The sequence below is a fragment of the Ischnura elegans genome, chromosome 7 (genome assembly GCF_921293095.1).
Source record: "Ischnura elegans chromosome 7, ioIscEleg1.1, whole genome shotgun sequence".
Lineage (NCBI taxonomy): Eukaryota > Metazoa > Arthropoda > Insecta > Odonata > Coenagrionidae > Ischnura > Ischnura elegans.
Genome location: NC_060252.1, coordinates 43,242,769 through 43,314,857, shown reverse-complemented (window position 1 = coordinate 43,314,857; position 72,089 = coordinate 43,242,769). Strand labels below are relative to the sequence as shown.

Sequence of the window (72,089 nt, the reverse complement as noted above, 5' to 3'; positions counted from 1 at the left end):
AAATTGAATACGAAAGCGAGGATATTGAAGCTGTGCTGCTTCAAGTGGTTTATAGTGGATTCCAGGCATCATTTTGTAGGTGGAGATAATTAAATGAAATTCAGGAAGTATGAAGTGCATAATTAGATACTAAGTTAACATTTTTTCTAGCCCCGGCAAAATCGTACAAGAGAGCAATCATTCGTATACCTACATTAAAGAAAACACATTCATTAAAGATAAATTTTCGATGTGAAAGACTACCCGCCATTTGTTCTTAGCGCATTTTTTGTTCATACCTTTGCTGTTCAATTGCATTTGAGTTCCGTAATCAATAATAAATTAAAGTATTCTTAAAAATTTGCGCCGGTAAATCTATGTATTAATTATTCATGACTTTTTTGTTTCTGCCTGGGTGCCTGTGACTGTTCTCCCAAAGTTGTCACGCGGTGTTTTTGTCATTTCGCACGCTAACTCCTCAGGCATAAGCAAATTCCTCCCCTCTCTCTCCCTCTCTCTCAGTCTCATCATTAGCGCAACAATATACAATGGCTCTTTTGTCGGAAATTGCGCACTCAACCACCGTGGTAAAGTCATTGAAACTCTCTTACGTTTTCCATTTCCCATTCCTATATATCCTTGCCCGTCTGCTTCTCAGTCGCTGTCCCTTGACTAATTTTTCTTTTCTTCGAGAGAATCACCTCCGCCCATCAAATCCTCGCCAAAGATCTTGATGAATTGAAATGTTATCCTTTTAACCTTCCCGCCTCGAACAGTCCGCTGTCGAGTGAATCGAGACAATCTCATGGCTACACGTTATTCCGAGAAGCGCGAGGTGTTTCTGGGGGAGAGGATCGAGTTGTTTTTTATTGCTGAGGTGACCTTTGAGCAGGAAATAATAAAAGCTTAGCCATCCCCGAGGGTAAGAGAGGAGAAATGCGTTGGAAAAAAAGAATGACTCTAAAGCTTTCGTGGGGTTGTGGTAAAAACTAACTGGTTGGTCTTACAGTAATCACACAACTTAATAGGACATTATTAGGCTTGAGCAATAATGCTGAGTCTCCACTGTGATCTCTGCTAGAAATGGCTTTGTGTAACTGAGCAGTGCCGTTGATATTATGTGGGGAATGGAGACATCGTGACATGGGCTATGCACAATGAAATGATAAGTGCATGATATGGCGGAGGTATTTCAAATAAATGGGAATACGTATTTAGCGTTGCAGTAATAACTTCTTTGATGGCCTCTGAAATGGAGGATGTTGAAAATTTAGGGGCCGAATCTTCAATATCATCCCACGCTAGATTGTAATTTTAAACTACCAAGGGGTGGAATATTTCCCTGCCCGGTTCCTTCTTCTTCAAAATATTTAAATTTTAGTGGCGATTAGAGTTTTGAATGGATTTTTATAGCATAAATATCATTATACTTGATCAGCATGAAACATGCTATTTAATAGATTTCAATATTTTTGGATTATATATGTATGGTTTTTGTCATAAAAACACTTTTCCAAGCAACTTTTTTCGTGCGGTGGAGTGTAAATTCAGTTTTAGGAATTTTTTCCCCGGGGAAAATCATCCAAGCAATAATGAATGACATTTTAATATCGTATTACCTGAAAGGTTTTGAAAAAAAATCCGCCTGCGATATGAGGCCCATAATTTCGATCGCGTGTCACGATGCATCGGAGGAATCATTGGAGGATGAAGCTAAGATGACCTTCAATAGTACGCAAATGACCAGCGAGGTCGTCTTTGTACGTCGTAGGCAACCCTTACCACAAGTGCAACTTTTTTTCTCTGTATCTGCCGTGTATCACCCGATAAATGATTTTTTCGGCCGATGACGAAGGTATTATGTTGGAAGTAGTGATGAGTCCCCAAATTGAACTTCTTTCTTCGATTCCCTTTAAACCCTTATCAATTACATTTCATATATTAATACTATTCTCTTCCTCCCTTCCCTGCTTGCCTAACATTAGTCCCTCCAAAATGGCGTTTAAAATCTCCTCCCTACTTAGCTCCATCCAAACCCCCGAACTAGCCCTCTATATTTTGTATATTATTGACTATTTCCTCAACAATATACCTCTAATCACCCACCACGTCGAGAACTTCGTTGCCTGTCTTCCTTGTTTTCGAGCGATGGAACAATGGATCTCGATAAAAATCGAAAGTCGAGTTTAAAAATGCCAAAGATCGAGGAAATCGAGATAGAGAAAGCCTTGATCTTCGATTATCGATTCAAACTCGATTTTTCGAGTTCGATCTTGACCATTTCGTTTGATCTCAGCAGCACCACTACCGGCCTATGATAACGTCATCCGTCCCATGTGAAAGACCCGATTGGAAATCACGCCCTCTACACCAATAAAGCACCTCAATCAGTTGATCTTTCTCAAAACTTTTAGTCAAGTCGAATGGTTATAGGCGGTGTTCCCCAAACTTTGATGTGGGAGCATTTGTAAATTTATCTACCAATAATGTAAGCATTTATTCTAAGGAGATTTTTTTTAAAACTCGAATGTGTATTTTTAGTGTTTTTTCGATTAAGTAATAACCATGTATTTGTAAAAGCAGTTTTTTAAAGAACCGTCTATTTTTTCGATTAATCGATCTTTCGGTTCAAATTTCGATTTTTTTTTGCTGAGAATACAAGCATAGAAGTAAGAAAACAATTCATCAGATGCTATATATGGAGAATGTTTCTCTATGGAAGCGAGGCTTGGACAGTGACAGCAGCAGAGAGGTCAGGAGTGGAAGCATTCGAAATGTGGTGCTACCGAAGAATGATGAAGGTGAGATGGATCGACCGTGTAAGTAACGAGGAAGTGCGAAGGAGAGTGGGAGAAAAGAGAATTATCCTAAAAACCTTAAGCAGAAGACGGGGCCTTAGGGCCGGGGAAAACTTAGTTGGCCATATTTTGAGGTATAATGGCCTGATAAAGACAATCTTTGAAGGACAGATGGAAGGGAAGGAGGACAAGGGACGGCCCCGAATGAGTTACATTGGACAGGTTATCAAGGATGTTAATGAGAGGAAATATGTCGCTACGAAAAAGTTAGGGTATAGGAGAGTGGAATGGCGAGCTTCGTCTAACCATTCTTAAGGCCGTTTTACACGGTACACGGAATTGCGCAGGTTAGAGCTGCATTAATTTCTAAAATGGCGTGGAATTGCGCGAATGCATGAACGAAATTAGAACAGGGGCTATTTTGCCGTCTCGCATCCACGCATTCTCGCATGTGTTCTAGCAATTCGCCGCTTTACACGACGCAATTTTGATTGCGCCTTCACACGTACGTCAGACTGCGCAATTCCGTGTACCGTGTAAAACGGCCTTTAGGCTCGTTGAATAATGATGACGATGATGTTGGAAAGTCGAGCTTTTCATTTTGATTAAATCTCGATCGATCGAAAAATCGGTTTTAACCGACGTTTTTCCTTCACTACCACTTCCCATTAAACTTTCCACTTCGCATTATCAATTCTCCTCCAATCCCATATCTCTAATTCCTCCGTTGTTAACTCGTATTCTTTCATCAGCGTCCACATTTCTGCGACGTAAAGGCCATAACTCCTGATCAGTCTCTTAACCAGCTTTGTCTAAACTTTTACATAAATATTCTCTCATTGGCTCCTTCTTATTCGTGTAAGCCTCCTATGCTGACGTGATTCTCAAAAACATGCTCTTGATAAACTTAAGCCGATCGTAATGTTTCTTTGCATTCCATTTCCTCATATGGCATAAACAAGTTAGTTACCCCTCCCTTTCAACTATCTCAAGAATTTTAATGCGGTGTTGGCTGGTTAAAATACTCTCATCCAAGGCCGTAGCCAGAAAATATTTTCGGTTTATGGAAATTTATATTTTAAGGACCTTGGGGTACGCCATACTCCCCAGACTCAGACCTTGAACCCTCGCCAATATTTGATCCTGAATCCGCTCCTGGTCAGGGCACTGGATTGCTTTGTGAGAGTCTGGATTCAAAACCTGGTTCATTCACAGGGATTGGTATAATGTAGCCTTCAATATCTCCCCTTCTCTGCTGGTTCCTTCAGGTCCCTGATGTACTTCGTACTTGTGTCCTTTCGCATCTTTCCCATGATATCTGTCTCTAGGTCTTCCTCGGAGGACTTTTTCTTCGCTTTATCACTCCATTATATTTTTCACGTGATTGCTTTGTCATAAATGACATGACTTATCCACCGGTTCCTACTCTAGCGTATGTTTCTCCACAGTTCCCTTCTTTCTGTTATTCTTTAGCACCGCGTTTCTGCCTTAACCATCCATTTGGTCTTCCAACTGGTGTTAGATTCATAAAATATTATAAAGTCTATCCTACGTAACTTAACGGGACTAATTCAAGGGAGGAGATCAGAGAGGATTAGTTACCCTTCTCCCCTCTCTCGAGGAAAATTCAAACTAATTAGAGCAACATGTACTTTACCCATATATGAGTGGTTTTTTGTATAACTTTTGTATCTTCAAATCTCTTAAATTCTGTAAAATAAATTTTGCGGAAAAATTTAGAAGACCTCTAAGTAGAATCGGTGCTCATTGGACGTCATAAATATTGTGAATTTGCGCTCACAACATAAAATTCGGGTACCACACCGTAAGCTTGCAGATTTATTGTGCATTTTTATCTGAAGCCTCAGTTTCCAAACTCAAAATCTTTTTGGATTTTCACCGGCTTTAGATGATTTTAGCTCACCGTGAGCCCTGCCAAATTTTTGCTCGGGTGTTGATATTTCACTTCAGCTTTCATTCTCCAAAATGCAAGAGGTAGAAGGTATTTATGCAAATATATTTTTAGGGCGGTGAGGTGTGACAAATAGTGCTCACATTGAACTTTTGTCGGTTTTTATGTAAAACTGTTTGAGTTGCTCTTTCATTTGATAGGTGATTGACTGATGAAAGTTTAGTGTAATAAATATAAGAAAGCGTTAAAACCCCGGAATTTTTAAATTGTTGTTAAACGTTTTATTTAAAACACTTTTCACTTCGAAAATACCTGGAACTATTCTTCCCGATCATTTTTTCGACAATATTATTTCATCATCAAGGTACTTATTATTGAGACCTGAATAATGGCATAGTATTGCTAGAACCACTGTCGTGAAAAAAAGCATTAGTGTGGAATTTATGAAATGAATTTTCATGTCCTATTGTGCATATGTGTTTCTTAATCTTTATGAGCTGTAATATTCGATTTCCTTCGGGATTTTTTATCATTTTTTGTTACTTGTAATTTTGGGTGGATAACTGTTATTCTTTGTTCCAGAATCAGTTTGAAATAAACCTCCAGTATGAAGGGATTCCTTGCCGTTCTCCTTGTGGCAGTTCTCCACTATGCCAAGTAAGTAGCGCTGCATTTGTTTGTTTGATATAGCGACGATTTGGCCAAAACAAACTACAAATCGGTGACGAGATCAATTTTTGCATAGATCAATTAATCTTCTTCTGAACACAGAGACGGAAAGCAAAATTACCCTTGGTGGCACTAAATCGTGTGATATAAGCATAGTAAAATGCTTGCTGGATAATTTCGAATGATTGCTGCAAAAATAATTAACTACATTCTTGATTATCTCCTTTAAAATAGCGCCGAAGGCCAGTGTCAGTGTGCGACCTTTTTGAGGTCATCCGAAGATCCCAGCCAGCCTGATCTGACCTCAAGAATGTACCTCAAGGAGGATGAGCATGTGGACAGCTGCGAAGGAGATGATATGCACAAGGCTTGCTCCGATATGTGCGCCCAGAGCGTAAGTGAATTCTTTGGTTAATTGTGCGATTTCTATTCTAGCATTAATTACAATACATTTATTTTCAAAACATCGTGTAGCCAATGCCTTATAAGGATATAAGATTCGTCTTACATTAATATGAGTAATGAGAATAAATGATTTAATCTAATCTTCCGAAATTTTGCCTGTATAAGGGTAAGTTTTTGACTTAGCAAATGTAAAATAACTATGATAAGTTAAGAGGTTCCTAAATATGCGATGCCTTGCTTGTCTAGCCGTTTATTTTTGCTGAGCAATATTGATGGCATAATGGTTTAAAGTCGTAAAATAACTCGCAGAGAATTCTATAACTTAATTAACTTTTCCATGAAATTATAGCAAACTCGTCAATCCTTTCGCGAATCTGTGCCACTATCCAAAATGTGTTTGAGTTCATTCGAGGGAACTTTAGCCTTAATCCTTGTTCACAAAACTTAACATGACTTTACTTGGCAAAAATATTGGGTTGAAATAAAAAAAAGAGCTTGTATTGGTTCACAGTTTTTAATGGCGCAACTCGGGTTAGGTTTGCCATTAGCTGAAAAATGCTAAAATGTTTCTTAATATTTGCTTGTAGCAAGGAAGTTAATAATTCTATGGTGAGAGCTAAAAGCTATCGTAAGTCGAGTGAAATCGATTTCATGGATGATGAATGGTTTGGGCTGTGAATGAAGGAGTATTGTATCAAGTGCTCTAGTTCTTAATTAATCAATTTATGTCACATTTAGTCATTTTGCTCGGGCTTTAGGGTGTTGAAAGTTTAGAGGAATTTCAGCGTAAAATAAATCATACATTCCCGCTGTTCCAGATTGGCCTGATGACCGATGGCGGAAACCTGGACTACGTCAGACCCGACGGCAAGACAGTGGGTGAATTGGCCTGCAGTCTACTCGACAAGGATGTTAACAGGGGAGAGGTAAGGGCAAAGTCAAGTGTACTTCAAAGACGAGGCTCCAGTCCGTCCCTCAGAAGTTAATTCATGTTGCCCCTTTAGAGCGTGTTAATCAGTTTTCAAAAATGTCCACAGTGCGGCGATGGGCACAGAGTGGTCCATTTATTCTCAATATTTGCAATGAATCATTGACGTCTATCCTGTGGGGAGCTCATCCCCCTTATATTTGATGCGTCGGGATATGTCGCCCAGAAAATTTAATGAGGTTATTATGAATAAGGCGAAAAATCTCCTGATGGGGTATTAAATTGGATATAAATGGGGTAAAAATTGCTTTAAAATCACAATTTCCATGATTAATTTTTTTCCGGGGGAGGGCCCTTGAACTCCCTCATTCAAGGTATTCGATACCCCTCCGACCTCCCGGAAGCCCGTACACCAATCGACGCCAATGCAAATAAGTTTTGAAATAAGGACGAATATCAGTGAAAATTTATGGATTTGATATATCACATTATCAATAAGATAAATCTCCATTCACAGCTCAATAAATGATTATTTTCCCGTGAAATTCAGAACGCTCTTCCGTCAGCGACGGGACTATTGGCTTTTGTTAAAATGCGCGGTGGGTAACTGTGGCCGACTAGAGAGACCTCCAGGGTAATAATATTCCTCATAGGAACAAGAGATATAAGGATGAAGAGATATGATATTTTCGATAAGATCACTTGAGCAATGAAGGACGTACGTGAGGCAAAAAATTCAAATAAATTTTTGGCAATTTTAAAGAAAAAATCTAAAATACAGAGGTGTCCTGTTAGTGAGATATCTAGCGAGTAAGCCTCTTTACATTTAAGTACCTCCTTTACCCTTGAACAGGTTTTGCCCTCGGACACTCATCGACGATAAAGGTTAAAATATTCATTGCCGAGTAAAAGTTGGTCATTGCGGGACTTTCTTTGTTCATTTTTGCATTTTGGTAATTCCAAGGTTGTGATTCTGATCAAACTTTACTCTGTGCTTCGTCATTATGACGATGACGGTATTTCGGAGGCGTAAGTCATCCGGATTTGCTTAAAGGCAAGGAACACGGTCTTCCTTCAGACCTGAAATTACGGTGCACTTTAGTGATTGCGCCGAAGCGTTGCACTTAGCTTTTCTTTGAGCCAAAACGATGACTACATGGGAACACGATGCATGCTTGTAGAAGATTCCTTCGGTCTTTCGATGCAGTAGGTGAGGGTTAAAACTGAACAACGCCGTATTTTTTCCATTCCTTTGTAGGGACACCTTAAGCGACCGCTCCAGCGATGGCGGGAAAAATGACAGTTTCTCGCGATCATTTTCCGCGATAGCTCGAGGGATGGGATTTCCATCCCTTTTTCCATCACTCGAGACATCGCTGAAACCACAGCTTGCACCGTCCTTCAGTCAATCAGGACGCACAGCCTATGAGTATTACAAAAGAGGATCCTCAAGTTGGCCTTTAAACGTGTTGTTAACCACCGCATATTCAAATGGGTTTACAAAATGGGTCGCCACTCGCGTCGCTGACGGACAAAATGATCCGAGATTCACGGGGAAATGTGGTATAAATAGCGGTTTTAACCGATATTAATATAGATAATGACGTGATCTATCAAACGCATAACTTTTCAATGCTATTCCTCGCAATAGCACGCATTACACATCATAATTTGGGAAAAAAGTGGAACTAATCGCACTCATCACCGCGCCGCGGACATTTTTTTAAACCGATTAAATGGCGACCGAGGAGGCAACAGAAATCTACCTTCTGCCGGATAGAATTGGGCCTCCTCTATGCAGTTCACTTGGCACAGCTTTTAACAGCGATAGCAACGACACGTTCGGCTTTTAGTTTAAAGACACTTATAAATACAGAAAATGACAGGAAAAAGCGATGGAAAAAGGACGGTGGGAATGGACGTGTGATTCTTAAAATGATGGATGGAGCGATCATTTCTTTGGTCCCTGAAAAGCTATCGTTGGAGCTATCCCTCAAACGGACGGATAAAATGATCGTGTGATTTAGACTTTAGGGATAATTGGAAAGGGTTGTTGGGAAGTGAGGGTGGAGTCCTGAGGATGGAACGCCTCCCCCACAGCTCACCTGGAATACCTTGATTAGCATAAATTCTTCTTAGGTTGACAGCCGTGTGAATGGCTCCATCTCCAACATTTCGACAGCTCTTTTCGCTACTGTTTTGAGGGGTGAAGAGTGTCGACGTATGGGAAGTGGCCCCAATACATACTTTTGAAAGTAACTCAATTTTCCCACGCTCAACAGTGACACCCAACGATATGTATTGCGGCTACTCCACAGAACTCGATACATGTCTTCCCTGAAGTTAAAAGCAGAGCGAGCTGCCGAAACGTTTAAGATAAAGTCAATGTTGCCAACTTGAAATATTTTTCACGTATTATCCACCGGGAAAACCTCAAATCTTTCCCCAAATGCTTTGTTTTATGAGCCAAATGGGTCGAAATAAGAATGGTTTATAATGTGAAGCATAGAGCTCAACTTTATACTGAAGTGCATAAAGTGATTTTTATCTCCGAACTTTTTATAATAATATAATAATTTACTTGCTCCCATTATCTTTTATTGTACAATTTTTAATAGAAAAAGGAGAGGGAACTAAGGTGGTCTCCAATGTCAAAATACCAGAATTCAGCCACCATAAAATAACAAAAATTATGCCACAAAATAAACACAGAGACTATTACATTATTAGTGTTCCAATGAAATTACATAAAAATAAATGTTCAATTATTCTGGAGAAAAACCTGTCTTTGGAGGGTTTTAACATTTTATTAATTAAGAATTAATTTTTTTATTTCAGTGGGCAGTAGATTAAATATCTTTGGCCCCATACAGAGAAAGCAACGTTTAGATAAATTTAATCTTGGTCTGTTAGTTTCAATGATTGACTCGCTCCTTAAATTATTATAGTTTCATTAATCAACTGTTTTTTAACATAATGAAAAGGACTTGTCTGTTTCCACACTTATATCTATTTATGGCATTATGCGCCGAAACCTGGGTGGGTTAAAATAAATAAATATGGATACAGAAAAGTCCTTTTCAATAACCTTTATATTATTGCATAAAGGTCTTTTTCTTTCATTCCGTGTACATATGTTCCGTTAATACTTCACATATAGTGACTAATGAGGTATCATTTTAAACGTTGAATCCCTGGCTTCTGGCTAAAAATACAATCTCAGTCTCAAATTTCACTATTTACCCATTAATTTAACTTAAATGCTTCGATTTTTCCATGTCGATTACTCGCTCGAGGTATATCGACTCCACACATTTCTTTATTTTTAACTTCAAAAAAAAAGTTTAATAACCCGTTAAATCCATAACTAAACCAAAGAAACAAAACACAAGCAGGCAAAAATATTAAAAATAAAATCAAAGAAGTATGAAGAATGCTAAACGTACTCTGAAAGAGACGTGTGTAATGAACTTAAAGATAACGTGTATCACGAGTAAATAAAAATATTGTGTTGAAAGTATTCAATAATTCAATGACGTGTTGATTGTCCCTACTGGTACCAGACTCTCTTGCCTTTTTGTATTCATATGTTTTATATATTTTTGCAAGGAAACAAGCACGAAGAAAGTACTTTATGACACACCTTCTTCTCTATTCAAACCCCAATTACACGGTTTCCTTAACATATTCCATTCTTATCATATTCCATTTGCTGGCCTCGGTGGCGGCGGGGTAACGTTCTCGCCTGCCAAACAAGAGGTCGCGGGTTCGAGTCCCGCCTGGGTAGGTTTACCCGGTCCAGGGCATGGTCGTTTGTGTACGTTTACTTGTTGAATTTGTTGAACACGCCGGTGTAAAATGGCCAATAAGAGTTGTATCCGGTGGTTTGAGAATATAATAATATAATATAATACTTATTTCCCGATGGTGTGAAAGCACGAAATTTTCGCATGGGATAGCTAGTTATATTTTAAAAAATAAATATTTCCACCGAATTACGCCAGAAACTGTATCTTTTATTTATCAACTGATTGCAACCTTCAAACTCCTCAGATCGCCGCCTTCTCCAAGCTCTGCGACGGAAACTGGGAGTTCCTCAAGGCCAGTACCCCTCAGTACATCTGCTGCAACGATGGACATTACTCTTCCTGCACGTAACTGGACTATCCACTGATTTAAAACTGATACATGAAAGAGGAGACGCTCTGGATTTTGGTGAATCCGCTTTGCCGCAGTATTGCCTTCAGCATCCTGGACTGCTTCTTTAGAAAATCATGCCTGGAGTAGTTTGCTTTCGATTTTTTGCCGTTCAACATCAACAATACTTGTGGATTCATGTCTGTACATCCCATACCAATCAATCGACATACTATGTGTTGCTATTGTTCTTGTTGGTTCTTGAATGCACTGTGTAATAACTTGTCATCCAACTGTGGCATAAGTAATAAAGTTTTGAAACAATGGAATACGTCGAAAATACTCTTAAGATTGCATAAATTCATTTTTCTTTCTCTTGAGTCGTGGTCCAGAATGAAAAGTATTACTTCCGCTCACGGTATATCGGCATATTTATTAAATGCTTTCTTCTTGGGCTTCAAATTTTATCTAATTTATCAAACAGGGCAAAACCTTAAGCATTTTTAATGAAATCCTTTACTTTTTACTTGCATTTTTACAGGAACTACCTAATTCTGTTTTATGCATTCTAATATTTTGGTTTAAAATCCATAAATTTGCCGAAAATCGGTATTGGAATGAACCCGCTTTCAATATTGGACCAAAACTCCAGAGAAAGACAAATGCACACTGTACCTACATAAGGAGGTGAAGAGTTTTACTACTTGTCACATTTATTCGCAGAGAGTGGATGCATTGATTTAGGGTAGAATTAGATTTCAATTGCCTACTTATGAAATGTACTCATGGAGAAAACATCCTCCCGCATTGGAACACCTAATCGTGATCGGAGGACTTATCGTATGTGATGGCAGCATTTTACAAAATGATTCATTACAATAAGCGTTTATGTAGATGGGCACGTCGCCAGTAGGGTGGGTGGGCTTTGTGAGTTTTAGCCACCCAGAAAATTTTCCCTTGTGACGACTACATACAGTATGATCTGCTTTGGAGATCCTATTTGCATCTATGCCCTCTGACTCTTCATTTTTTTAAATGTTGATATATTTCATAGTGTTTACCATTAATCAGCGATAAATTCAATTTTCAGCATTATGTATACGGATCATTCGGCTGATTTGATGTAAAGTATGATGTTTGATGCGTTTCAATTCGATATTTCCACTGCACAAACACCCAACAATATCCCCCTCCGAATTAAATCTGCTCATCTAGTACTACTAGGGCTACTAGATGAGTGGATTTTATTTGAATGAGCGTTAACTCCAGACCATCACGATTTACCATTTAGCTACTTAATTTTAGAATTTTGGCCGTGGTGCACTCAATTTATTGTCTGTATATTTTAAGGTGTAGATGATTGTTTGCAATTATTACCAGATATTCTTCAGAGCATTGTTAAAGTTGATGAAACTGGACTTAAAACCAGTGACGTCATGGAAAAGTAAGCAGTGCTGGAACGCACTTTCCTTAACTTTTTTAGAAGTGTGTGTTTGTGTGTGAGTGTTTTTTTAATTACTAGTTATTATTTACATTTATTTAAAAAAATTTATTTGGGTTATTAATGTATACATTAGAAATTTTAGGCACCAAAATTGATAAAAGTTTTTTTTAAGTATCGATACCTCCACTGCACAAACGCGGTTTCGACACCAAAACTTAGGATATCTGCAAATATTGATCCTTTATCGTTGAATATAAACAGCATGACACTCATTTTGATTAAAATACTACATTACTTTCAAACATTTACGGACATTTCTAGATTTTATACTGATGTTGGCGCGGCGTCCTCGACAAAAGTCATAATATGTACAGGTTTTTATATTTTACATTCATAAATGCAGTATTTCACTTTGATTTCAAATGAAAATGGAGAACCAGTGGCTTTTATTACTTTTTGAAAGTTGCGTTTTTCCCGTAGTTAGTGAGCCCCCTTAATTCGCAAAGAGCTTGCATTCAGTCCGTTATTTTCTTTCCAGATGAAAGCGAGAGTGATGGAATACTTGTTGAAGATAACTTGATAAGTCAACGTTTATTCGCTGGACCACCAAATAAGCTAATTATATCTTTACTTGCCCCCAAGGACACCCTCGGTGATAACGCGAGGGATGATTGATTTAGGTCAATTTCTGAAGTTCCTCAAACCACTTCTTTGGATGTCCCCTGAGCAGTTTAATAGGCCACCTGATGTTCATTCCCATCGAATGGGCTTCATAAACATTGGGAATGAAATCTTAAATTAGAAGCATGAATTAGTCTCACTCTCGAATGTTGAATAAGTTTCACTCTTTTATGCAGTTAAAGACGATAAACAATCATGATCATGCGGTAAGCGGTATCTCTTACATCAAAGTCGAATTTCATAATGATGTCCACCAAGTTAACTGCAAGTTATAAATATAGTCAATCAGTCAGAGAAGTATGCAATGGGTCGTATAAATTAATTCTTTTTGGTGCGCATAAAGCGATATTAAACTGTGAAATGATTTTTAAATGTAAAATGAATGAAATGAGGAAAGGCAAGGCATTTGGCAAAATCGGAAACCACATGATGGCCAAGGAACTCGTGTTTTTCAGCGGTGCTCCAATTTTACGCTCAGGAATGAGGTTATTCAAATTGCCCTCTGCGCCGTTGAGATTTGACAACCAGGGCATTACCTATTTCTCCTTTGCTTTTATGAAGCAAAGTTCTTCTTCTTACATTTAGGTTCTGTAGCGGGCACTAAAGAACCAACAATAGGTATGTCTACAAAGGGTGTCACGTCACCCACGCACGATTTACCTGTATAAGGGGCAATAACGTAGCCCAGAAACCCCTTGAAAAAGGAATATTTAAAATCTTCAAAATCGTTCTCTTGATAAATAATTATAGTTCATAATAAAAAATCTTACATTTCCTGAATATTAAGAAGTATAACTTGCAATGTTTACATTGTTATTCATTTTATTGATTCCTTATTGTAATAGTCGAGTCGTTGAAAAATAGCGGAAGAATATTATTTTAAAAGATTTTATTAAATACATATTCAATTAGGAACTTGCTTAATAATCGCCCATCTAAGAGACTTAATTTGCAGGGGGTGCTCGTAAGCACTTCTGGAACCCCCAATCATTAACACTCCAATGGATGCAATTGCATTGGAAGTTGACATCTCTTCTCTACTGGTATCATCCTTTCACTTCTATCTTAACATTTCCTTAACCCACCTGTAAATTCCCTCTTCCCAGCTATTCCTCAACAATCCCTAGTAATACATGTAAGACCAACACAAGGCATTGTTCGACCCTCTGAAAACAACATCGCAGTCAAGGACTTTTGAGTGTCAGAGGCATTTGTTACGAGTTTATTTTTACTTTCTATAATACATAGGATTTTGCATGCACGTACATAGTCGACCAGGAATTTTAGTGTTGATGATCAAAGATTAGAAGGTAAATCAATCGGATTGCGTATTTTCAATGCACGTGTCAGTATACTTGATAATTCGATACGATTATGATATCAAATATGCCAAATCTTTTTTGCAAAATGGAATATCTTGAGAATAACTATTTTTTAAGACCAAAGAAATTAGAGGAATCGTTACAATTCAGTATTTTACAAACTGCATTATGGATATTCGTTTTGCAAGTGGAATATCTTTATATATTTATCTAAAGAATCTGCGTTGTATTTTCAAGAGTGGCTTATCACAATGCTTATGAACTTAAACAGTTGAAAAATAACCACATAATCAACACTCTCTTGAAATTTTTAAAACCTTATTCCGATTATGTGTCAATGGTTAACTTAATGGATCAAAGAATCAATTATCCGTCAAATAAAATCACATTGAAAATAACAAATATTTCTAACAGTGAAAAATTTAGTTCCTTACCCTTTCAAAAAACGGCGGGGAAATTTTTGAATATTAAACCACTTATGGGCACATGACTTGAAAATATGTGACACAACTATGTTTCCACCCCCCCTAATTACCCGCTTGATGAATTCAAGCGCCCAATCGACTCGTTAACGTCCCTATTAAAGCTAGAAATTGATTCACTGATTGTGTGATTGATACAAATTAGCAGCCCAAACTGTGATATGTGTGGGTATAAGGAATATTGGACGTAAAAGTAAAAAAATATTCATCGGGAGGAAAAATCTGAAATCTTTAAAAAGTCGATTACTTTTCGAGATATATCGACTTGAATTAACATGGGAGCCTTATGGGACTAAAATTTTTTAGGTTTTTTTCGGTATTTATAAATGCGTCAGGAACATGAGATTCCCTGGACGAAAACTAGATTTTTTGGTTGATTTTTCAGTGTGGTTGTCATTTCGAAAAATTGATATTTAGTATTTTTTATGATTTTTTGAAAGTGCCCCATGCTTTTCTTATGGCACTACGTAAAGAATTTTTTTGACCAACTTGCAATCATCGCAGGACAAATTCCTTGAAACGCAAGATACTAGATTTTTTGGTTGATTTTTTTTCTATCTCGGAATTTTCATATGTCGACACAATTCCGAGGAATAAACGATTTCGACTTTCCATTGTAGAGGTGGTCGAATTTTCAATCTTGGATTTCGGCGTTGAGACATGTGCCATATGAAAATTTGGAATCTCCAAGAAAAACCGTTAGAGGGTTCTCCGAACCCTCACGTTTGAGCTTACTTTCGCCGTATCCCTCTTGGTTAATCAATAATTAAATTCCGAAAAATGTCCTGCAGGCGAAAAATCATTGTCGCCATTTTTTTGTGGAGCATGCAATCTTGAATATCTTAGCAACCGTTTAAGCTAGAGGAATGAAATTTTCAGATAAATAATATTATTAAAATGGTCAACTTTTGCAATGATGACCATTCCGCTCGATCGATTCATGTGCGAGTTATATCGATACGAATCTCCTTGGATACGCTTTAATCGCTAATAACTTTTTTATTAATCAAGTTTTTAACATGAATGTCATACAAAATACGACTGAAAATGTCATTCATCCGACAAAAGTTAAATCAGGCGAATCGATTGATTAGACTCGAAGTTATGATCGATACAAGGTTGTATTCGATTGAGCCATTTTTTGGGCTTATTTACATAGTTACGGAAATAAAAATTTTAACAATATGTAAGGAAAAAAATGAATTATGCGCACACATAAATTATTTAGATGAATTATGTTTCCTACTGAAGATACATCGATTTGAATTTATGTCTTTTTGTATTAGGCCCCCGTAAGAAATACACGCATCCCGTCCAATTACGTCACCAATATAAGAACATAGGCTTAATTTTGAAAGCGGGGATATTAGAGAAGGCAGGGATAAGGGAGTGACCATAGAAGGGATATCAATAGGATTGCGGATTTTATAGTACAGATGTCAGCAGTGTCTAAAGTACGATTCGATTAGTATAGCAAATACGCAAATTGGCATAACTTGATAAGTGTGTACGTTGGACCAATGAAACTTGGTAAACAGGTACATCTTGGTATTCCTCACGATATTCTATGGTAGTATGTTTTGTATTCAGTCTCACGTTCGATATATATCGAATCTACTTTTTCTTAAAATATATCGAATTGCTATAACATGTAGGATTTAACATTCAAGGACATAGTTTACTAGGGATCAGCCCCATGACACTTCCTATCCCACTCCATTGGGAACCCATGGTCTTTTATTGAAGTCGTTTCCTCAACTTGCCGCACGTTTGCCGGGGCGGCGCCACGTATTCTGGAGGGCAAGAATTAGCGGATAAGTTAATTTCCGTATTGTTGAGCGCATACTACAGGTGAGTGGAAATAGTCATTTTTGTAATTAATTAAGATTTAGTTTTCATTTAGTTTCGAATGTTAGTCTTCTGCATTATTTCCTTATTGTTCTACATTAATATTTCGTGGATATATATCGCGGATTTACTGAAAAAAGGAAAATGCCGTGGAAGTGTGTGGTACCGCGTTGCACCACTGGTTATGGCCACAAGACTTCGGGGATTTCGCTTTTTAGAGTCCCCACGGACCCTGAGAAGCGATGAAATAGCTGTACGATTCCTTTTTTTGGTGTGCTAAAGCTCCAAAATTTATACATATTTTAAATTACAGGTTCTGCTGTTCCAGTGGTCAATGTCATTCACAGCGGAGGAATGAAGTAACACAACTTTCATCAACTATTCATCATTCTCTCCTACTAAATTGAATCTCTTATAATGATTAGTAATTAGAAATAGAAATTAGTAATTGAAAGAATTAATAGAAATGTTAAATTGTGAGTACTTAAAATTTATTTTTCATGACATTACCTTGCATTGATAGTATAAATAATCTCAGTTTCAACAGCATTGTGTAATCATTCTGGAAATGTAGATTTGATGTGTGTGTACATTATATAAGTTGGAAAAATGTGAATCGTTTTCATTCTTAATACCTCTTTCGATGATTTCTTTTAATGCAGCTTTTATCGATGGTGCGTGTAACTCTCATGAAAAGTACATTTACCGCGTATTAGCAGTAATATTAGCCTGTGGTTTATGTCGAACTACTCATCTTATTTTTGGGTGAGGGATAATATTTCAGATTTGCCAGCACCTGAAAGTGATCAGACATCCGCAAATCCCTCGGATTATATCCATTGCACTGTTTTCGTGGAAGTTTATTCGGAAATTATTTGCAAAATCTCTTTCGTTCTTATCTTTCATATGGTATTTTACTTCCTTAAATCTCAAATTATTCCTTTGGTGAGTAGGCAAGCATCGTTATAAAATAGCCTTTAACGGTAATAATGGTACTTCCGGAAATTATTCACCCTGTTCAACGATTAAATATGCCTATTATATACCCGCAAAACGTCCCTAGGATAGAATCATTTTTTTAGGTTTGCTGTGCCCTGCCATTATTATTATCACTTGATCGAGACTCAGGAGATTAAAAACATTAACATACGTCACTTCATAAGAAGTATTTCACTTCGGCCTTGGTAAGAAGCCGTTTGCGTTTCTGATATTATATTTGTTAATAGTGTTTGAAAGCAAGGAATAACATCTATATTCTTATAAGGCCGTGGAAACATGCCGATGGGCTCAGAGGCAATGGTGCGTACGTATAGCTTCTATGACAACTTATATTAACGTTTACCACAAGATAGCTATAAATAATTATTTCCTTAAAATTTCCTTTCCTCACTACATAAGGTTTTAACTGCTGACAATCTTTCGTTATGGCTGTAACTGATTTTACAAAGGTATGGAAGCAGACGAAGCTGAAATCCAACGCCTTCCATTTGATTAATACTCACGTATGAGAACGATTTCTAGGTATTTTTCGCTATAAGATGTTAAGTGCATATGAACTTGTTAACTAGTAACCACTGTCGATGTGTTTATATTCATTTTTGCCATAAATTAGTTCATAATTACTGAAGTATCGTATACAGATACGTAGGAAACTTGCCCTTCAGGATAGGTGGCGCCCCTACCGGCCTCAACGGGAAACGGCTTCATTAAATGACCATGCCTGAACGGAGAGTGTCCAGACCTTCTCATATTCTAAGACCGTGCTAGGGATTAAATAGTAGATACACATAGACTGGATTTAAAACCAATAGCATTGCGGATTTTACAGTACAGATGTCAGTATGATCGAAAAATCGATTCGATTATTATAGCAAATACGTAAATGGGCATAACTTCCATAGATTTACCGTTGGATCAATGAAATTTGGTGATTGGGTACATATTGGTATTCCTCACGATGCCCAATGAAAATTTGTTTTGTACGTAGTCTCACATTCGATATATATCGAATCAACTTTTTCTTCAAATGTATCGAATTGCTATAACATGTAGGATTTTACATCCAAGGACATAGTTTACTAGGGATTAAATAGTAGATACCCATTGACTGGATTTTAAACCAATAGCCTTGCGGATTTTACAGTACAGATGTCAGTATGATCGAAAAATCGATTCGATTATTATAGCAAATACGTAAATGGGAATAACTTCAATAGATTTACCGTTGGGTCAATGAAATTTGGTGAATGGGTACATATTGGTATTCCTCACGATGCCCAATGAAAATTTGTTTTGTACGTAGTCTCACATTCGATATATATCGAATCTACTTTTTCTTAAAATGTATCGAATTGCTATAACATGTAGGATTTTACATCCAAGGACATAGTTTACTAGGGATTTAATAGTAGATACCCATTGACTGGATTTTAAACCAATAGCCTTGAGGATTTTACAGTACAGATGTCAGTATGATCGAAAAATCGATTCGATTATTATAGCAAATACGTAAATGGGCATAACTTCAATAGATTTACCGTTGGATCAATGAAATTTGGTGATTGGGTACATATTGGTATTCCTCACGATGCCCAATGAAAATTTATTTTGTAAGTAGTCTCACATTCGATATATATCGAATCTACTTTTTCTTAAAATATATCGAATTGCTATAACATGTAGGATTTTACATCCACAGGCATAGTTGACCAGGTATTAAATAGTAGATACCCATAGACTGAAAATTAAACCAATGGGATTGCGGACTTTACCGTACAGATGTCAGTATGATCGAAAAATCGATTCGATTATTATAGCATATACACAAATTGGTATAACTTGAAAAGTATACCCGTTGGACCAATGAAATTTGGCGAATGTGCACATCTTGGTAATCCTCACACTGCCCAACAGAAATATGCTTTGTATGTTGTCTAACGTGCGATATATATCGAATATGCTTCTTCTTCATATATATCGAACCGCTATAACATATAGGATTTTACATCCAAGGGCATAGTTGGCCAGGTATTGTATAGTAGACACACAGACTGAAAATTAAACCAATAGCCATGCGGATTTTACAGTACAGATGGCAGTGTAATCGCAAGATCGATTCGATTATTCTATCAAATACGCAAATTTGCAAAACTTGATTAGTTTATACGTTGGTCCAATGAAATTTGGCAAATGGGTACATCTCTGTATTCCTCACAATGCCCAAATGAAACATATTTTGTGTATAGTCTCACGTTCGGTATTAATCGAATCTACTTTTTCTTAAAATATATCGTATTGCTATAACATATAGGATTTTACACAAGTTGAATAGTGTATCCGTTGGACCAATTAAATTTGGTGCTTGGTACATCTTGGTATTCCTCACAATTCCCAAAGGTAATATGTTTTGCATGTAGTCTCACGATTGATGCATATCGAATATGCTTTTTCTTAAAATATATCGAATCGTTATAACATAGGATTTTGCATGCACGTACATAGTCGACCAGGAATTTTAGTTTTGATGATCAAAGATTGGAAGGTAAATCAATCGGATTGCGTATTTTCAATGCACGTGTCAGTATACTTGATAATTCGATACGATTATGATATCAAATATGCCAAATCTTTTTTGCAAAATGGAATATCTTGAGAAAAACTATTTTTTAAGACCAAAGAAATTAGAGGAATCGTTACAATTCATATTTTACAAACTGCATTATGGATATTCGTTTTGCAAGTGGAATATCTTTGTATATTTATCTAAAGAATCTGCGTTGTATTTTCAAGAGTGGCTTATCACAATGCTTATGAACTTAAACAGTTGAAAAATAACCACATAATCAACACTCTCTTGAAATTTTTAAAACCTTATTCCGATAATGTGTCAATGGTTAACTTAATGGATCAAAGAATCAATTATCCGTCAAATAAAATCACATTGAAAATAACAAATATTTCTAACAGTGAAAAATTTAGTTCCTTACCCTTTCAAAAAACGGCGGGGAAATTTTTTAATATTAAACCACTTAGGGTGCGGTCCGTTGAACGCTACCAATGCTTCGGAGCGCCACCAAGCGGTCCGTTATTCGCTACGGAGCGCTACAGGTTAGGCTGTGACGTCACGGCAAACGTCATACACCCGTTTCCCGCCTCGCTCCAGACCAGCTCCAGACGCTCCCCTGAAAACTTGGGTCAGCGGAGGAGCGAGTCAATTTTTGGCGGAAATTCGAAGGGAATGCATTGAGGCAATGGAGAGTTTACTCACGTTGCAGATGTTGGACGCTGAATGTGGACGCTTTTCTCCTATAAAAATGACTACGAAGTAACGGAGTAGACGCACATAGTAAATAGATGTAAATTTAATCGTGATTTAAATAAATATATAGCAAGAACTATCTATCCGCAAACATTCTCGTATCTCCCCCAAAATGAACTCTAATGTCTCTGGAAGCAGCCTTAACATACAAAAGGCAACAAAAAATTATTAAAAGGGGCATGTAATATAAGAAAGGATTGTAAGAACACATAACGACAAATCAACTCATGCCATAACTTTAAATCTGAAGAAAAATAGGATTTACATGAAAAGGATTAATGTTTTTAATAGTCTTAGCCATAATAAGTTGACATGTTTCAACTGAGAAAACGGTAGAGTACCTACTTTTTCCTTTTCTAGGGTAATGAGTTTCATTTAGAAGGGGTAGGCGAGGGTAGCTGTGAGAAATACGGTCCAAAGTTTCTTGCTTTACTTAGTGGAACCTCGATATTGGAAAATATAATTCATTTAAATGATATTCTTATATATTTATTAATATTCAATTGCCATAATCACCTCAATTCGCAATTAAAACCATATATTCGATTTCATAATCCCAGTTTGCTCGCCCTCGTTCATTTCCGCCATCTTGACTTCGCTCCTGACCGGTCCGAAAAGAAATTCTCGTTGCGAACGTAGCGCCTATGGACCGGAGCTCCGGAGCACTTCCGTCTGTAGCGTCTGGTAGCGAAAGTAGCATTCATTGGACCGCACCCTTATGGGCACATGACTCGAAAATATGTGACACAACTATGTTTCCACTCCCCCTAATTACCCGCTTGATGAATTCAAGCGCCCAATCGACTCGTTAAGCTAATATAAGATGGCAAATTGGTTAACCACTGACTGACTCATCAAAATTCACAGCCCAAACTGTGGTAGGTGTGGATATTTGGCTTATTGGATGTAAAAGTGAAAAAAAATTCATCGGGAGGAAAAATCTTAAAACTTGAAAAAATCGATTAGTTTTCGAGATATATCGACTTGAATTAACATGGGAGCCTTATGGAACTAAAGATTTTTCGCTTTTATTTTGTACTTTAAAACGCTTGAGGAACATGATATTCAATGGACATAAAGTAGATTTTTTGGTCGATTTTTTGGTATAGGTGCCATAGCGACAAATTGATATTCAGTATTTTTTATTATTTTTTGAACGTTTTCTATGCTTTTCTTATGGAAAAAGTTTAGGAATTTTTTTGACCAACTTTCAATAATCGTACGACATTTTCCTTGACTTATTTGGTAGAGAATTTTTTGGTTGATTTTTTGGCTATCTTGAAATTTTCATATGTCGAAACAATTCCGAGGAATAAACGATTTCGAATTAACATTGTCGTGATGGGCGAATTTTCAAACTCGGATTTCAGCCTTGAGACATGTGCCATATGAAAATTTGGACTCTTCTGGAAAAACCGTCCTGCACGCGAAAAATCATTGTCGCCATTTTTTTGTGGAGCATGCAATCTTGAATATCTTAGCAACCGTTCCAGCTACATGAATGAAATTTTTAGGGTAATACTTTTATCAAAATGGTCAACTTTTGCAATGATGGGCATTTCGCTCGATCGATTCATGTGCGAGTTATATCGATACCAATCTCCTTGGTTACGCTTAAATCGCTAATAACTTTTTTCTTAATCAAGGCATGAATGTGAAAGTCATACATAATACTACTGTTAATGTCTTTTCTTCGACAAAAGTTAAATCAAGCAAATCGAGCGATTACAGTCGAAGTTATGATCGATAAAAGGTTGCATTCGATTGCGCCATTTTTCAGACCTATTTACATAGTTACGGGGATAAAAATTATAACAATATGTAAGGGAAGAAATGAATTATGCGTACACATTAATTATTTAGATGAGTATTGTTTCCTAACGAAGATATATTAATATGAATTTATATCTTTTTGTATTAGCTCCCCGTAAGAAATACACGCATCGCCCTATATACGTCACCAATATAAGAACATAGTCGAAATTTTGAAAGCGGGGATACAAGAGAAGAGAGGGATAAGGGTATGGCCCTAGAATGGAGGGGTTATCAATACGATGCGAATTTTTCAATACAGGTGGCAGTATAGTCGAATGTACGATTCGATTTTTATAGCAAATACGCAAATTGGCATAAAATGATAAGTGTATACGTTGAACCAATGAAATTTAGTGAATTGGTACATCATGGTATTCCTCACAATGTGCAATGGAAACATGTTTTGTAAATAGTCTCACGCTCGATATATATCGAATCTACTTTTTCTTAAAATATATCGAATTGCTATAGCATATAGGATTTTACATCTAATGACATAGTAGACCAGGAAATATATAGTAGATACCCATAGACCAGAAATTAAACAAAAAATATTGCGAATTTTAAAGTACAGATGTCAGTATGATCGAAACATCGATTCGATTATTATAGCAAATACGTTAATTGGCATAACTTCAATAGTGTTTCCGTTTGACCAATGAAATTTGGTGAATGGGTACATCTTTGTATTCCTCACAATGCCCAATGAAAATATGTTTTGCATGTAGTCTCACATTCGATATATATCGAATCTGCTTTTTCACAATTTATATCGAATAGCTATAACATATAGGATTTTACACCCACGGGCATTGTTGACCAGGAATTATATAGTAGATGACCATAGACTGGATATAAAAAAAATTTCATTGCGGATTTTACATTACAGATGTCAGTATAATCGAAAGATCGAATAGATTATTTTAGCAAATACGCAAATTGGCATAACTGGATTAGTAAATACGTTGGACCAATGAAAATTGGTGAATGGGTACATCTTGGTATTCCTCACATTGCCCAATGGAAATATTGTTTATGTTTAGTCTCACGTTCGATATATATCGTTTCTACTTTTTCTTAAAATATATCGAATTGCTATAACATATAGGATTTTACACCCACGGCCATTGTTGACCAGCAATTATATAGAAGATGACCATAGCGTGGAAATAAAATCAATATCGTTGCGGATTTTACAGTGCAGATGTCAGTATAATCGAAAGATCGATTCGATAGTTATAGCAAATGCTGAAATTAGCATATTTTGATTAGTATATACGTTGCACCAATGAAATTTTGTGAATGGGTACATCTTGGTATTCCTCACATTGCCCAATGGAAATATGTTTTGCATGTAGTCTCACGTTCGATACATATCCAATCTGCCTTTTCACAAATTATATCGAATAGCTATAACATTTAGGATTTTACACCCACGGGCATTGTTGACCAGCAATTATATAGAAGATGACCATATCGTGGAAATAAAATCAATATCGTTGCGGATTTTACAGTACAGATGTCAGTATAATCGATAGATCGATTCGATAGTTATAGCAAATGCTGAAATTAGCATATTTTGATTAGTATATACGTTGCACCAATGAAATTTTGTGAATGGGTACATCTTGGGATTCCTCACAATGCCCAATTGAAATATTGTTTATGTTTAGTCTTACGTTCGATATATATCGAATCTACTTTTTCTTAAAATATATCGAATTGCTATAACATATAGGATTTTACATCCAAGGACATAGTTGACCAGGAAATATAGAGAAGATTTCTATTTAATCGAATAAAAATCCACGGCATTGCGGATATTACAGTGCAGATTGCAGTTTTATCGAAAGATCGATTCCATAATTGTAGCAAATACGCGAATTGGCATAACATGATTAGTATTTACGTTGGACCAATGACACTTGGTAAATGGGTACATCTTGGTATTCCTCACCATGCCCAACTGAAATATTTTTTGTTTATAGTCTCACGTTCGATATAAATCGAATCTACTTTTTCTTAAAATATATCGAATTGCTATTACCCAACTAGCACAGATTTTGCCTTATCCCTAAATACGAGGATATTATACATATATGCCGTGACGAAACCTATCTGAAAGCAGAGATAAAGTATGAATAATCCACGCCGTTTTTTGGGATAAATCGGAGATGCACTTCCGCATTTTTGGAGATATGCCTATCCTTACGCCGTATAATTGCCGCTAGGTGGCAGCTGTTTCGCGTACGATCGCTGCGCTGCCACGCGAGATTCATGAGAACTACGTGAAAATAATGTAATAACCGTAATAACATAAATTGGCTTTCGATGAGGAAAGATTCAATGCATTACTTTTCATCATTTTATATTATGGTATCCCTTATAGCTTCAAATATGCCAGAGACATCTCACGAGGCATATATGACCACTCTGTCTATGAGGTCTGTATCAGGCCTATGAGATCATATCTCGTGAGATTCCTCTGAGATATTTGATGCTACATGGGATACTGCAATACAATACTGTATAATAACATACACGATGAAATATAATGCACTGAATCATTCACCATCGAAAGCCAATACCGCATTAGTCTCCACAATGAGTTTTTTTTTTCACTATGTTACACATTCACGCACGTTTAGGAACATACCCAAAAATCCGTTAGAAGTAAGGTGGAAAATAAACAAAATTATTGCTCTAAAAACGATATATTTAATGAATGATTCATCTTGAAACGATATACAATACACTAGAACACGGAGCAGTCCTTATACCTTCATCGGTAAACCATAAATCTTACTGTTCAATTCCTTACATCACATTATAGAGGAGACTGGTGAATTACCTTACGTATGGTTTCTAAAAGCACAAATTCGAAATCCATTACCGTTATACCAAAGAATTTGGCAATTACGATCACTAATACCTCGCATTTGTTAACAAATCACAGCACTGTCGATGATTCCTTCATTAATATCCACGACAATCCGGGATGTTTTGATGTGTCGCCACAACTGTACGTACCGTCGTAGCTTACATCGAACTCAGGCACACAAAAACGATGCTTAGGTCGCATTATCACATTAACTATTATTGTATACACAAAATAATCAACGATTTTTACTCACAAACACCACTATACACAACACCAAAAATGTAAACACGAAGCCACTAATGGCTTTAACGGTAATGGAGGACTTCAGCGCTGCTATGCGGCCAATTTTGGCAATATGGTACCATGACATCCCCTCCCCAAACGCTTGAAATCGTGGAAAAAAGGGATATTACACATGGAGGATAAGCTTATCCCCACAATATCTGATTTCTCCAAGGATAAGTTCAAATCTGTGCTGGCTGGGTACATGTAGGATTTTACATCCAAGGACATAGTTGACCAGGAAATATAGAGAAGTTTTCTATTAACTGCAATTAAAATCCACGGCATTGCGGATATTACAGTGCAGATTGCAGTTTTATCGAAAGATCGATTCGATAATTGTAGCAAATACGCGAATTGGCATAACATGATTAGTATTTACGTTGGACCAATGACATTTGGTAAATGGGTACATCTTGGTATTCCTCATAATGCCCAATGGAAGTATTTTTTGTTTATAGTCTCACGTTCGATATAAATCGAATTTACTTTTTCTTAAAATATATCGAATTGCTATTACATATAGGATTTTACATCCAAGGACATAGTTGACCAGGAATTATGTAGTAGATACCCATAGACTGGACGTTAAACCAATAGCATTGCGGATTTAACAGTACAGATGTCAGTATAATTGAAAAATCGATTTGATTATTTTAGCAAATATTTAAATTGGCATAACTTGATTAGTGTATCCGTTGGACCAATGAAATTTGGTGAATGGGTACATCTTGGTCTTCCTCACAATGCCCAATGGAAATATGCTTTGCGTGTAGTCTCACGATGTATATATATTGAATATGCTTTTTCTTAAAATATATCGAATCGTTATTACATACAGGATTTTCTATCCACGTAATTAGTTGACCAGGAATTTTAGGGTTGATGATCGAAGACTGGAATAGGATTGCGAATTTTAAATACACGTGTCAGTATACTTGATAATTCGATACGATAATGATAGCAAATATGCCAAAGCTATTTTTTTCAAATTGGACTATCTTGAGAATAACTATTTTTTAGTACCAAAGAAATTTGGGGAATCGTTACAATTTAGTATTTTACACACTGCATTATGGACATATGTTTTGCGAGTGGTATATCTTTATATATTTACCTAAGGAATCTGCGTTTCATTTTCAAGTTTCGCTTATCACAACGCTTTTGGACTTTAAGAGTTGAAAAATAACCACAAAATCATCAGTGTCTTGAAATTTTAAAAACCTTATTCCAATTATGTCTCAGTGCTAAACTTAGCCTATTCAAATAATGAACTATCCGTTAAATGATATCATATTGAAAATAACAAATAATTTTAAAAGTAAACAATTAAGTTCCTTACCCTTTCAAAAACCGGCAGGGAAATTTTTGAATATTTTAAACACTTATGGACACAATGCTCGACAACACGTGACACAACAATGTTCCCACCCTCCTAATTACCCGCTTGAAGAATTCAAGCACCCAATCGACTCGTTTTGTATATTATTGACTATTTCCTCAACAATATACCTCTAATCACCCACCACGTCGAGAACTTCGTTGCCTGTCTTCCTTGTTTTCGAGCGATGGAACAATGGATCTCGATAAAAATCGAAAGTCGAGTTTTAAATGCCAAAGATCGAGGAAATCGAGATAGAGAAAGCCTTGATCTTCGATTATCGATTCAAACTCGATTTTTCGAGTTCGATCTTGACCATTTCGTTTGATCTCAGCAGCACCACTACCGGCCTATGATAACGTCATCCGTCCCATGTGAAAGACCCGATTGGAAATCACGCCCTCTACACCAATAAAGCACCTCAATCAGTTGATCTTTCTCAAAACTTTTAGTCAAGTCGAATGGTTATAGGCGGTGTTCCCCAAACTTTGATGTGGGAGCATTTGTAAATTTATCTACCAATAATGTAAGCATTTATTCTAAGGAGATTTTTTAAAAAACTCGAATGTGTATTTTTAGTGTTTTTTCGATTAAGTAATAACCATGTATTTGTAAAAGCAGTTTTTTAAAGAACCGTCTATTTTTTCGATTAATCGATCTTTCGGTTCAAATTTCGATTTTTTTGCTGAGAATACAAGCATAGAAGTAAGAAAACAATTCATCATATGCTATATATGGAGAATGTTTCTCTATGGAAGCGAGGCTTGGACAGTGACAGCAGCAGAGAGGTCAGGAGTGGAAGCATTCGAAATGTGGTGCTACCGAAGAATGATGAAGGTGAGATGGATCGACCGTGTAAGTAACGAGGAAGTGCGAAGGAGAGTGGGAGAAAAGAGAATTATCCTAAAAACCTTAAGCAGAAGACGGGGCCTTAGGGCCGGGGAAAACTTAGTTGGTCATATTTTGAGGTATAATGGCCTGATAAAGACAATCTTTGAAGGACAGATGGAAGGGAAGGAGGACAAGGGACGGCCCCGAATGAGTTACATTGGACAGGTTATCAAGGATGTTAATGAGAGGAAATATGTCGCTACGAAAAAGTTAGGGTATAGGAGAGTGGAATGGCGAGCTTCGTCTAACCATTCTTAAGGCTGTTTTACACGGTACACGGAATTGCGCAGGTTAGAGCTGCATTAATTTCTAAAATGGCGTGGAATTGCGCGAATGCATGAACGAAATTAGAACAGGGGCTATTTTGCCGTCTCGCATCCACGCATTCTCGCATGTGTTCTAGCAATTCGCCGCTTTACACGACGCAATTTTGATTGCGCCTTCACACGTACGTCAGACTGCGCAATTCCGTGTACCGTGTAAAACGGCCTTTAGGCTCGTTGAATAATGATGACGATGATGTTGGAAAGTCGAGCTTTTCATTTTGATTAAATCTCGATCGCTCGAAAAATCGGTTTTAACCGACGTTTTTCCTTCACTACCACTTCCCATTAAACTTTCCACTTCGCATTATCAATTCTCCTCCAATCCCATATCTCTAATTCCTCCGTTGTTATCTCGTATTCTTTCATCAGCGTCCACATTTCTGCGACGTAAAGGCCATAACTCCTGATAAGTCTCTTAACCAGCTTTGTCTAAACTTTTACATAAATATTCTCTCATTGGCTCCTTCTTATTCGTGTAAGCCTCCTATGCTGACGTGATTCTCAAAAAAATGCTCTTGATAAACTTAAGCCGATCGTTATGTTTCTTTGCATTCCATTTCCTCATATGGCATAAACAAGTTAGTTACCCCTCCCTTTCAACTATCTCAAGAATTTTTATGCGGTGTTGGCTGGTTAAACTACTCTCATCCAAGGCCGTAGCCAGAAAATATTTTCGGTTTATGGAAATTTATATTTTAAGGACCTTGGGGTACGCCATACTCCCCAGACTCAGACCTTGAACCCCCGCCAATATTTGATCCTGAATCCGCTCCTGGTCAGGGCACTGGATTGCTTTGTGAGAGTCTGGATTCAAAACCTGGTTCATTCACAGGGATTGGTATAATGTAGCCTTCAATATCTCCCCTTCTCTGCTAGTTCCTTCAGGTCCCTGATGTACTTCGTACTTGTGTCCTTTTGCATCTTTCCCATGATATCTGTCTCTAGGTCTTCCTCGGAGGACTTTTTCTTCGCTTTATCACTCCATTATATTTTCACGTGATTGCTTTGTCATAAATGACATGACTTATCCACCGGTTCCTACTCTAGCGTATGTTTCTCCACAGTTCCTTTCTTTCTGTTATTCTTTAGCACCGCGTTTCTGCCTTAACCATCCATTTGGTCTTCCAACTGGTGTTAGATTCATAAAATATTATAGAGTCTATCCTACGTAACTTAACGGGACAATTTCATGGGAGGAGATCAGAGAGGATTAGTTACCCTTCTCCCCTCTCTCGAGGAAAATTCAAACTAATTAGAGCAACATGTACTTTACCCATATATGAGTGGTTTTTTGTATAACTTTTGTATCTTCAAATCTCTTAAATTCTGTAAAATAAATTTTGCGGAAAAATTTAGAAGACCTCTAAGTAGAATCGGTGCTCATTGGACGTCATAAATATTGTGAATGTGCGCTCACAACATAAAATTCGGGTACCACACCGTAAGCTTGCAGATTTATTGTGCATTTTTATCTGAAGCCTCAGTTTCCAAACTCAAAATCTTTTTGGATTTTCACCGGCTTTAGATGATTTTAGCTCACCGTGAGCCCTGCCAAATTTTTGCCCGGGTGTTGATATTTCACTTCAGCTTTCATTCTCCAAAATGCAAGAGGTAGAAGGTATTTATGCAAATATATTTTTAGGGCGGTGAGGTGTGACAAATAGTGCTCACATTGAACTTTTGTCGGTGTTTATGTAAAACTGTTTGAGTTGCTCTTTCATTTGATAGGTGATTGACTGATGAAAGTTAAGTGTAACAAATATAAGAAAGCGTTAAAACCCCGGAATTTTTAAATTGTTGTTAAACGTTTTATTTAAAACACTTTTCACTTCGAAAATACCTGGAACTATTCTTCCCGATCATTTTTTCGACAATATTATTTCATCATCAAGGTGTTTATTATTGAGACCTGAATAATGGCATAGTATTGCTAGAACCACTGTCGTGAAAAAAAGCATTAGTGTGGAATTTATGAAATGAATTTTCATGTCCTATTGCATATGTGTTTCTTAATCTTTATGAGCTGTAATATTCGATTTCCTTCGGGATTTTTTATCATTTTTTGTTACTTGTAATTTTGGGTGGATAACTGTTATTCTTTGTTCCAGAATCAGTTTGAAATAAACCTCCAGTATGAAGGGATTCCTTGCCGTTCTCCTTGTGGCAGTTCTCCACTATGCCAAGTAAGTAGCGCTGCATTTGTTTGTTTGATATAGCGACGATTTGGCCAAAACAAACTACAAATCGGTGACGAGATCAATTTTTGCATAGATCAATTAATCTTCTTCTGAACACAGAGACGGAAAGCAAAATTACCCTTGGTGGCACTAAATCGTGTGATATAAGCATAGTAAAATGCTTGCTGGATAATTTCGAATGATTGCTGCAAAAATAATTAACTACATTCTTGATTATCTCCTTTAAAATAGCGCCGAAGGCCAGTGTCAGTGTGCGGCCTTTTTGAGGTCATCCGAAGATCCCAGCCAGCCTGATCTGACCTCAAGAATGTACCTCAAGGAGGATGAGCATGTGGACAGCTGCGAAGGAGATGATATGCACAAGGCTTGCTCCGATATGTGCGCCCAGAGCGTAAGTGAATTCTTTGGTTAATTGTGCGATTTCTATTCTAGCATTAATTACAATACATTTATTTTCAAAAGATCATGTAGCCAATGACTTATAAGGATATAAGATTCGTCTTACATTAATATGAGTAATGAGAATAAATGATTTAATCTAATCTTCCGAAATTTTGCCTGTATAAGGGTAAGTTTTTGACTTAGCAAATGTAAAATAACTATGAAAAGTTAAGAGGTTCCTAAATATGCGATGCCTTGCTTATCTAGCCGTTTATTTTTACTGAGCAATATTGATGGCATAATGGTTTAAAGTCGTAAAATAACTCGCAGAGAATTCTATAACTTAATTAACTTTTCCATGAAATTATAGCAAACTCGTCAATCCTTTCGCGACTCTGTGCCACTATCCAAAATGTGTTTGAGTTCATTCGAGGGAACTTTAGCCTTAATCCTTGTTCACAAAAACTTAACATGACTTTACTTGGCAAAAATATTGGGTTGAAATAAAAAAAAGAGCTTGTATTGGTTCACAGTTTTTAATGGCGCAACTCGGGTTAGGTTTGCCATTAGCTGAAAAATGCTAAAATGTTTCTTAATATTTGCTTGTAGCAAGGAAGTTAATAATTCTATGGTGAGAGCTAAAAGCTATCGTAAGTCGAGTGAAATCGATTTCATGGTTGATGAATGGTTTGGGCTGTGAATGAAGGAGTATTGTATCAAGTGCTCTAGTTCTTAATTAATCAATTTATGTCACATTTAGTCATTTTGCTCGGGCTTTAGGGTGTTGAAAGTTTAGAGGAATTTCAGCGTAAAATGAATCATACATTCCCGCTGTTCCAGATTGGCCTGATGACCGATGGCGGAAACCTGGACTACGTCAGACCCGACGGCAAGACAGTGGGTGAATTGGCCTGCAGTCTACTCGACAAGGATGTTAACATGGGAGAGGTAAGGGCAAAGTCAAGTGTACTTCAAAGACGAGGCTCCAGTCCGTCCCTCAGAAGTTAATTCATGTTGCCCCTTTAGAGCGTGTTAATCAGTTTTCAAAAATGTCCACAGTGCGGCGATGGGCACAGAGTGGTCCATTTATTCTCAATATTTGCAATGAATCATTGACGTCTATCCTGTGGGGAGCTCATCCCCCTTATATTTGATGCGTCGGGATGTCGCCCAGAAAATTTAATGAGGTTATTATGAATAAGGCGAAAAATCTCCTGATGGGGTATAAAATTGGATATAAATGGGGTAAAAATTGCTTTAAAATCACAATTTCCATGATTAATTTTTTTCCGGGGGAGGGCCCTTGAACTCCCTCATTCAAGGTATTCGATACCCCTCCGACCTCCCGGAAGCCCGTACACCAATCGACGCCAATGCAAATAAGTTTTGAAATAAGGACGAATATCAGTGAAAATTTATGGATTTGATATATCATATTATCAATAAGATAAATCTCCATTCACAGCTCAATAAATGATTATTTTCCCGTGAAATTCAGAACGCTCTTCCGTCAGCGACGGGACTATTGGCTTTTGTTAAAATGCGCGGTGGGTAACTGTGGCCGACTAGAGAGACCTCCAGGGTAATAATATTCCTCATAGGAACAAGAGATATAAGGATGAAGAGATATGATATTTTCGATAAGATCACTTGAGCAATGAAGGACGTACGTGAGGCAAAAAATTCAAATAAATTTTTGGCAATTTTAAAGAAAAAATCTAAAATACAGAGGTGTCCTGTTAGTGAGATATCTAGCGAGTAAGCCTCTTTACATTTAAGTACCTCCTTTACCCTTGAACAGGTTTTGCCCTCGGACACTCATCGACGATAAAGGTTAAAATATTCATTGCCGAGTAAAAGTTGGTCATTGCGGGACTTTCTTTGTTCATTTTTGCATTTTGGTAATTCCAAGGTTGTGATTCTGATCAAACTTTACTCTGTGCTTCGTCATTATGACGATGACGGTATTTCGGAGGCGTAAGTCATCCGGATTTGCTTAAAGGCAAGGAACACGGTCTTCCTTCAGACCTGAAATTACGGTGCACTTTAGTGATTGCGCCGAAGCGTTGCACTTAGCTTTTCTTTGAGCCAAAACGATGACTACATGGGAACACGATGCATGCTTGTAGAAGATTCCTTCGGTCTTTCGATGCAGTAGGTGAGGGTTAAAACTGAACAACGCCGTATTTTTTCCATTCCTTTGTAGGGACACCTTAAGCGACCGCTCCAGCGATGGCGGGAAAAATGACAGTTTCTCGCGATCATTTTCCGCGATAGCTCGAGGGATGGGATTTCCATCCCTTTTTCCATCACTCGAGACATCGCTGAAACCACAGCTTGCACCGTCCTTCAGTCAATCAGGACGCACAGCCTATGAGTATTACAAAAGAGGATCCTCAAGTTGGCCTTTAAACGTGTTGTTAACCACCGCATATTCAAATGGGTTTACAAAATGGGTCGCCACTCGCGTCGCTGACGGACAAAATGATCCGAGATTCACGGGGAAATGTGGTATAAATAGCGGTTTTAACCGATATTAATATAGATAATGACGTGATCTATCAAACGCATAACTTTTCAATGCTATTCCTCGCAATAGCACGCATTACACTGCATAATTTGGGAAAAAAGTGGATCTAATCGCACTCATCACCGCGCCGCGGACATTTTTTTAAACCGATTAAATGGCGACCGAGGAGGCAACAGAAATCTACCTTCTGCCGTATAGAATTGGGCCTCCTCTATGCAGTTCACTTGGCACAGCTTTTAACAGCGATAGCAACGACACGTTCGGCTTTTAGTTTAAACACACTTATAAATACAGAAAATGACAGGAAAAAGCGATGGAAAAAGGACGGTGGGAATGGACGTGTGATTCTTAAAATGATGGATGGAGCGATCATTTCTTTGGTCCCTGAAAAGCTATCGTTGGAGCTATCCCTCAAACGGACGGATAAAATGCTCGTGTGATTTAGACTTTAGGGATAATTGGAAAGGGTTGTTGGGAAGTGAGGGTGGAGTCCTGAGGATGGAACGCCTCCCCCACAGCTCACCTGGAATACCTTGATTAGCATAAATTCTTCTTAGGTTGACAGCCGTGTGAATGGCTCCATCTCCAACATTTCGACAGCTCTTTTCGCTACTGTTTTGAGGGGTGAAGAGTGTCGACGTATGAGAAGTGGCCCCAATACATACTTTTGAAAGTAACTCAATTTTCCCACGCTCAACAGTGACACCCAACGATATGTATTGCGGCTACTCCACAGAACTCGATACATGTCTTCCCTGAAGTTAAAAGCAGAGCGAGCTGCCGAAACGTTTAAGATAAAGTCAATGTTGCCAACTTGAAATATTTTTCACGTATTATCCACCGGGAAAACCTCAAATCTTTCCCCAAATGCTTTGTTTTATGAGCCAAATGGGTCGAAATAAGAATGGTTTATAATGTGAAGCATAGAGCTCAACTTTATACTGAAGTGCATAAAGTGATTTTTATCTCCGAACTTTTTATAATAATATAATAATTTACTTGCTCCCATTATCTTTTATTGTACAATTTTTAATAGAAAAAGGAGAGGGAACTAAGGTGGTCTCCAATGTCAAAATACCAGAATTGAGCCACCATAAAATAACAAAAATTATGCCACAAAATAAACACAGAGACTATTACATTATTAGTGTTCCAATGAAATTACATAAAAATAAATGTTCAATTATTCTGGAGAAAAACCTGTCTTTGGAGGGTTTTAACATTTTATTAATTAAGAATTAATTTTTTTATTTCAGTGGGCAGTAGATTAAATATCTTTGGCCCCATACAGAGAAAGCAACGTTTAGATAAATTTAATCTTGGTCTGTTAGTTTCAATGATTGACTCGCTCCTTAAATTATTATAGTTTCATTAATCAACTGTTTTTTAACATAATGAAAAGGACTTGTCTGTTTCCACACTTATATCTATTTATGGCATTATGCGCCGAAACCTGGGTGGGTTGGAATAAATAAGTATGGATATAGAAAGGTCCTTTTCAATAACCTTTATATTATTGCATAAAGGTCTTTTTCTTTCATTCCGTGTACATATGTTCCGTTAATACTTCACATATAGTGACTAATGAGGTATCATTTTAAACGTTGAATCCCTGGCTTCTGGCTAAAAATACAATCTCAGTCTCAAATTTCACTATTTACCCATTAATTTAACTTAAATGCTTCGATTTTTCCATGTCGATTACTCGCTCGAGGTATATCGACTCCACACATTTCTTTATTTTTAACTTAAAAAAAAAAGTTTAATAACCCGTTAAATCCATAACTAAACCAAAGAAACAAAACACAAGCAGGCAAAAATATTAAAAATAAAATCAAAGAAGTATGAAGAATGCTAAACGTACTCTGAAAGAGACGTGTGTAATGAACTTAAAGATAACGTGTATCACGAGTAAATAAAAATATTGTGTTGAAAGTATTCAATAATTCAATGACGTGTTGATTGTCCCTACTGGTACCAGACTCTCTTGCCTTTTTGTATTCATATGTTTTATATATTTTTGCAAGGAAACAAGCACGAAGAAAGTACTTTATGACACACCTTCTTCTCTATTCAAACCCCAATTACACGGTTTCCTTAACATATTCCATTCTTATCATATTCCATTTGCTGGCCTCGGTGGCGGCGGGGTAACGTTCTCGCCTGCCAAACAAGAGGTCGCGGGTTCGAGTCCCGCCTGGGTAGGTTTACCCGGTCCAGGGCATGGTCGTTTGTGTACGTTTACTTGTTGAATTTGTTGAACACGCCGGTGTAAAATGGCCAATAAGAGTTGTATCCGGTGGTTTGAGAATATAATAATATAATATAATACTTATTTCCCGATGGTGTGAAAGCACGAAATTTTCGCATGGGATAGCTAGTTATATTTTAAAAAATAAATATTTCCACCGAATTACGCCAGAAACTGTATCTTTTATTTATCAACTGATTGCAACCTTCAAACTCCTCAGATCGCCGCCTTCTCCAAGCTCTGCGACGGAAACTGGGAGTTCCTCAAGGCCAGTACCCCTCAGTACATCTGCTGCAACGATGGACATTACTCTTCCTGCACGTAACTGGACTATCCACTGATTTAAAACTGATACATGAAAGAGGAGACGCTCTGGATTTTGGTGAATCCGCTTTGCCGCAGTATTGCCTTCAGCATCCTGGACTGCTTCTTTAGAAAATCATGCCTGGAGTAGTTTGCTTTCGATTTTTTGCCGTTCAACATCAACAATACTTGTGGATTCATGTCTGTACATCCCATACCAATCAATCGACATACTATGTGTTGCTATTGTTCTTGTTGGTTCTTGAATGCACTGTGTAATAACTTGTCATCCAACTGTGGCATAAGTAATAAAGTTTTGAAACAATGGAATACGTCGAAAATACTCTTAAGATTGCATAAATTCATTTTTCTTTCTCTTGAGTCGTGGTCCAGAATGAAAAGTATTACTTCCGCTCACGGTATATCGGCATATTTATTAAATGCTTTCTTCTTGGGCTTCAAATTTTATCTAATTTATCAAACAGGGCAAAACCTTAAGCATTTTTAATGAAATCCTTCACTTTTTACTTGCATTTTTACAGGAACTACCTAATTCTGTTTTTATGCATTCTAATATTTTGGTTTAAAATCCATAAATTTGCCAAAAATCGGTATTGGAATGAACCCGCTTTCAATATTGGACCAAAACTCCAGAGAAAGACAAATGCACACTGTACCTACATAAGGAGGTGAAGAGTTTTACTACTTGTCACATTTATTCGCAGAGAGTGGATGCATTGATTTAGGGTAGAATTAGATTTCAATTGCCGACTTATGAAATGTACTCATGGAGAAAACATCCTCCCGCATTGGAACACCTAATCGTGATCGGAGGACTTATCATATGTGATGGCAGCATTTTACAAAATGATTCAATACAATAAGCGTTTATGTAGATGGGCACGTCGCCAGTAGGGTGGGTGGGCTTTGTGAGTTTTAGCCCCCCAGAAAATTTTCCCTTGTGACGACTACATACAGTATGATCTGCTTTGGAGATCCTATTTGCATCTATGCCCTCTGACTCTTCATTTTTTTAAATGTTGATATATTTCATAGTGTTTACCATTAATCAGCGATAAATTCAATTTTCAGCATTATGTATACGGATCATTCGGCTGATTTGATGTAAAGTATGATTTTTGATGCGTTTCAATTCGATATTTCCACTGCACAAACACCCAACAATATCCCCCTCCGAATTAAATCTGCTCATCTAGTACTACTAGGGCTACTAGATGAGTGGATTTTATTTGAATGAGTGTTAACTCCAGACCATCACGATTTACCATTTAGCTACTTAATTTTAGAATTTTGGCCGTGGTGCCCTCAATTTATTGTCTGTATATTTTAAGGTGTAGGTGATTGTTTGCAATTATTACCAGATATTCTTCAGAGCATTGTTAAAGTTGATGAAACTGGACTTAAAACCAGTGACGTCATGGAAAAGTAAGCAGTGCTGGAACGCACTTTCCTTAACTTTTTTTAGAAGTGTGTGTTTGTGTGTGAGTGTTTTTTAATTACTAGTTATTATTTACATTTATTTAAAAAAATTTATTTTGGTTATTAATGTATACATTAGAAATTTTAGGCACCAAAATTGATAAAAGTGTTTTTTAAGTATCGATACCTCCACTGCACAAACGCGGTTTCGACACCAAAACTTAGGATATCTGCAAATATTGATCCTTTATCGTTGAATATAAACAGCATGACACTTATTTTGATTAAAATACTACATTACTTTCAAATATTTACGGACATTTCTAGATTTTATACTGATGTTGGCGCGGCGTCCTCGACAAAAGTCATAATACAGGTTTTTATATTTTACATTCATAAATGCAGTATTTCACTTTGATTTCAAATGAAAATGGAGAACCAGTGGCTTTTATTACTTTTTGAAAGTTGCGTTTTTCCCGTAGTTAGTGAGCCCCCTTAATTCGCAAAGAGCTTGCATTCAGTCCGTTATTTTCTTTCCAGATGAAAGCGAGAGTGATGGAATACTTGTTGAAGATAACTTGATAAGTCAACGTTTATTCGCTGGACCACCAAATAAGCTAATTATATCTTTACTTGCCCCCAAGGACACCCTCGGTGATAACGCGAGGGATGATTGATTTAGGTCAATTTCTGAAGTTCCTCAAACCACTTCTTTGGATGTCCCCTGAGCAGTTTAATAGGCCACCTGATGTTCATTCCCATCGAATGGGCTTCATAAACATTGGGAATGAAATCTTAAATTAGAAGCATGAATTAGTCTCACTCTCGAATGTTGAATAAGTTTCACTCTTTTATGCAGTTAAAGACGATAAACAATCATGATCATGCGGTAAGCGGTATCTCTTACATCAAAGTCGAATTTCATAATGATGTCCACCAAGTTAACTGCAAGTTATAAATATAGTCAATCAGTCAGAGAAGTATGCAATGGGTCGTATAAATTAATTCTTTTTGGTGCGCATAAAGCGATATTAAACTGTGAAATGATTTTTAAATGTAAAATGAATGAAATGAGGAAAGGCAAGGCATTTGGCAAAATCGGAAACCACATGATGGCCAAGGAACTCGTGTTTTTCAGCGGTGCTCCAATTTTACGCTCAGGAATGAGGTTATTCAAATTGCCCTCTGCGCCGTTGAGATTTGACAACCAGGGCATTACCTATTTCTCCTTTGCTTTTATGAAGCAAAGTTCTTCTTCTTACATTTAGGTTCTGTAGCGGGCACTAAAGAACCAACAATAGGTATGTCTACAAAGGGTGTCACGTCACCCACGCACGATTTACCTGTATAAGGGGCAATAACGTAGCCCAGAAACCCCTTGAAAAAGGAATATTTAAAATCTTCAAAATCGTTCTCTTGATAAATAATTATAGTTCATAATAAAAAATCTTACATTTCCTGAATATTAAGAAGTATAACTTGCAATGTTTACATTGTTATTCATTTTATTGATTCCTTATTGTAATAGTCGAGTCGTTGAAAAATAGCGGAAGAATATTATTTTAAAAGATTTTATTAAATACATATTCAATTAGGAACTTGCTTAATAATCGCCCATCTAAGAGACTTAATTTGCAGGGGGTGCTCGTAAGCACTTCTGGAACCCCCAATCATTAACACTCCAATGGATGCAATTGCATTGGAAGTTGACATCTCTTCTCTACTGGTATCATCCTTTCACTTCTATCTTAACATTTCCTTAACCCACCTGTAAATTCCCTCTTCCCAGCTATTCCTCAACAATCCCTAGTAATACATGTAAGACCAACACAAGGCATTGTTCGACCCTCTGAAAACAACATCGCAGTCAAGGACTTTTGAGTGTCAGAGGCATTTGTTACGAGTTTATTTTTACTTTCTATAATACATAGGATTTTGCATGCACGTACATAGTCGACCAGGAATTTTAGTGTTGATGATCAAAGATTGGAAGGTAAATCAATCGGATTGCGTATTTTCAATGCACGTGTCAGTATACTTGATAATTCGATACGATTATGATATCAAATATGCCAAATCTTTTTTGCAAAATGGAATATCTTGAGAAAAACTATTTTTTAAGACCAAAGAAATTAGAGGAATCGTTACAATTCAGTATTTTACAAACTGCATTATGGATATTCGTTTTGCAAGTGGAATATCTTTATATATTTATCTAAAGAATCTGCGTTGTATTTTCAAGAGTGGCTTATCACAATGCTTATGAACTTAAACAGTTGAAAAATAACCACATAATCAACACTCTCTTGAAATTTTTAAAACCTTATTCCGATTATGTGTCAATGGTTAACTTAATGGATCAAAGAATCAATTATCCGTCAAATAAAATCACATTGAAAATAACAAATATTTCTAACAGTGAAAAATTTAGTTCCTTACCCTTTCAAAAAACGGCGGGGAAATTTTTGAATATTAAACCACTTATGGGCACATGACTTGAAAATATGTGACACAACTATGTTTCCACCCCCCCTAATTACCCGCTTGATGAATTCAAGCGCCCAATCGACTCGTTAACGTCCCTATTAAAGCTAGAAATTGATTCACTGATTGTGTGATTGATACAAATTAGCAGCCCAAACTGTGATATGTGTGGGTATAAGGAATATTGGACGTAAAAGTAAAAAAATATTCATCGGGAGGAAAAATCTGAAATCTTTAAAAAGTCGATTACTTTTCGAGATATATCGACTTGAATTAACATGGGAGCCTTATGGGACTAAAATTTTTTAGGTTTTTTTCGGTATTTATAAATGCGTCAGGAACATGAGATTCCCTGGACGAAAACTAGATTTTTTGGTTGATTTTTCAGTGTGGTTGTCATTTCGAAAAATTGATATTTAGTATTTTTTATGATTTTTTGAAAGTGCCCCATGCTTTTCTTATGGCACTACGTAAAGAATTTTTTTGACCAACTTGCAATCATCGCAGGACAAATTCCTTAAAACGCAAGATACTAGATTTTTTGGTTGATTTTTTGGCTATCTCGGAATTTTCATATGTCGACACAATTCCGAGGAATAAACGATTTCGACTTTCCATTGTAGAGGTGGTCGAATTTTCAATCTTGGATTTCGGCGTTGAGACATGTGCCATATGAAAATTTGGAATCTCCAAGAAAAACCGTTAGAGGGTTCTCCGAACCCTCACATTTGAGCTTACTTTCGCCGTATCCCTCTTGGTTAATCAATAATTAAATTCCGAAAAATGTCCTGCAAGCGAAAAATCATTGTCGCCATTTTTTTGTGGAGCATGCAATCTTGAATATCTTAGCAACCGTTTAAGCTAGAGGAATGAAATTTTCAGATAAATAATATTATTAAAATGGTCAACTTTTGCAATGATGACCATTCCGCTCGATCGATTCATGTGCGAGTTATATCGATACGAATCTCCTTGGATACGCTTTAATCGCTAATAACTTTTTTATTGATCAAGTTTTGAACATGAATGTCATACAAAATACGACTGAAAATGTCATTCATCCGACAAAAGTTAAATCAGGCGAATCGATTGATTAGACTCGAAGTTATGATCGATACAAGGTTGTATTCGATTGAGCCATTTTTTGGGCTTATTTACATAGTTACGGAAATAAAAATTTTAACAATATGTAAGGAAAAAAATGAATTATGCGCACACATAAATTATTTAGATGAATTATGTTTCCTACTGAAGATACATCGATTTGAATTTATGTCTTTTTGTATTAGGCCCCCGTAAGAAATACACGCATCCCGTCCAATTACGTCACCAATATAAGAACATAGGCTTAATTTTGAAAGCGGGGATATTAGAGAAGGCAGGGATAAGGGAGTGACCATAGAAGGGATATCAATAGGATTGCGGATTTTATAGTACAGATGTCAGCAGTGTCTAAAGTACGATTCGATTAGTATAGCAAATACGCAAATTGGCATAACTTGATAAGTGTGTACGTTGGACCAATGAAACTTGGTAAACAGGTACATCTTGGTATTCCTCACGATACTCTATGGTAGTATGTTTTGTATTCAGTCTCACGTTCGATATATATCGAATCTACTTTTTCTTAAAATATATCGAATTGCTATAACATGTAGGATTTAACATTCAAGGACATAGTTTACTAGGGATTAAATAGTAGATACACATAGACTGGATTTAAAACCAATAGCATTGCGGATTTTACAGTACAGATGTCAGTATGATCGAAAAATCGATTCGATTATTATAGCAAATACGTAAATGGGCATAACTTCCATAGATTTACCGTTGGATCAATGAAATTTGGTGATTGGGTACATATTGGTATTCCTCACGATGCCCAATGAAAATTTGTTTTGTACGTAGTCTCACATTCGATATATATCGAATCAACTTTTTCTTCAAATGTATCGAATTGCTATAACATGTAGGATTTTACATCCAAGGACATAGTTTACTAGGGATTAAATAGTAGATACCCATTGACTGGATTTTAAACCAATAGCCTTGAGGATTTTACAGTACAGATGTCAGTATGATCGAAAAATCGATTCGATTATTATAGCAAATACGTAAATGGGCATAACTTCAATAGATTTACCGTTGGATCAATGAAATTTGGTGATTGGGTACATATTGGTATTCCTCACGATGCCGAATGAAAATTTATTTTGTAAGTAGTCTCACATTCGATATATATCGAATCTACTTTTTCTTAAAATATATCGAATTGCTATAACATGTAGGATTTTACATCCACAGGCATAGTTGACCAGGTATTAAATAGTAGATACCCATAGACTGAAAATTAAACCAATGGGATTGCGGACTTTACCGTACAGATGTCAGTATGATCGAAAAATCGATTCGATTATTATAGCATATACACAAATTGGTATAACTTGAAAAGTATACCCGTTGGACCAATGAAATTTGGCGAATGTGCACATCTTGGTAATCCTCACACTGCCCAACAGAAATATGCTTTGTATGTTGTCTAACGTGCGATATATATCGAATATGCTTCTTCTTCATATATATCGAACCGCTATAACATATAGGATTTTACATCCAAGGGCATAGTTGGCCAGGTATTGTATAGTAGACACACAGACTGAAAATTAAACCAATAGCCATGCGGATTTTACAGTACAGATGGCAGTGTAATCGCAAGATCGATTCGATTATTCTATCAAATACGCAAATTTGCAAAACTTGATTAGTTTATACGTTGGTCCAATGAAATTTGGCAAATGGGTACATCTTGGTATTCCTCACAATGCCCAAATGAAACATATTTTGTGTATAGTCTCACGTTCGGTATTAATCGAATCTACTTTTTCTTAAAATATATCGTATTGCTATAACATATAGGATTTTACATCAAGCTCAAGTTAAATCAAGCAAATCGAGCGATTACAGTCGAAGTTATGATCGATAAAAGGTTGCATTCGATTGCGCCATTTTTCAGACCTATTTACATAGTTACGGGGATAAAAATTATAACAATATGTAAGGGAAGAAATGAATTATGCGTACACATTAATTATTTAGATGAGTATTGTTTCCTAACGAAGATATATTAATATGAATTTATATCTTTTTGTATTAGCTCCCCGTAAGAAATACACGCATCGCCCTATATACGTCACCAATATAAGAACATAGTCGAAATTTTGAAAGCGGGGATACAAGAGAAGAGAGGGATAAGGGTATGGCCCTAGAATGGAGGGGTTATCAATACGATGCGAATTTTTCAATACAGGTGGCAGTATAGTCGAATGTACGATTCGATTTTTATAGCAAATACGCAAATTGGCATAAAATGATAAGTGTATACGTTGAACCAATGAAATTTAGTGAATTGGTACATCATGGTATTCCTCACAATGTGCAATGGAAACATGTTTTGTAAATAGTCTCACGCTCGATATATATCGAATCTACTTTTTCTTAAAATATATCGAATTGCTATAGCATATAGGATTTTACATCTAATGACATAGTAGACCAGGAAATATATAGTAGATACCCATAGACCAGAAATTAAACAAAAAATATTGCGAATTTTAAAGTACAGATGTCAGTATGATCGAAACATCGATTCGATTATTATAGCAAATACGTTAATTGGCATAACTTCAATAGTGTTTCCGTTTGACCAATGAAATTTGGTGAATGGGTACATCTTTGTATTCCTCACAATGCCCAATGAAAATATGTTTTGCATGTAGTCTCACATTCGATATATATCGAATCTGCTTTTTCACAATTTATATCGAATAGCTATAACATATAGGATTTTACACCCACGGGCATTGTTGACCAGGAATTATATAGTAGATGACCATAGACTGGATATAAAAAAAATTTCATTGCGGATTTTACATTACAGATGTCAGTATAATCGAAAGATCGAATAGATTATTTTAGCAAATACGCAAATTGGCATAACTGGATTAGTAAATACGTTGGACCAATGAAAATTGGTGAATGGGTACATCTTGGTATTCCTCACATTGCCCAATGGAAATATTGTTTATGTTTAGTCTCACGTTCGATATATATCGTTTCTACTTTTTCTTAAAATATATCGAATTGCTATAACATATAGGATTTTACACCCACGGCCATTGTTGACCAGCAATTATATAGAAGATGACCATAGCGTGGAAATAAAATCAATATCGTTGCGGATTTTACAGTGCAGATGTCAGTATAATCGAAAGATCGATTCGATAGTTATAGCAAATGCTGAAATTAGCATATTTTGATTAGTATATACGTTGCACCAATGAAATTTTGTGAATGGGTACATCTTGGTATTCCTCACATTGCCCAATGGAAATATGTTTTGCATGTAGTCTCACGTTCGATACATATCCAATCTGCCTTTTCACAAATTATATCGAATAGCTATAACATTTAGGATTTTACACCCACGGGCATTGTTGACCAGCAATTATATAGAAGATGACCATATCGTGGAAATAAAATCAATATCGTTGCGGATTTTACAGTACAGATGTCAGTATAATCGATAGATCGATTCGATAGTTATAGCAAATGCTGAAATTAGCATATTTTGATTAGTATATACGTTGCACCAATGAAATTTTGTGAATGGGTACATCTTGGGATTCCTCACAATGCCCAATTGAAATATTGTTTATGTTTAGTCTTACGTTCGATATATATCGAATCTACTTTTTCTTAAAATATATCGAATTGCTATAACATATAGGATTTTACATCCAAGGACATAGTTGACCAGGAAATATAGAGAAGATTTCTATTTAATCGAATAAAAATCCACGGCATTGCGGATATTACAGTGCAGATTGCAGTTTTATCGAAAGATCGATTCCATAATTGTAGCAAATACGCGAATTGGCATAACATGATTAGTATTTACGTTGGACCAATGACACTTGGTAAATGGGTACATCTTGGTATTCCTCACCATGCCCAACTGAAATATTTTTTGTTTATAGTCTCACGTTCGATATAAATCGAATCTACTTTTTCTTAAAATATATCGAATTGCTATTACCCAACTAGCACAGATTTTGCCTTATCCCTAAATACGAGGATATTATACATATATGCCGTGACGAAACCTATCTGAAAGCAGAGATAAAGTATGAATAATCCACGCCGTTTTTTGGGATAAATCGGAGATGCACTTCCGCATTTTTGGAGATATGCCTATCCTTACGCCGTATAATTGCCGCTAGGTGGCAGCTGTTTCGCGTACGATCGCTGCGCTGCCACGCGAGATTCATGAGAACTACGTGAAAATAATGTAATAACCGTAATAACATAAATTGGCTTTCGATGAGGAAAGATTCAATGCATTACTTTTCATCATTTTATATTATGGTATCCCTTATAGCTTCAAATATGCCAGAGACATCTCACGAGGCATATATGACCACTCTGTCTATGAGGTCTGTATCAGGCCTATGAGATCATATCTCGTGAGATTCCTCTGAGATATTTGATGCTACATGGGATACTGCAATACAATACTGTATAATAACATACACGATGAAATATAATGCACTGAATCATTCACCATCGAAAGCCAATACCGCATTAGTCTCCACAATGAGTTTTTTTTTTCACTATGTTACACATTCACGCACGTTTAGGAACATACCCAAAAATCCGTTAGAAGTAAGGTGGAAAATAAACAAAATTATTGCTCTAAAAACGATATATTTAATGAATGATTCATCTTGAAACGATATACAATACACTAGAACACGGAGCAGTCCTTATACCTTCATCGGTAAACCATAAATCTTACTGTTCAATTCCTTACATCACATTATAGAGGAGACTGGTGAATTACCTTACGTATGGTTTCTAAAAGCACAAATTCGAAATCCATTACCGTTATACCAAAGAATTTGGCAATTACGATCACTAATACCTCGCATTTGTTAACAAATCACAGCACTGTCGATGATTCCTTCATTAATATCCACGACAATCCGGGATGTTTTGATGTGTCGCCACAACTGTACGTACCGTCGTAGCTTACATCGAACTCAGGCACACAAAAACGATGCTTAGGTCGCATTATCACATTAACTATTATTGTATACACAAAATAATCAACGATTTTTACTCACAAACACCACTATACACAACACCAAAAATGTAAACACGAAGCCACTAATGGCTTTAACGGTAATGGAGGACTTCAGCGCTGCTATGCGGCCAATTTTGGCAATATGGTACCATGACATCCCCTCCCCAAACGCTTGAAATCGTGGAAAAAAGGGATATTACACATGGAGGATAAGCTTATCCCCACAATATCTGATTTCTCCAAGGATAAGTTCAAATCTGTGCTGGCTGGGTACATGTAGGATTTTACATCCAAGGACATAGTTGACCAGGAAATATAGAGAAGTTTTCTATTAACTGCAATTAAAATCCACGGCATTGCGGATATTACAGTGCAGATTGCAGTTTTATCGAAAGATCGATTCGATAATTGTAGCAAATACGCGAATTGGCATAACATGATTAGTATTTACGTTGGACCAATGACATTTGGTAAATGGGTACATCTTGGTATTCCTCATAATGCCCAATGGAAGTATTTTTTGTTTATAGTCTCACGTTCGATATAAATCGAATTTACTTTTTCTTAAAATATATCGAATTGCTATTACATATAGGATTTTACATCCAAGGACATAGTTGACCAGGAATTATGTAGTAGATACCCATAGACTGGACGTTAAACCAATAGCATTGCGGATTTAACAGTACAGATGTCAGTATAATTGAAAAATCGATTTGATTATTTTAGCAAATATTTAAATTGGCATAACTTGATTAGTGTATCCGTTGGACCAATGAAATTTGGTGAATGGGTACATCTTGGTCTTCCTCACAATGCCCAATGGAAATATGCTTTGCGTGTAGTCTCACGATGTATATATATTGAATATGCTTTTTCTTAAAATATATCGAATCGTTATTACATACAGGATTTTCTATCCACGTAATTAGTTGACCAGGAATTTTAGGGTTGATGATCGAAGACTGGAATAGGATTGCGAATTTTAAATACACGTGTCAGTATACTTGATAATTCGATACGATAATGATAGCAAATATGCCAAAGCTATTTTTTTCAAATTGGACTATCTTGAGAATAACTATTTTTTAGTACCAAAGAAATTTGGGGAATCGTTACAATTTAGTATTTTACACACTGCATTATGGACATATGTTTTGCGAGTGGTATATCTTTATATATTTACCTAAGGAATCTGCGTTTCATTTTCAAGTTTCGCTTATCACAACGCTTTTGGACTTTAAGAGTTGAAAAATAACCACAAAATCATCACTGTCTTGAAATTTTAAAAACCTTATTCCAATTATGTCTCAGTGCTAAACTTAGCCTATTCAAATAATGAACTATCCGTTAAATGATATCATATTGAAAATAACAAATAATTTTAAAAGTAAACAATTAAGTTCCTTACCCTTTCAAAAACCGGCAGGGAAATTTTTGAATATTTTAAACACTTATGGACACAATGCTCGACAACACGTGACACAACAATGTTCCCACCCTCCTAATTACCCGCTTGAAGAATTCAAGCACCCAATCGACTCGTTTTGTATATTATTGACTATTTCCTCAACAATATACCTCTAATCACCCACCACGTCGAGAACTTCGTTGCCTGTCTTCCTTGTTTTCGAGCGATGGAACAATGGATCTCGATAAAAATCGAAAGTCGAGTTTTAAATGCCAAAGATCGAGGAAATCGAGATAGAGAAAGCCTTGATCTTCGATTATCGATTCAAACTCGATTTTTCGAGTTCGATCTTGACCATTTCGTTTGATCTCAGCAGCACCACTACCGGCCTATGATAACGTCATCCGTCCCATGTGAAAGACCCGATTGGAAATCACGCCCTCTACACCAATAAAGCACCTCAATCAGTTGATCTTTCTCAAAACTTTTAGTCAAGTCGAATGGTTATAGGCGGTGTTCCCCAAACTTTGATGTGGGAGCATTTGTAAATTTATCTACCAATAATGTAAGCATTTATTCTAAGGAGATTTTTTTTACTACTCGAATGTGTATTTTTAGTGTTTTTTCGATTAAGAAATAACCATGTATTTGTAAAAGCAGTTTTTTAAAGAAACGTCTATTTTTTTCGATTAATCGATCTTTCGGTTCAAATTTCGATTTTTTTGCTGAGAATACAAGCATAGAAGTAAGAAAACAATTCATCAGATGCTATATATGGAGAATGTTTCTCTATGGAAGCGAGGCTTGGACAGTGACAGCAGCAGAGAGGTCAGGAGTGGAAGCATTCGAAATGTGGTGCTACCGAAGAATGATGAAGGTGAGATGGATCGACCGTGTAAGTAACGAGGAAGTGCGAAGGAGAGTGGGAGAAAAGAGAATTATCCTAAAAACCTTAAGCAGAAGACGGGGCCTTAGGGCCGGGGAAAACTTAGTTGGTCATATTTTGAGGTATAATGGCCTGATGAAGACAATCTTTGAAGGACAGGTGGAGGGGAAGGAGGACAAGGGACGGCCCCGAATGAGTTACATTGGACAGGTTATTAAGGATGTTAATGAGAGGAAATATGTCGCTACGAAAAAGTTAGGGTATAGAAGAGTGGAATGGCGAGCTTCGTCTAACCATTCTTAAGGCCGTTTTACACGGTACACGGAATTGCGCAGGTTAGAGCTGCATTAATTTCTAAAATGGCGTGGAATTGCGCGAATGCATGAACGAAATTAGAAAAGGGGCTGTTTTGCCGTCTCGCATCCACGCATTCTCGCATGTGTTCTAGCAATTCACCGCTTTACACGACGCAATTTTGATTGCGCCTTCACACGTACGTCAGACTGCGCAATTCCGTGTACCGTGTAAAACGGCCTTTAGGCTCGTTGACTAATGATGACGATGATGTTGGAAAGTCGAGCTTTTCATTTTGATTAAATCTCGATTGCTCGAAAAATCGGTTTTAACCGACGTTTTACCTTCACTACCACTTCCCATTAAACTTTCCACTTCGCATTATCAATTCTCCTCCAATCCCATATCTCTAATTCCTCCGTTGTTATCTCGTATTCTTTCATCAGCGTCCACATTTCCGCGACGTAAAGGCCATAACTCCTGATCAGTCTCTTAACCAGCTTTGTCTAAACTTTTACATAAATATTCTCTCATTGGCTCCTTCTTATTCGTGTAAGCCTCCTATGCTGACGTGATTCTCAAAAAAATGCCCTTGATAAACTTAAGCCGATCGTAATGTTTCTTTGCATTCCATTTCCTCATATGGCATAAACAAGTTAGTTACCCCTCCCTTTCAACTATCTCAAGAATTTTTATGCGGTGTTGGCTGGTTAAACTACTCTCATCCAAGGCCGTAGCCAGAAAATATTTTCGGTTTATGGAATAGTAGACAAACATAAAATATACATATTTATTATAAACCCTTAAAGGAAAATATAAAAATATTATTATAAAATTGAATTTAGCCTTCTATCGTTTCTTTGCAGCAACCGAATGAAATAACTCCTCGGTGTCGATGTCAATTCTGCTGTCCCTCAGGAGGCTCATAAGTCACTCACCTCTCTACTAATTCACAGCACTATTATTTCACACACTGCACTGCAACTACGCACACTGCACCTACAAATACCTCGTTTAGATAATTATTGACTTAAGTCGCATTGGTCTACTAGATGTCCCTGCGCTGCTATATAATATCGTCGTGTGAGCACCAAGTGAGCATAAAGTATCTATTTATTTTTTTTCATTTCGGGGGGGGATCAATCCCCCTTGATCCCCCCCTGGCTACGGCCTTGCTCTCATCGCATCATTTAATGCAGGCGTGAAGAAGAAGGCCCATATGTGTTTCGGGTTGCCTACAGACGCTTACCTAATTGATTTCGGCGAGCACCTTATTCGATCATAAAATCGATGAAAAAGAAATAACTTGCAGATTTAGGTTTTGATGACAATAGGGTTGGTCATTAAAATTCGTTATTCGTTATTCATGGAAAACAATAGCTATGTGAAAGGAGAAAATAAGTTACGACGAAGAAAAGTCGTCCTTAATCAGCTCTTCTCTTATAATTTTAAAATAAATAAACGCAGCGCCCAATTTAAATAGTTTGTGATATCAATACAATTTCGGCTCATTTTCTCATTCAGAAAGAACCGTTCATCGAAGGAACGACTCGCTCACAATAACGTGTGCTACAGTAGAGTAGAGGCAAGGTGACACCTTGGAGTAGAGGCGGGTCACGAAGAACCGAACTGCCAAAACGAACAGTTCAGTGAAATGAATCGGAGGAAATAGCCAGATAAATTTTATTTAGATCTTAAAAAGACATCGTGGAACATGTAATAATTATGGATGTTAATCGCATGTGCTATTTAGAGAGATAGGGACTGGACTTTAGAATTTCTAACTCTGAATAAGGAAAATCTTCCAGAAGGAGAATTAATGCACGGGGTGTCATACAGTAGTCATGAAGTACTACCATCAATCTCCATCGTTCCTCAAGCAGAGGTTAAACAGGAGAGGAAATAATATGGAAAATATGCTATATACAGAGTTATCATAAAAGAATGGTGCGGTTTTGAACATGGCTCAAAAGAAAATAGAATTAATTACAGTTTATCCTATTTATTTTTCAGCTTTCTCGTCTCAAACAGTTTTTTCACATAATTAATATATTTCAATATGTGCGCCCTTGGCCGCTCGATAAGAGAGAAACCCAGCGTCGATATTAGCCTAATCCTAACGAAATGCGCCAAGGGAACCACGGCCTAGCGTCCAATCCCACGGGCGGAGTTCTGTACTTGAAGTGCCCTCCTCAAGGCTCTACAAAAGGGGTTGGGTAGCCTTAGAAAAATCTCTACCAACTTATTCCTACTATCTTCCCATGGGTTACAGAAACCGCCCCATTCTTTTTCTTTAAGAGTAGGCTAATGTCGATGCTAGGTTTCTCTTTTGTCAAGCCACTAAGGGTGCAAATATTGGAATTTTTTATTGCGAGAGAAAACTGTTTGAGGCGACAACCTCTAAAAATAGAAAAAATAAACTATAAGTAATTCTGTTTTCATTTAAAGCGCGTTCCAAACCGCACTATTCTTTTATGATAACCCCCTTTATTCAAGTAATATGCCCTGACTGTTTGTCAAGAACAGACATTCAGAACTGTTACTTAGGTATGTATTTGGAACCATTCTTTTCGCTGAAGAGAATAAAAATGAACCCTTCATAAAAAGGAACAGTTTAACCCACTTTTACAGTTGAGGCGAGGTTGTAGGGTGTCTAAAACGCGGTGACCCCCTCTGCATGAGTTGCTGACGTCAAAAACTAATCTGCGATAGATTTTAGGCCGTCAAATTTTTGTCACGAACATTTCGTTAAGAATGCGACGGATCGGCCTTTTCATTTTTCAAACTATATCGCAATAGACCATTATAATCAATGGTAACCGAACCCTTAGTTGCCACTATTTACATCCTGAAAATATGATCACTCAAAAAATCGTGGCGGTCCTTGTTATGCCGCAAAACGCAGTATATTTCACTTATTAAAAATTCATATGGGGTCGTCCAGTAATTACGTGAGGTGATTTAGGCGATTTTAGGACCCCCTCAACCCCCTTTGTGAGATTTGGCTCGACCCCCTCCTAATCTCACGTGAGATTTTTCAAAATGCGTATTTTCAGTGTGAATACGTTAATCTTTGCTTCATTAAGTGTGATTTATGAATTAAAAAACATTTTTTTTCAATTATTTTCATTTAAGATCAGTCAATTAACCCAGTTTTCTCGCAATTTAAAATTTTTCTTTCGTAAAAACAATTACGTGACACTCGCTAGTCCCTCCCTCGCACCAACGTGAGGTTGAGTGAAAATCGGCTTGAACCCCCCTAAATGCCTCACGTAAGTAATGGATGACCCCTAATATGCTCTGTTAATGTATGAAAGTTTTAGGTTAACCCGCGTTTTGTGCCTTAAAAGTCGACGTATCTTTCCGGGAAAGAGGTTCTCGGCATAGGGGAATAAACGCTGACTTTTAAGCCACAAGACGTGGGGTAGCCCAAAATTTTTACTAATTGACAACATTTGGACCGCGAAAGTTTCAACAACTTCATAATATACTCTTTTTATGGGACCATAATATGCTCTTTTTATGGGAACGATTTTATACCAGAAAAATTTGGCTATCCTCGATGCATTACTTGAAAATTGTATTTGAAAAATCGAAAAAATACCTACGTGTGAGATAGGCATACATGTCAGAGTGACGTTAAAAATCCGCCATTTGAATATTCAAATGCACGTAGTTTGAGTCCTGCCGGCGATTGTTGCTTGCCATTCCCCCCTCTCTCTCTCTTGCCCCCGTGCCCTTCCATCCCCTCCCCCGCCTCCGCCCTAATGAGCATCTGTCCTCTTCCCCTCGTAGACGCATCCACCGCCCACTCCAGTGACCTTCCCCAACCCCACTCCAAAGGCGACCTCCGCCTTCTCTCTCTCCACCGCCCGCCCTCCGCGAATATAAGCCGTTCCATCCCCAATAAGCGTCGCAGTGCACCCACGGCTATCAACAGCGATCGACTCCGATCCTTCGAGAACCACACTTGAACGTGAGTATTCGCTCGTTGCTTCCATGAGCTCTCTCCGTCGGCTACTTCATAGTAAATTTACTTGTTAGCCGAGTCCGGTGGTGAATTAACCCTGCACCCGAAGGGGTTAGAAGTGAGAACTTGCAGTCCGTTGCAGTTTAGCGTGGCCGTCAGAGGCGTATGAGAAGTTGCCCTCCGTTAACGCTGTCGAAGCAGTTTCTGTGACTTGCATGCAAATATAATTTTAACAATGCGCTTACAATGGCATTCTTAGTAACTATTTTTTTATCCGACAAGTTGCCGCCACATAATATATTGTGGAAATACAATCATTAACATCGTTACATTCGGTCCGTCAGAAACTCCTAAGTCATATAATTTTTTGTTTTTTCCCGGCGAGCAATTGCAGTGAAGTTTTCTCGGGTTTCGCACCGGGTCAGGTCCTTCATTTCTCCTTCCAACGCTTCGATGGACAACTCGCCCATCGTCTTCAGGGATCCTGAATCCCTGAAGAAACTTCGACAAAACCTCACTGCACTCCTAAGTCATGCCAGTTAAACGTAGGAGTAAATTAAGTGATGAGTAGGTAGAGATAGGATTGATCAAAACATACAACTTGCTGACTTTAGTCTGGAATACACCATACAGTTAGGCGAGTGCACTAGGATTCCTCGATTAAATTTGAATTATTGTTAGTATTTTCGAAGAGAAGATTAGGAAAAATTCCGGAGGGCATAAAGTTTGCTGTGATATTTGTTTCTTTCAAGGTGGTAGCCTTAAGTGCATCATATACCTACCCTGAAATAAGGGTGTTTCTGATTCTAGAAAACTGTGCGCACAGCTATTTGAAGGTCATTTTTGGATTAAGAAGTAAAAATTGCGTAAAAATAAGTTTATTACAAGTGTTACAGAAAAGGAACATTTTTTAATGTCTAGTGTAGCAATGTCCTCAGTGGAAAAATCATTTTCCAATGTCGGAAATGGAATCCGAGCATCCCAATTCGTGGAGATAAAATAGAATGTAATCTTAAGTGGTAGAACACCTGGCCGTATTCGTGAGACCAGGGTTGAAATCCCGGTCAAGGCAAATTATTTTTCCTCTGTGAAAATTTCGCACTTTCTGTGCACTTGCGGGTGATTCCATAAGAGTACATTGCTTTGTTGTACTCAGTAGCAGCTCCTTGAATCATAATAATGTCCTCGCCGAGCGAGGTGGCCTAGGGAATGGTATTGTCCCCTAACCCTAAAAGTTCACACGCCTGTGGCTTAGTCTGGGGTAGGCTTTACTCTCACTTATCCCAACCAACCTTCAGGTTGAATCACTGATTGAGTGAATGAGAGAAAGAAATGCAGTTGAAGTAGTCACTAAAATTTCTCATGGCCTCGTAATTATTAAAGGGTTCTCTTAATTTTGAATGATTTTAATTAATTTTGAATTACGGGATCATATGAAGTGATATTACTTTGCACTTTTCCTCGTAAAACTTTATTTCACCAGAGTCAACCTGTTTCCCTGCACTGCAGCATTAATGAGACTGATTGTGAGACTTAATGAGTCTTGATATTGCAGCAGTGCAGTGAAACATGTTGGCTCAGGTGAAATAAAGTTTTATGTGGAAAAGTGCAAAGTACTATTACTTCATATCTAGTAATGGATCTCCACAAAGTATCCGCTTCTTCCATTCAGTTTATTACGGGATGAGCTCTACCCTAGCGTACCCAAATTAACCTACGAGTATTAGCTGAACGAGTGAGAATAGTGTGGTAACGTCGGTGATTTCTCTTCCCCGCTGATTTGCATACAGTTATTAGTGGGATTTCCTCTCCGATGTGACTGCTGTCCATCTCAGTACACGTGATCTCTCAAGCGTACCCTGAATCGCATAGGCGGATTTAGGGGGGGGGGGGAGGTACAGAAGATGTAAGATTTTTAATACGTTTATTTCCATTATCCCATTATCATTGCGTTCGTTTTGTATTATGAGGTATCCTTGTGCCCCCTCAGAACAAAATGCTGGATACGGCCTTGCTTGTGCCCCCCAGAAAGGAATCCTGGATCCGCCGCTGCCTGAATGTCTGAATTTCATGCACCTATGCCTGAGTCGGAGATTAGGTCTACCCTAACCTCTCCAAACCTGTCTACTGATTGAGTCATTGAGGAGAATAGTGCCATTATATCGGAAGTAGTCCTTACTCTGTACGAAGCACGTGAATTTACTCTGTACAAAGCACGTGAATCTCGTACTGCAATTTTTGAGATTCCCTATTGGATGTGGCCGCACTTTTTCACACTTAGCGTTATCTTTGCCGACCTCTGTAGCGGTGTGGTGAAGTCCTCGCCTACCAAACCGTAAGTCGTGGCTTCGAATACCGCCTTGGTAGGTGATTCCTATCCAGGGTGCAGAGGCGGATTCAGCAGCTAATTTAGGGGGGAGTCATGACCTAAGTCCGAGAAGAATGGAATACCCCCGGGGAGAGAAGGGCGTTCTCCCGTTTAGATATTTTAAATACCCATTTTTTACGCATTTTGGAGCCAAAATTTAATTTTTATTCTTGAGAACAGATTAAATTGATCGATTTTATACATTTAAGAAGTTAAACAATGGAGAATAAATAATAGCCAACTTGAAGTTTAAAATAATTATAAAATATTGTTTAATATAGCAGACAATATGAAATTAATTCATTGAAAAAGGTTTAACGTGACGATATCATATACAAAAATGCAAATTCTATTAAACTAATGAAAATTTAAAAATTTCGATAACATTTGGGTGCGGGTCATGACCCCTTCGCCCCCCTCTAAATCCGCCTTTGCCAGGGGATGGATATTTGTGTAGTGCTTTGTTGGAATCCCCGTTGTAAAGGTCGTAATTTGCAATGTACGATGAAGTTGTAAATAAATTTCTCGAGGTTTCTCTCAGGAGACTGAATGAAGGTGATCTCCCAATTTGATTCAGTCACGCTATCACCTCCTCAATGTCACTGGTCGAAGAAGGCGGTAGTCAATTGTCCAAGGAAATTGATTTAATTGTGCCGCATAGATCGTGCTTAATGAGCGTAAGGGTTTTATCCTGGGATTGTAGATAGTCGTTTGCTTCCCTGATGGCGTAACGTGCGTGGGTCCTCCACGCTCCGCTGATCTTGTTAAATACTCACAGCAGCAGAACAATCGCTTAAGCGAGTGCAAATTGAATCGCTCCTGTTCCACTCCGATCCGGCGTTAATCGGCTTTTTTCATCAGCCAACAAAGGGTGAAAAAAGGCTTTGCTTTAATTAAACGCCAAGGATGTTGCGGAGGACGAGCTTATACAGAATATCCTTTGTGTAACGTGTTTAATCATTAATTGAATCGTTAGCCATTCTCGTAGTCATCTGGGTCGAGGTATATCGGTGATCAGGGCCAGGGTTGGATATAGGGGGGGGGGGGGAGTCACAGGGGTCATGAACCCCTAAAATTTTTATAAATTATTTTTTATTTTATTAGTTTAATAATTTTTGTATCCGTATAAAGGAGAAAAGGGACTGTATATGCAAATGTATGGCTGCAAGTCCCGAGCGTGAGAGAAGTTTTAGCCGAATTTATCGTAGAGCGTAGCACTCCCAACTGTTAAAACGCCCCTCTCTCCCGAGGGGTACGCCATACTCCCCAGACTCAGACCTTGAACCCCCGCCAATATTTGATCCTGAATCCGCTCCTGGTCAGGGCACTGGATTGCTTTGTGAGAGTCTGGATTCAAAACCTGGTTCATTCACAGGGATTGGTATAATGTAGCCTTCAATATCTCCCCTTCTCTGCTAGTTCCTTCAGGTCCCTGATGTACTTCGTACTTGTGTCCTTTTGCATCTTTCCCATGATATCTGTCTCTAGGTCTTCCTCGGAGGACTTTTTCTTCGCTTTATCACTCCATTATATTTTTCACGTGATTGCTTTGTCATAAATGACATGACTTATCCACCGGTTCCTACTCTAGCGTATGTTTCTCCACAGTTCCCTTCTTTCTGTTATTCTTTAGCACCGCGTTTCTGCCTTAACCATCCATTTGGTCTTCCAACTGGTGTTAGATTCATAAAATATTATAGAGTCTATCCTACGTAACTTAACGGAACTAATTCAAGGGAGGAGATCAGAGAGGATTAGTTACCCTTCTCCCCTCTCTCGAGGAAAATTCAAACTAATTAGAGCAACATGTACTTTACCCATATATGAGTGGTTTTTTGTATAACTTTTGTATCTTCAAATCTCTTAAATTCTGTAAAATAAATTTTGCGGAAAAATTTAGAAGACCTCTAAGTAGAATCGGTGCTCATTGGACGTCATAAATATTGTGAATGTGCGCTCACAACATAAAATTCGGGTACCACACCGTAAGCTTGCAGATTTATTGTGCATTTTTATCTGAAGCCTCAGTTTCCAAACTCAAAATCTTTTTGGATTTTCACCGGCTTTAGATGATTTTAGCTCACCGTGAGCCCTGCCAAATTTTTGCCCGGGTGTTGATATTTCACTTCAGCTTTCATTCTCCAAAATGCAAGAGGTAGAAGGTATTTATTCAAATATATTTTTAGGGCGGAGAGGTGTGACAAATAGTGCTCACATTGAACTTTTGTCGGTTTTTATGTAAAACTGTTTGAGTTGCTCTTTCATTTGATAGGTGATTGACTGATGAAAGTTTAGTGTAATAAATATAAGAAAGCGTTAAAACCCCGGAATTTTTAAATTGTTGTTAAACGTTTTATTTAAAAACACTTTTCACTTCGAAAATACCTGGAACTATTCTTCCCGATCATTTTTTCGACAATATTATTTCATCATCAAGGTACTTATTATTGAGACCTGAATAATGGCATAGTATTGCTAGAACCACTGTCGTGAAAAAAAGCATTAGTGTGGAATTTATGAAATGAATTTTCATGTCCTATTGCATATGTGTTTCTTAATCTTTATGAGCTGTAATATTCGATTTCCTTCGGGATTTTTTATCATTTTTTGTTACTTGTAATTTTGGGAGGATAACTGTTATTCTTTGTTCCAGAATCAGTTTGAAATAAACCTCCAGTATGAAGGGATTCCTTGCCGTTCTCCTTGTGGCAGTTCTCCACTATGCCAAGTAAGTAGCGCTGCATTTGTTTGTTTGATATAGCGACGATTTGGCCAAAACAAACTACAAATCGGTGACGAGATCAATTTTTGCATAGATCAATTAATCTTCTTCTGAACACAGAGACGGAAAGCAAAATTACCCTTGGTGGCACTAAATCGTGTGATACAAGCATAGTAAAATGCTTGCTGGATAATTTCGAATGATTGCTGCAAAAATAATTAACTACATTCTTAATTATCTCCTTTAAAATAGCGCCGAAGGCCAGTGTCAGTGTGCGACCTTTTTGAGGTCATCCGAAGATCCCAGCCAGCCTGATCTGACCTCAAGAATGTACCTCAAGGAGGATGAGCATGTGGACAGCTGCGAAGGAGATGATATGCACAAGGCTTGCTCCGATATGTGCGTCCAGAGCGTAAGTGAATTCTTTGGTTAATTGTGCGATTTCTATTCTAGCATTAATTACAATACATTTATTTTCAAAAGATCATGTAGCCAATGACTTATAAGGATATAAGATTCGTCTTACATTAATATGAGTAATGAGAATAAATGATTTAATCTAATCTTCCGAAATTTTGCCTGTATAAGGGTAAGTTTTTGACTTAGCAAATGTAAAATAACTATGATAAGTTAAGAGGTTCCTAAATATGCGATGCCTTGCTTGTCTAGCCGTTTATTTTTGCTGAGCAATATTGATGGCATAATGGTTTAAAGTCGTAAAATAACTCGCAGAGAATTCTATAACTTAATTAACTTTTCCATGAAATTATAGCAAACTCGTCAATCCTTTCGCGACTCTGTGCCACTATCCAAAATGTGTTTGAGTTCATTCGAGGGAACTTTAGCCTTAATCCTTGTTCACAAAAACTTAACATGACTTTACTTGGCAAAAATATTGGGTTGAAATAAAAAAAAAAGAGCTTGTATTGGTTCACAATTTTTAATGGCGCAACTCGGGTTAGGTTTGCCATTAGCTGAAAAATGCTCAAATGTTTCTTAATATTTGCTTGTAGCAAGGAAGTTAATAATTCTATGGAGAGAGCTAAAAGCTATCGTAAGTCGAGTGAAATCGATTTCATGGTTGATGAATGGTTTGGGCTGTGATTGAAGGAGTATTGTATCAAGTGCTCTAGTTCTTAATTAATCAATTTATGTCACATTTAGTCATTTTGCTCGGGCTTTAGGGTGTTGAAAGTTTAGAGGAATTTCAGCGTAAAATGAATCATACATTCCCGCTGTTCCAGATTGGCCTGGGTACCGATGACGGAAACCTGGACTACGTCAGACCCGACGGCAAGACAGTGGGTGAATTGGCCTGCAGTCTACTCGACAAGGATGTTAACAGGGGAGAGGTAAGGGCAAAGTCAAGTGTACTTCAAAGACGAGGCTCCAGTCCGTCCCTCAGAAGTTAATTCATGTTGCCCCTTTAGAGCGTGTTAATCAGTTTTCAAAAATGTCCACAGTGCGGCGATGGGCACAGAGTGGTCCATTTATTCTCAATATTTGCAATGAATCATTGACGTCTATCCTGTGGGGAGCTCATCCCCCTTATATTTGATGCGTCGGGATATGTCGCCCAGAAAATTTAATGAGGTTATTATGAATAAGGCGAAAAATCTCCTGATGGGGTATAAAATTGGATATAAATGGGGTAAAAATTGCTTTAAAATCACAATTTCCATGATTAATTTTTTTCCGGGGGAGGGCCCTTGAACTCCCTCATTCAAGGTATTCGATACCCCTCCGACCTCCCGGAAGCCCGTACACCAATCGACGCCAATGCAAATAAGTTTTGAAATAAGGACGAATATCAGTGAAAATTTATGGATTTGATATATCATATTATCAATAAGATAAATCTCCATTCATAGCTCAATAAATGATTATTTTCCCAAATTTGAGAAATTTTCCCAAATTTCTCAAATAATGATTATAAATGATTATTCATTGAAAATTTTTTAAAGAACCGCACTTTTAAGGTCAGAATAGGCCGAGACTTATCGCAATCTTATTCCCTGGAAAATGGGGTACCACAGGGCTCCGTATTGAGCGTGACACTTTTCGCGATAGCCGTAAATGACGTGGCGGATTGTGTCAAAGCCCCAACGATGAGCTCGCTGTTCGTGGATGACCTGGCAATCTTTTGCCGGTCGTCCAAACTTGTATCGGTAGCCAGACAACTACAGTTAGCTTTAAATAACCTAGGCAACTGGTCACGGAAAAATGGTTTTAAATTTTCAGCGGAAAAGACCAAATGCGTGCATTTTCACCGGAAGAGAGGTTACTTTGCCCCTCCAGTTTTAAAACTGGATGGCAGACCCCTTCCGTACGTGGAGTCGGCTCGGTTCCTAGGTATGACCCTAGACCACCGATTAAATTGGCGGGAACATATTCAGTTTTTAAGAAATAATTGTCTTAGGACCCTAAATATTTTAAAGTTTTTAACCCACTCCTCATGGGGCGCCGACCGCAGCATGATGCTTTTACTATATCGCGCACTTGTTCGATCCAAGCTGGACTATGGGAGTTTTATTTACTCGTCTGGCCGCGAGTCAATTTTAAGAACCTTGACGACGCTGCACAACACAGGGTTGCGGCTCTCAACTGGTGCCTTCCGCACCAGCCCGGTGCTCAGCATTTATGCAGACGCTGGAGAGCCGCCTTTGCAGAGCCGAAGGAACATCCTGATGTTAAACTACGCGGCGAAAATCCTAGCCTCAAGAGGTCACCCGTGTTTTAATATTGTTTTTAATCCAAAGTTTTTAAGAATTTTTATTATAAGAACGAGAGCCACTAAGCCACTATGTGTACGATTGAAAGAGTTCATCGAAGCATCCGGAATTCAACTCCCGGATGTAGCTCCAATCGTTTACTCCGATATCCCGCCATGGATAATTCCACATCCCAAAATTTATGATGCTTTTAAAGGACTCCAGAAAGAATACTCCACTGCCTCAGAGTATCAGTGTCATTTTAATGAATTCGTCAGTCGCCATAAGGGCAGTCGACTCATGTATACAGACGGATCCAAGTCGGAAGCCGCCTGTGCCTGCGCAGTGTCCTCGGCATACCACGGCATCAAGCAGACGAGACTCAGCCCGTTGTGTAGCATATACACAGCGGAGCTTATCGCCATTAAGATGGCGTTGGGGATGGTCGCCGACGATTGCAACCCTTCCACCATAGTATGCACCGACTCAAAGAGCTCGCTGCAATCTATCGCCGCTATTTTCCCGACGCACCCTATTGTGCAAGATATCCAAATCGCTCTATATTATATCTGTAAACGTGGACGCCAAGTGTCGTTCCTATGGGTTCCCGGGCACATGGGAATAACAGGAAACGAAAAAGCAGATGCAGCTGCAAAGGCGGCGCTCACGCTGCCGGCACAGGCTTCGACTTCTGTAACCTATCAAGACCTGCAGATGGCCATGCGCGGAATAGTTCTACGGCAGTGGAGTGAGGTATGGACGAACGTAACGAATAACAAACTGAGAATTATCAAACCGGTTACGTCAATGTGGCCCTCTTCTGTTGGGAGGAATCGTAGGGAGGAGGTCATTATTACTAGACTGAGAATCGGTCATTGCGCCCTGACACATTCCTATCTCTTCACCCAAGACAAGATCCCACCTCGATGTGGCTATTGTGACTGTCCCCTGACTGTGAGACACCTCTTGACGGAGTGTGATGAGCATCATATTACGCGAAGCCGGACAGGAGTCAGGGGCAACCTAGAATTTATTCTGGGCGATGACCCTGGCCGCCTATGCCGCGTCATAGAATTCGTTAAGAAAACTGGTCTTGTGAATTCGATTTAATAGGCTCGAAGTTTACATCAATATTGTCAACAGTGCCGCACCAAACTGAAATTATAGTATATGCTTATGTCGCAATTTGATTGCGCGTGGTGCTAATGACCTTAGCTGTCGACGCACCCTTAACCCCAAACCTACGATTATTTTCCCGTGAAATTCAGAACGCTCTTCCATCAGCGACGGGACTATTGGCTTTTGTTAAAATGCGCGGTGGGTAACTGTGGCCGACTAGAGAGACCTCCAGGGTAATAATATTCCTCATAGGAACAAGAGATATAAGGATGAAGAGATATGATATTTTCGATAAGATCACTTGATCAATGAAGGACGTACGTGAGGCAAAAAATTCAAATAAATTTTTGGCAATTTTAAAGAAAAAATCTAAAATACAGAGGTGTCCTGTTAGTGAGATATCTAGCGAGTAAGCCTCTTTACATTTAAGTACCTCCTTAACCCTTGAACAGGTTTTGACCTCGGACACTCATCGACGATAAAGGTTAAAATATTCATTGCCGAGTAAAAGTTGGTCATTGCGGGACTTTCTTTGTTCATTTTTGCATTTTGGTAATTCCAAGGTTGTGATTCTGATCAAACTTTACTCTGTGCTTCGTCATTATGACGATGACGGATTTTCGGAGGCGTAAGTCATCCGGATTTGCTTAAAGGCAAGGAACACGGTCGTCCTTCAGACCTGAAATTACGGTGCACTTTAGTGATTGCGCCGAAGCGTTGCACTTAGCTTTTCTTTGAGCCAAAACGATGACTACATGGGAACACGATGCATGCTTGTAGAAGATTCCTTCGGTCTTTCGATGCAGTAGGTGAGGGTTAAAACTGAACAACGCCGTATTTTTTCCATTCCTTTGTAGGGACACCTTAAGCGACCGCTCCAGCGATGGCGGGAAAAATGACAGTTTCTCGCGATCATTTTCCGCGATAGCTCGAGGGATGGGATTTCCATCCCTTTTTCCATCACTCGAGACATCGCTGAAACCACAGCTTGCACCGTCCTTCAGTCAATCAGGACGCACAGCCTATGAGTATTACAAAAGAGGATCCTCAAGTTGGCCTTTAAACGTGTTGTTAACCACCGCATATTCAAATGGGTTTACAAAATGGGTCGCCACTCGCGTCGCTGACGGACAAAATGATCCGAGATTCACGGGGAAATGTGGTATAAATAGCGGTTTTAACCGATATTAATATAGATAATGACGTGATCTATCAAACGCATAACTTTTCAATGCTATTCCTCGCAATAGCAAGCATTACACTGCATAATTTGGGAATAAAGTGGATCTAATCGCACTCATCACCGCGCCGCGGACATTTATTTAAACCGATTAAAATGCGACCGAGGAGGCAACAGAAATCTACCTTCTGCCGGATAGAATTGGGCCTCCTCTATGCAGTTCACTTGGCACAGCTTTTAACAGCGATAGCAACGACACGTTCGGCTTTTAGTTTAAAGACACTTATAAATACAGAAAATGACAGGAAAAAGCGATGGAAAAAGGATGGTGGGAATGGACGTGTGATTCTTAAAATGATGGATGGAGCGATCATTTCTTTGGTCCCTGAAAAGCTATCGCTGGAGCTATCCCTCAAACGGACGGATAAAATGATCGTGTGATTTAGAATTTAGGGATAATTGGAAAGGGTTGTTGGGAAGCGAGGGTGGAGTCCTGAGGATGGAACGCCTCCCCCACAGCTCACCTGGAATACCTTGATTAGCATAAATTCTTCTTAGGTTGACAGCCGTGTGAATGGCTCCATCTCCAACATTTCGACAGCTCTTTTCGCTACTGTTTTGAGGGGTGAAGAGTGTCGACGTATGGGAAGTGGCCCCAATACATACTTTTGAAAGTAACTCAATTTTCCCACGCTCAACAGTGACACCCAACGATATGTATTGCGGCTACTCCACAGAACTCGATACATGTCTTCCCTGAAGTTAAAAGCAGAGCGAGCTGCCGAAACGTTTAAGATAAAGTCAATGTTGCCAACTTGAAATATTTTTCACGTATTATCCACCGGGAAAAGTGATTTTTTATCTCCAAACTTTTTATAATAATATAATAATTTACTTACTCCCATTATCTTTTATTGTACAATTTTTAATAAAAAAGGAGAGGGAACTAAGGTGGTCTCCAATGTCAAAATACCAGAATTGAGCCACCATAAAATAACAAAAATTATGCCACAAAATAAACACAGTAACTATTACATTATTAGTGTTCCAATGAAATTACATAAAAATAAATGTTCAATTTTTCTGGAGAAAAACCTGTCTTTGGCAAGTTTTAACATTTTATTAATTAAGAATTAATTTTTTTATTTCAGTGGGCAGTAGATTAAATATCTTTGGCCCCATACAGAGAAAGCAACGTTTACATAAATTTAATCTTGGTCTGTTAGTTTCAATGATTGACTCGCTCCTTAAATTATTATAGTTTCATTAATCAACTGTTTTTTAACATAATGAAAAGGACTTGTCTGTTTCCACACTTATATCTATTTATGGCATTATGCGCCGAAACCTGGGTGGGTTGGAATAAATAAGTACTATGGATATAGAAAAGTCCTTTTCAATAACCTTTATATTATTGCATAAAGGTCTTTTTCTTTCATTCCGTGTACATATGTTCCGTTAATACTTCACATATAGTGACTAATGAGGTATCATTTTAAACGTTGAATCCCTGGCTTCTGGCTAAAAATACAATCTCAGTCTCAAATTTCACTATTTACCCATTAATTTAACTTAAATGCTTCGATTTTTCCATGTCGATTACTCGCTCGAGGTATATCGACTCCACACATTTCTTTATTTTTAACTTCAAAAAAAAAAGTTTAATAACCCGTTAAATCCATAACTAAACCAAAGAAACAAAACACAAGCAGGCAAAAATATTAAAAATAAAATCGAAGAAGTATGAAGAATGTTAAACGTAAACTTCTCTCGGGTTTCCCACCGGGTTAAAGGCTTCATAATGGTCATTTGGCCCGAGAGAAGTTTACTCACATCATTCGCCAGGAAAGCATCAAATCTTTCTTCAATGTTAAACGTACTCTGAAAGAGACGTTGTGTGTAATGAACTTAAAGATAACGTGTATCACGGGTAAATAAAAATATTGTGTTGAAAGTATTCAATAATTCAATGACATGTTGATTGTCCCTACTGGTACCAGACTCTCTTGCCTTTTTGTATTCATATGTTTTGTATATTTTTGCAAGGAAACAAGCAAGAAGAAAGTACTTTATGATACACCTTCTTCTCTATTCAAACCCCAATTACACGGTTTCCTTAACATATTCCGTTCTTAACATATTCCATTTGCCGGCCTCCGTGGCGGCGGGGTAACGTTCTCGCCTGCCAAGCAAGAGGTCGCGGGTTCGAGTCCCGCCTGGGTAGGTTTCCCCGGTCCAGGGCATGGTCGTTTGTGTACGTTTACTTGTTGAATTTGTTGAACACGCCGGTGTAAAATGGCCAATCAGAGTTGTATCCGGTGGTTTGAGAATATAATAATATAATATAATACTTATTTCCCGATGGCGTGAAAGCACGAAATTTTCGCATGGTATAGCTAGTTATATTTTAAAAAATAAATATTTTCACCGAATTACGCCAGAAACTGTATCTTTTATTTATCAACTGATTGCAACCTTCAAACTCCTCAGGTCGCCGCCTTCTCCAAGCTCTGTGACGGAAACTGGGAGTTCGGCAAGGCCAGTACCCCTCAGTACATCTGCTGCAACGATGGACATTACTCTTCCTGCACGTAACTGGACTTTCCACTGATTTAAAACTGATACATGAAAGAGGAGACGCTCTGGATTTTGGTGAATCCGCTTTGCCGCAGTATTGCCTTCAGCATCCTGGACTGCTTCTTTAGAAAATCATGCCTGGAGTAGTTTGCTTTCGATTTTTTGCCGTTCAACATCAACAATACTTGTGGATTCATGTCTGTACATCCCATACCAATCAATCGACATACTATGTGTTGCTATTGTTCTTGTTGGTTCTTGAATGCACTGTGTAATAACTTGTCATCCAACTGTGGCATAAGTAATAAAGTTTTGAAACAATGGAATACGTCGAAAATACTCTTAAGATTGCATAAATTCATTTTTCTTTCTCTTGAGTCGTGGTCCAGAATGAAAAGTATTACTTCCGCTCACGGTATATCGGCATATTTATTAAATGCTTTCTTCTTGGGCCTCCAATTTTATCTAATTTATCAAACAGGGCAAAACCTTAAGCATTTTTAATGAAATCCTTTACTTTTTACTTGCATTTTTACAGGAACTACCTAATTCTGTTTTTATGCATTCTAATATTTTGGTTTAAAATCCATAAATTTGCCAAAAATCGGTATTGGAATGAACCCGCTTTCAATATTGGACCAAAACTCCAGAGAAAGACAAATGCACACTGTACCTACATAAGGAGGTGAAGAGTTTTACTACTTGTCACATTTATTCGCAGAGAGTGGATGCATTGATTTAGGGTAGAATTAGATTTCAATTGCCGACTTATGAAATGTACTCATGGAGAAAACATCCTCCCGCATTGGAACACCTAATCGTGATCGGAGGACTTATCGTATGTGATGGCAGCATTTTACAAAATGATTCATTACAATAAGCGTTTATGTAGATGGGCACGTCGCCAGTAGGGTGGGTGGGCTTTGTGAGTTTTAGCCCCCCAGAAAATTTTCCCTTGTGACGACTACATACAGTATGATCTGCTTTGGAGATCCTATTTGCATCTATGCCCTCTGACTCTTCATTTTTTTAAATGTTGATATATTTCATAGTGTTTACCATTAATCAGCGATAAATTCAATTTTCAGCATTATGTATACGGATCATTCGGCTGATTTGATGTAAAGTATGATTTTTGATGCGTTTCAATTCGATATTTCCACTGCACAAACACCCAACAATATCCCCCTCCGAATTAAATCTGCTCATCTAGTACTACTAGGGCTACTAGATGAGTGGATTTTATTTGAATGAGCGTTAACTCCAGACCATCACGATTTACCATTTAGCTACTTAATTTTAGAATTTTGGCCGTGGTGCACTCAATTTATTGTCTGTATATTTTAAGGTGTAGATGACTGTTTGCAATTATTACCAGATATTCTTCAGAGCATTGTTAAAGTTGATGAAACTGGACTTAAAACCAGTGACGTCATGGAAAAGTAAGCAGTGCTGGAACGCACTTTCCTTAACTTTTTTTAGAAGTGTGTGTTTGTGTGTGAGTGTTTTTTTAATTACTAGTTATTATTTACATTTATTAAAAAAAATTTATTTTGGTTAATAATGTATACATTAGAAATTTTAGGCACCAAAATTGATAAAAGTGTTTTTTAAGTATCGATACCTCCACTGCACAAACGCGGTTTCGACACCAAAACTTAGGATATCTGCAAATATTGATCCTTTATCGTTGAATATAAACAGCATGACACTTATTTTGATTAAAATACTACATTACTTTCAAATATTTACGGACATTTCTAGATTTTATACTGATGTTGGCGCGGCGTCCTCGACAAAAGTCATAATACAGGTTTTTATATTTTACATTCATAAATGCAGTATTTCACTTTGATTTCAAATGAAAATGGAGAACCAGTGGCTTTTATTACTTTTTGAAAGTTGCGTTTTTCCCGTAGTTAGTGAGCCCCCTTAATTCGCAAAGAGCTTGCATTCAGTCCGTTATTTTCTTTCCAAATGAAAGCGAGAGTGATGGAATACTTGTTGAAGATATCGTGATAAGTCAACGTTTATTCGCTGGACCACCAAATAGGCTAATTATATCTTTACTTGCCCCCAAGGACACCCTCGGTGATAACGCGAGGGATGATTGATTTAGGTCAATTTCTGAAGTTCCTCAAACCACTTCTTTGGATGTCCCCTGAGCAGTTTAATAGGCCACCTGATGTTCATTCCCATCGAATGGGCTTCATAAACATTGGGAATGAAATCTTAAATTAGAAGCATGAATTAGTCTCACTCTCGAATGTTGAATAAGTTTCACTCTTTTATGCAGATAAAGATGATAAACAATCATGATCATGCGGTAAGCGGTATCTCTTACATCAAAGTCGAATTTCATAATGATGTCCACCAAGTTAACTGCAAGTTATAAATATAGTCAATCAGTCGAGAAGTATGCAATGGGTCGTATAAATTAATTCTTTTTGGTGCGCATAAAGCGATATTAAACTGTGAAATGATTTTTAAATGTAAAATGAATGAAATGAGGAAAGGCAAGGCATTTGGCAAAATCGGAAACCACATGATGGCCAAGGAACTCGTGTTTTTCAGCGGTGCTCCAATTTTACGCTCAGGAATGAGGTTATTCAAATTGCCCTCTGCGCCGTTGAGATTTGACAACCAGGGCATTACCTATTTCTCCTTTGCTTTTATGAAGCAAAGTTCTTCTTCTTACATTTAGGTTCTGTAGCGGGCACTAAAGAACCAACAATAGGTATGTCTACAAAGGGTGTCACGTCACCCACGCACGATTTACCTGTATAAGGGGCAATAACGTAGCCCAGAAACCCCTTGAAAAAGGAATATTTAAAATCTTCAAAATCGTTCTCTTGATAAATAATTATAGTTCATAATAAAAAATCTTACATTTCCTGAATATTAAGAAGTATAACTTGCAATGTTTACATTGTTATTCATTTTATTGATTCCTTATTGTAATAGTCGAGTCGTTGAAAAATAGCGGAAGAATATTATTTTAAAAGATTTTATTAAATACATATTCAATTAGGAACTTGCTTAATAATCGCCCATCTAAGAGACTTAATTTGCAGGGGGTGCTCGTAAGCACTTCTGGAACCCCCAATCATTAACACTCCAATGGATGCAATTGCATTGGAAGTTGACATCTCTTCTCTACTGGTATTATCCTTTCACTTCTATCTTAACATTTCCTTAACCCACCTGTAAATTCCCTCTTCCCAGCTATTCCTCAACAATCCCTAGTAATACGTGTAAGACCAACACAAGGCATTGTTCGACCCTCTGAAAACAACATCGTAGTCAAGGACTTTTGAGTGTCAGAGGCATTTGTTACGAGTTTATTTTTACTTTCTGCATAAGATGATATTCAGGTAGTAATTTTGCTCACGTCTGCCTCAAGTTCATGCTGGTTTTATTATCCAGGAAAACTGTAATAATTTATGACTCTCTCAAAGGATTTCCAATATGACCTCATGATAGCAAAAAAAATAGGAGCCGGAGCTAAGCAAATAATTTTGGTGCGGAATTTCTCTTCGGTCATCATCAGCAGTCAACAATCCGAAGGTTGCTTTGCCACAGCCATCCACTCCATTCCCTCACCGACTTGACTTATTGCACTTACCACATTTCTTCTGATTTTCGCCCTTCATCACCTGCTCCATGCATTTGACTTTTCCACAGGGGCAGATTAAGCGGTAAGGAGGGAAGGAGGTGACCCCCAACATAATACCAGAAAAAATGGTAACTAAGCATTAAAGCGGTGTCTCTAATGCTTTCGTATTATTTCACCAGCTCAACTGGCAATGTTTAAATGTGTGTATTAGAGAAAATCTAAAAGTCGCTTCACTGTTAGTGGATGCCTTATCACTGAGTGGCATTGCATAACACCTGGGTACCGTGGACAGGGATGGATTTAGAGGGGAGGGTCCCAGGAGTCATGACCCCCCTGTGTTGTTGCCGTAAAATAACTAAATGCTCCGTTCCGGGTTTGGCCTCTTTATTCTATAGCCCACAAGCGAATTTACAGCTGGATAGTTTCACAGCAATAACCCCAATATGCCGCAAGACACAGCCTTTTATACATGTCGCCCCCGCAGCTCCACGTCCTTGGCGCCCGCTGCCTTTCCGGGGCTGTAGTTAATGGGGCCACCGTGCAAACCCGCCACACCCCACATCAAATTTTATCAAAAATGTTTAATTTATATTTGTTTAATTTAATATTTTTTATTTGATTCAATTCTATTGGAATAATAAAAATGAAATTTTGGGGTGTCAAATGCATAAAAAATTGATATATTTAAGAAATTTAAGCGGGAGGATGCCTCTCTCTCCTAGAGGGAAATTTCATACTCCCCTGACCCAGGTCATGACCTCCCTCTCTTTGAGAAATTAATGCTGAATCCGCCTCTGACTGTGGATAGTAGCAGTGGCGGGTCTGAGGGAGGGCTAAGTACCCCCCCCCCCCTCATTGTGTCAAAACACACACAAATAGAATTTTTTGGAGGTTGCCACTTAGTACAAAGTTATTTAGTCATATTTTCTAATATATTTTCTTACTTTAACAAATTAAAATACAAATTAGCTCTAAACTTAGGGCCTATTTTATTTACACACTTTTGGTATGTTACAATCCAGTGACAGAACCAGAGATGATTTATAGAGGGCTATAGACCCCCCTTAGACTTATCTATAGAGACTATAGACTATACAGACTTATCATCATCAACATCAGTGGCAGCAGCAATGAAGAAAGAAGAAAAGAAGACCAAGAAGATGGAGAAGAAGAAGTCGGCTGTAAATGTGGGGACGTGGAATGTGAGGACTATGATGAGGGCGGGAAAGTTAGAAAATATCAAAAGGGAAATGGATAAAGGGAGGATAGATATCTTAGGATTATGCGAGGTGAGGTGGAGGGATGGGGGGGATTATTGGAGTGATGGGTATAGGGTTATATATAGTGGAGGGGAAGAAAGCCAGCGAGGGGTAGCTTTAGTATTAAACGGGAAGATGGGTAAGCGTGTGGTAGGTATAGACCAGGTTAGCGATAGGATTCTGGTGGTAGAAATTGAGGCGCGGCCCACCAACCTTGTGGTGGTCCAGGTTTACATGCCCACTAGCAATCATAGGGAGGAAGAAGTAGACGAGGTGTATGAACAGCTCGAGGAAATAATTAGAGACACACCGGGTAAGAAAAATCTGGTAGTGATGGGGGACTGGAACGCCTCAGTCGGGGAAGGGAGGGATGGAAACGAAATAGGAGATTTTGGTCTAGGAATACGGAACGACAGGGGAGAGAAAGCAGCAGAATTTTGTAGGAGAAACAAATTATTCATCACTAACACGTGGTTCAATCATCATAAAGGGCGAAGGTACACGTGGAAAAGTCCAGGGGATGCGGGGAGATATCAAATAGATTACATTATGGTAAGACAGAGGTTTAGGAACAGTGTGAAAAACTCGCGCAGCTTCCCTGCAGCGGATGCGGATTCGGACCACAATCTAGTGCTCATGAAATGCAACGTAAGATTCAAAAGACTTATGAAAGTTAGGAAGGCGAAGAAATGGAACGTAGAAGCCCTGAAGGGGAGTATGAGGAGAGAATATCAGGAGCTAGTGGACATTAGTATACGGGAGATTGAAAGTACCAAGACGGTAGAGGAAAGATGGGATAATATAAAAACGGGAATAGTCAAAGCGGCGGAGAAGTCAATTGGTTACGTTGACAGTAGAAGGATAAAGAAGCCGTGGATAACGGAGGCAATGGTTAATGAAATGGAGGAGAGGAGGAAGTGGAAGAACGTGGACACAGAACAGGGCAAAAGAATGTATAGGGAATTGAATAATCGATTACGACGTGAAACTAAGAGGGCAAGGGAGGCTTGGTGGAAAAGACAGTGCGTGGAAATGGAAAAGTTCCAGAAGGATGGAGAAGTAGGCGCGTTGTACGCCAAAGTTAAGTCGCTATCGGGCGGCAAAAGAGGACAAGCCATGTCTAAAATTAAGGCTAAAGATGGGAGGATGCTAACCGAGCGGGAAGAGGTACAGGGTAGGTGGAAGGAATACGTGGAGGACCTGTATGACGGAACGAACAGACCAGAGAGATTGACTCTAGAGGAGGAAAGTGCAGTTGAGGAGGATAATCTTGGGCCGGAGATATTAGATTCAGAAATAGAGAGAGCACTCCGTGATATGAAGGCTAGGAAAGCAGTAGGCGTGGACAATATCCCGTGTGAGCTTCTGAAGAATCTAGGGAAGGAAGGTAAGAAAAGGTTTTTCGAACTAGTGCGCAAGATCTATGAGGAGGGATGTTGGCCGGAGGATTTCGTGATGACGGTTTTAATTCCGCTTCCGAAAAAGAAGAAAGCTGTGGAATGCGGAGATTATAGGACTATCAGCCTAATATCCCATGCGGCTAAAGTAGTGCTGAGGATATTGAACAGACGAATGGAGGCGAGGGCAAACGAGTATTTGGGCGAAGATCAGTTTGGTTTCAGAAAAGGGAAGTCAACTCGTGATGCAATAGCAATAATGAGGTCCCTCGTGGAGAGGAACCTAGAATATGAGCAGGACGTATATGTGTGTTTCGTGGATTTTGAAAAAGCGTTTGATAGGGTGAACTG

General features: G+C 37.9%; 3 protein-coding genes across 3 annotated transcripts in view; all 3 read left to right on the top strand.

Annotated features, from left to right (window-relative positions):
* The window catches only part of LOC124162423, an 18,587-nt gene extending 7,430 nt beyond the window's left edge, over nucleotides 1-11,157 (top strand). The window contains exons 2-5 of the mRNA XM_046538957.1: nucleotides 5,272-5,346; nucleotides 5,593-5,752; nucleotides 6,582-6,689; nucleotides 10,745-11,157. Coding sequence (XP_046394913.1) covers nucleotides 5,297-5,346; nucleotides 5,593-5,752; nucleotides 6,582-6,689; nucleotides 10,745-10,849 — 423 coding nt within the window. The 5' untranslated portion in view covers nucleotides 5,272-5,296 and the 3' untranslated portion in view covers nucleotides 10,850-11,157. The remainder of the gene's footprint in view (nucleotides 1-5,271; nucleotides 5,347-5,592; nucleotides 5,753-6,581; nucleotides 6,690-10,744) is intronic.
* Nucleotides 11,158-30,571: 19,414 nt separating this feature from the next.
* LOC124162043 lies at nucleotides 30,572-36,492 on the top strand. Its single transcript, XM_046538375.1, has 4 exons — nucleotides 30,572-30,682; nucleotides 30,929-31,088; nucleotides 31,919-32,026; nucleotides 36,080-36,492. Exons 1-4 carry the CDS (start codon nucleotides 30,633-30,635, stop codon nucleotides 36,182-36,184), a joined length of 423 nt encoding a protein of 140 aa, XP_046394331.1. The 5' UTR covers nucleotides 30,572-30,632; the 3' UTR covers nucleotides 36,185-36,492.
* Nucleotides 36,493-52,687: 16,195 nt separating this feature from the next.
* LOC124162042 lies at nucleotides 52,688-65,792 on the top strand. The gene is made up of 5 exons (XM_046538374.1): nucleotides 52,688-52,795; nucleotides 57,811-57,885; nucleotides 58,132-58,291; nucleotides 59,124-59,231; nucleotides 65,380-65,792. The coding sequence occupies exons 2-5, from the start codon at nucleotides 57,836-57,838 to the stop codon at nucleotides 65,482-65,484; spliced, it is 423 nt and encodes a 140-aa protein (XP_046394330.1). The 5' UTR covers nucleotides 52,688-52,795; nucleotides 57,811-57,835; the 3' UTR covers nucleotides 65,485-65,792.
* Nucleotides 65,793-72,089: the final 6,297 nt, after the last annotated feature.

Coding starts and splice junctions, on each gene's coding strand:
- LOC124162043 (XM_046538375.1), top strand. CDS start 30,633: ATGAAGGGATTCCTTGCCGTTCTCCTTGTGGCAGTTCTCCACTATGCC. Junction 30,683..30,928: donor GCAGTTCTCCACTATGCCAA/GTAAGTAGCGCT, acceptor CCTTTAAAATAG/CGCCGAAGGCCAGTGTCAGT. Junction 32,027..36,079: donor AGGATGTTAACATGGGAGAG/GTAAGGGCAAAG, acceptor CAAACTCCTCAG/ATCGCCGCCTTCTCCAAGCT.
- LOC124162042 (XM_046538374.1), top strand. CDS start 57,836: ATGAAGGGATTCCTTGCCGTTCTCCTTGTGGCAGTTCTCCACTATGCC. Junction 57,886..58,131: donor GCAGTTCTCCACTATGCCAA/GTAAGTAGCGCT, acceptor CCTTTAAAATAG/CGCCGAAGGCCAGTGTCAGT. Junction 58,292..59,123: donor CCGATATGTGCGTCCAGAGC/GTAAGTGAATTC, acceptor CCGCTGTTCCAG/ATTGGCCTGGGTACCGATGA.